Here is a 72,089-nt window from a genome sequence, read left to right on the forward strand (position 1 = left end):
CAGAGCTATGGAAGAAGGCAAGGTGGTTTATACAGCCTACCTTGATCTGGCCAAGGCCTTTGATACCATTCCCCACTCAGGAATCATAGAAAAACTCACTAAGCTAGGCATCAACCCCTATATTACTAGGTGGGTAGCAAGCTGGCATACAGATAGAACCCTCAGTGTAAAAGTAGCTGACTGCAAGACAGACTGTCGAGCAGTCACGAGTGGAGTCCCACAGGGTTTGGTCCTGGGTCCTCTCCTGATTGGTGTCTAGTTCTCTGAAGTTCAGGGCAACATAAAGGGACTCTGGCTGACAAAGTTCGCAGACGATTGCAAGTTGGGAGCCATAATTAACTCCCCAAGTGATGTTGACATCCTACAGAAAGGCCTCACTGAGACAAATGACTGGTGTCAGAACCATGGCCTTAAGCTCAATGCCAAAAATGTGCCGTCATCCCCTTTGAGAAAAACCCCGTTCCCATGCATTACCACATCAATGGTAGTCCACTGAACACAGAAGGTGTCATAAGTGATCTGGGAACACAGGTTGACAGCAACCTGTCTTTTGACCACCACATTGCCACTGAGGTCAGAAAGTCCTTCTGTGGGGCACATCTCATTACTAAGGGTTTTTTATCCAGAAAGAAAGAGGTCATTGTCTCCCTCTACTCTTCCCTCATTAGGCCAATCATCGAGTACAATGTCCCATTTGACATGTACCTCACTAGACACCTACAACAACTGGAGAGGCCACACAAATACCTCACAAAGAGGATCTTAGGCCTTAAACACTTGTCCTATATGGACAGACTCAAAAAACCTCAATTATTCTCTGTCTCATATCGCCTACTTAAAGGCGATCTCTGCTTGACTTACAAAGCCATGTCTGACCCAGCTCTGTTAGAAATGCTACATCTAAAGAAATCCCAATCCCTCCGCACTACACGCTCCAGAGACCTCAACCTCATTACCACAATCAACAAAACAAGCTGGAGGGACAGGTTCATAACCCAGAGAATGCCCATGCTGTGGAATTGACTTCCCATACATGTAAAGCGGAGTCCCTTACTGGCCCTCTTCAAGAGAAATCTTGATGAGTGGATGGGAAATAGAAAATTCACCCCAGGGATCATTCCAGTGGCTCTACCTGACAAAGGCACTGGGAACTAAGGTCAGGTGGTACGATGCCAGGGTAATCCTATGGGCTGGGCTTGTAAATGCTCCAGGGCCAATAGCCTAGTAGACACCTATGAATTACAGTTCCCAGTGACTCATACACAGTTATATTATTCTCTGTGGTCTACAAGTTCTATGATGCCATCACACTGGTCTTCCATTACTCCACAAAACAGCCACTGAGCCTCATCTAGGTGATGTAGAAGGTTATTTGGGCTTCCTCACCTACCAGTACATGCAAAAAGAAGGCTCATCGGACAGAGGCAGAATACACCCCACAACATGCACACACATAAAAAACATATTTACTTGCATAGATTTTTTAAAAATAATCAGGATTTGGCTTAGAGCATTATTATTTTATTGTTAAATTGTATTCCGACATACCTTTGCAGTTACTCATCTTTTTGCATTTAGCCTGATACTACATAAAATTAATACTAGACAGCTAATGCTTTAAGTATACAACATTTTCAGATTTGCATGGTCATCTCTTGAAAATAGACATAGGAGAGGGCTAAACGTGTTGGAATCTTGCAAAGACCCATTTTCCCGTGAAAGGCTGGCCTCAACATTTGAAAAAAGCTGCTCTATAGATTAAAAAAAATTGGTAGTTGTTTGATTTTAGGATGGCTTTTTGGGAAGAAATATTTGCAAATGTTGGAGTGTATTCTGCACTGTTGAATCTGTCTTATCTTATACTATTTATTTATATTTTTACATACAGCATAACCTTTCTACGTATTACTGAGTAACAGGTCTTCAGCAAATCAAAGGACTTGGATGAAAAGCAGTCAGAATTCCAGGAAAAAAACAGTCCAAATCCACCATTTGATAAATAGTTTAATAGCTCAGGAGATAAACAGCATGAATAGCAGAACAAAGCTTTTGAGTAAAAGACTCTTCTTCAATGTTTGATAAAATTGCCCTACCATAGCATAAGCATATATACAACCACACAGCCAATCAAAGTACAAATTTAATAATAGTAGCATTTACATCCTTAAAGTGCCTCACATCTTATAAAAGTTCCTTTAAAACTGAGCCTCATTTAGGCTTATATTCTGTCATGTCTATCTTTTAAAATAGGTTTTATACTATTATTCACATTCAAACCTGGCATATGGTCAGCTCTAAAACAATTAATCCATTTATATTCGGCCAACTCCGTTTTATTTATTAAATCACCCCCATTTTTATTTTTAGACACAACTTGCAAGATTCTAAACTGGAATTTATGCTCAGCACCTTGCAAAATGCTTAGCCAAAGCATTTGTAAGGACATTTCTACGAATGTCAGAACAATGTGCACTTATTCTCGCTTTTAGTTTTTTATTTGTTTTACCAATATAAAAACATTGGCAGCATACACAACAGTTAGCAAAATAAATCACATTTTCTGTGTTACATGTTCCAGCAGCTCTAAATTCAAATGGCTTTTGACTAATTGGGTGTATAAAGCTTAAGTACATATTAATATCTGCACAATGTGTGCAGTTATAGCATGGTTTAGTGCCGAATTTATTATTTTTTTTTTTGTAACACATTATCTCTAATTCTATCCTTATAGCATAAGCGTTGCTTTAAATTATTTTCTCTTTTAAAAACAAAATGTGGCGTCTTACCTACTAGATAAACCACTTCTTGACTGGATGTGAGTATATTCCAGTTCTTTTTAATTATTTGCTTAATGTCGATTATATTTCATCATATAATTCAATTTATCCATAGTTCTATTTGGTTTGGCTATCTCCACCACAGCATTATCAGCCTTACCACTCAAATACGGTCTGGCTGTTTCATTCCTTAACCCACTAACTATTCCCTTCATTTGTTGTACTATAACTTCATTATAACCCCTTTCCATAAAAAGTCTGCCATCTCATTAATTACATCTTTCATACTAAGGCTGCTAGCTCGCATAAGCTGTCCTTTTACTACCCCTTTAAAAATATGCCTTGGGCGTAAGCTTTGTGGGTGTACATACTTCCTAACTTGTACATCTTTCCTATGAATTTAGGAATTAAAATACACATCATCTCTAAAAATGACTATAACCAAAAAGTTAATTTCATCCAAAGATGAGTTCACTCTCAAATCTCAAATGGTTTGTGGTGGTGTGCAAGAATTCTACACATGCATTAAGTTCTTCCTTAGTGCCATTCCATAAAAGGAAGACATCATTCACAAATCTTTTAAAGAACACTAGATGTTAATTTTTATAACACATCTCTGTTTCTGAGAATATGTATTGTTCTTCCCATCTAGCTAGAACTATATTAGCATAGGTGTTAGCTGTTGGCGTACCCATAGCCACCCCCAGACACTGATGGTAGCAGTCATCATTAAACATAAATATATTATTCAAGACACAATCCAACATAGAACAGAACAGGTTCACTTCATTGCATCATATACCTTACGTACTGTTAAATATTCTGGTACTGATTCAATTCCATACTCATTGGGAATAATGGTAAAAAGTGACCTAATGTCCATAGTTACTAAAAGGATGTCAAAGCTTATATTTATTAAATACCACTCATTTAACATCTGTAAAAAATAACGAGTATCTTTACTATAACTATGACAGTATTTCAAAGCAGGAACTAGTTGTCTATTCACATATTTAGAAATCGCTACTGCAGCCCATTTCTTTCCTGACACAATAGGTCGCATTGGTGGCCTGACTAAACTCTTATGGATTTTGGGTAGTCCATAAATAAAAGGTGTAACTGGGTTAACCATATACAAATAATTATATGTCTCTGGTGTAAGTGAGCCATCCATCAGTATTTCATATAAAAAAGTTTTAACCTTCATAATAACATCAGATATAAACTCCCAATCAACTTTCACAAAAGTTGAAATATCAGGTAAAAATTCATACATCCATTCATTATATTGCACTACATCCATAATAACTTTTTCCCCCTTTATCAGCTGATTTGATAATTATGTCTTTGTTCACAGATAAGGAAATTAGTGCATTTTTTTCTTCACTACTAAGATTAAAAAACTTACTTCCATTTTGATTAACAAAATAAAGCTCATACAGTTCTTGTTCACACATACTCACAAAAGCTTTTACAGTGGGTGTACTGTTAGGTATAAATGTACTAGTTTGTTTTAAAACATTATTAAAACATTATTAAATTGAGTATTTTTATATAACAGCTTTAAATCAACATTTTTTGCAAAGCAGCTTAGTTCATAAGCATGTCATTTAAATCACCTGCCACTGAAGGCACAAATGTTAAGCCTTTACTCAAAAGTTTCAGTTGTGCTGCAGTCAGCACACAGTTAAATTAAACGCATTAGTCACTATTGTCTTCAGGTTTTCATCTTTTTGTTTCTCAAATCTTGTCCTACCTTGCTGGTTTTGTAACCTTTCTGGTCTGTTTCTTCTTGATGATTCTCATCCGTTTCTGACTGCTGCTGTGACCTCTGACCCCTTCTTTCACTGCTACAGGTCTCTGCAAACTGAACCGCTGCTGTAAAAAATCACTCAGTTCATTTTCATTTTCACTAGCCTTTTGAGTTGGCAATATGGTAATTCTGTCAGCGTCTTCACTCTGAACACTAACAGGATTAATATTATTATTAGCGGGAACTTTACGTCTCACTGAAAGCTGTCCTTCAGTAGTGAAACTGTAATTCAGATGCAGCATTCCCACACTTTCCCAGCTGAAGCACAGTGTGTGTAGACCCTTCGACCTCATTTGCTAGTTGGCTCATCGATTCTGTTACTCGCTCATTCATTGGGCTGTCATCTTTGGGCCAAAAGAAGACATTTTTGTTCTTAAAGTCATTTACATCTTGTAGTAATTTACGCTTTTTAACAGCAATGAGCCTCTCTTCAAATCTCTTCAGATAGATAAACAGGTCATTATATTCAGCGGCAATGGCAGCAAATTCAGAAGCATGAAGTAACTCATTTTCTAGTACTTCTACTTCCGTAGCTAGCTCAGATTCATGCAAAGAGAAAAAGTTATTCATGAGCTTCATATAATCAGCTCCCAGCTGCAAGTTCATTTCTTGCCACTTTAGTAATAAATCTTGATATTTGTTCCCATACGTGGGCATTTTAGTAATTCTAAGCCCTCTTGGAACAATACCCAGCTTTAAATAAACATTAAAGCTTAGTCTCTGCCACTGTAGCCTCTTATACTGTCCTCCTTCATCCTGAGTATGGGGGCTGTTCCCCACACAACCCTGCTACTTATATATTTTCAAAGTCTGAGACTACTGCACCACTTAGACTTTGAAGATACCACAATCTTGGAATTAATACACACTTAAAGTTATTGCCTCAGTACTTTTCACACTTACGATTGCTGGAAAATCATCCAGAAACATATTTTTTATAATCTTGACTGTGAAAATGCACCAGGAAACCTTAACAACAGATAGTAAAAAGGAACAAAGGAATTGTTAAGGAAGTAACCAAGGGCTAGGTGTAAACTGAAAGGGTCAAGCACACATAACGGCTTACCTACCCCGCTGCTCTTCCATCCATCCATCCATCCATCCATGCATCCATCCATCCATCCATCCATCCATCCATCCATGCATCCATCCATCCATCCATCCATCCATCCATCCATCCACAACCCCTTTTTCCTATTTTTGTACATTTGATCGGGTGTCACTCCAACAGTGACAATCATCTAGAGCAGAGGTTTACACCACTGGGTGGCTAGCTCCTGCCACAGTAGTTCTTCTACACCACACACAGAAGCAGACTCACACCTATGGCCAATTTAGAGTGTCCAATCCACCTACTGCATGCTGTTCAGCCTTCTGAATGCATTTTGTATATGGTCTCCCTGGTATCTTCCTGTTCAGCCGTCTGAATGCATTTTTATAAGGTCTCCCTGGTATCTTGCCTGCATGTGTGAATCTTGTACACCAAATTAATATTACAAACATTTGTATTTAATAACAGATCAAGTTCAGTGCATTGGCTCCCCTAAAGAATGTTCAAACATGCTCTTTCTCCTTGCATAACGCAATTTTTTTTTAAATTTAGATCTACAACTGTTTCTAGATGAAATACATTACAAATATAAGAATGGATTACAACTATTACAAGTTTAGGAAGGACACTGATAGCCATAGATTGCCTTTGACACCCATTGCCCTTCAGATATTAATAATGCTATATCCTGTGGCCAATTTCTAAGAGGATTTCACAGTTCCAAAAGATGTGGATTTTATGAACGCTATTAACTTTTATTTTTAGAAATGGGTTACATACAGGATATTGTAAATATTGCATGATATCAAGTTATGAATGAAATGAAGGGGGCTTGTGTAGCAATAACTCTGAAGCCAGAGGATATCTGATCTATTAACTTATTCCAGTAATCATGTTTAGAGATATTATTAAGAACCATCGCTCCTTTGTTAGACAGTGAGGTTTTGGACATAGCTCTAGAAGGCTTTGTGGTTGTATTTAGCCTGTGGGATTATCTTGTCCTCATGATTAGCCTTGTTGGAGTTAACTAGTCCTCTTATTTTCCTGTTTAGTTTAATTAGAGACCTCCTATCATTATGGGAGTTGATCTTCCTGATTTTAGCTATGACTTTTTTCCTTTTATTATATACCGTATTAAGGTTAAGATTCCACCAGAGTGGCTTCTTTTCAGAGTTTGTTTTGGGCTTACTTCTAGTAGGTACAGCAGCCTCTATACAGCCACTTACATGGTTGCACAGGGTCTCTGTAAAAAATTCTGTATAGGTTGCAGTGAACTTAGGGTTGGGAGGGGCTCTGAATTTTGATAAACTATGACTTAATAGGATATAAGTTTACTTTGGAATAATTCCCAAGTGTTACAGGGTTTGCTGGGGTTACAGAGTTGATTTTTATTTCAAAGGAGACAGCTTTGTGGTCCAACCCCCTCCAGTGAGGACGTGACACTGGGGGTGTGGGGTGCAGTGCTCTTGAGTACCAGGTCCAGTATGGTTGAAGCTGTGGTGGGTGTGCACACTATCTGGTCCATGGTATTTGTTTTAATAAAGTCCAGGAATCATTTTGCCTGTGACTATGAGACAGTGTATGTTTCCCGTTCTATAGAGGGGTAGTTAAAATCCCCCATGAACAGGGTATTTGACTTAACAGTAAGTGTCTGCAGCAGGTCTAGGTACAAGCTATGGGATTATAGGTGCATAGAGGGTGACTTATAGCTTGTTAGGATATATTATGAGTTTATAAAAATAGAGAAAAGAAGGAGGTACAGACCCTTGGGGTTTGGATGATCCTATTTTAACTTTAAACATTCTTTCTGGAAGGAGGTTGTGAAACCAGCCAAGGGATAATGTCAAAGGCAATAACAGAGTCTGTAGGTGTGTACTATGAGATCAAAGGCCTTATTTAAATCAACAGAGATATAAACTGTTAGGTTTCCTTTGTCCATGTTTGTTAGAATCCCAGTAATTAGGATTATGATGGAGGCATATTGCTATGGCCAGTGAGTGGATAACTGAATATAAACAAATTCTTCAAGGAGTTTTCCATGAAGAAGAAACATAGAAATGAACCTGAAGTCTTCTGCAGTGGATAGTTTGGATATCTTAGGAAGAAAGGGGGGCGATTCTAGCTTGTTTCCATACTGAAGGTATCGCATTATTACCTAAGCAGAGGTGGAAGATCAAGATAATATTTACACTGACAGAGGAGTCAGGTCATTAAGCCATCAGGGCCAGGAGGACCTCTTTTGGGGATGGAGTCTGGAAGTTCAGTTATATCTTTTTGTTTTATAGATGCAGTGGAAAGCTAAACGTGTGGGGCAGAAAATTTGAGGAGGTGGGTGGGAGATTACTGAATTCCTGAAGGAAGCTCAAGGCTGTAAGATAACATGAACTTATTTCCAATAGTTCATTTGTATTATATTTAAAACATTTCAGCTGGGAATGCATTTCATCTGGGAATGATTAAACCTGTAACCTTTATTATTTGAATTCTTTAGGATGATATTAAAGATTTCATTTACAAATCCTTCAAAATAAGAAATGCCCCCTCTGTGACTACACTTAAAATAGTCCTGAGAGGCTGAGAGTGAGCGAACTGCACCAAAAGTTGGACTTGTTGACTTGACAGATCTGTCTCTAGAAGAATTACCCACTTCTGGAACAAATTCCTACTTTCTGAAAAGCACTATCTTCAGATCTAGGTTAGATGAGTGGATGGGAACTGCAAACTGCAACTCAGGCCAAGCCTTTCTTCCCCTTATTAACAAGTAAGGTTGTTAGCTGAGTGTAGTTGTGAGACATTAGTAGCCATGCTTCAAAAGGCTCAACTGGTCAATCATCTTGTTCAAAACATATAAATCTAAAAACACAGATGAAAAAAAGACATTTTATAAATAAATGAATAATGAAACAGTAAACCGGCAGGGTGGAGTTAGAATTCTTCAAATACAACATGAAAGTTGAGATGTTAAACTTATCTCTCATCAGGCAATTTGAAGCTGGACTTTCAGAGGATTATTGTACATTTGAAAGCCCACTTTCTGTCTCTCTCTTTTGAGTAGTAGCCTACTCCTAGAGTGACCCCATGGATTACCACCACTATCTGAATGATTAACATGACAAAAGCATAAACAGAAATAGGTTGCTAGGTTTTTTCTTTATATCACATATGCACACACTCACACTTATGATCAATTTAGAATCCCTGACCTACTGACTGCATGCCTTTATGATGGGGGAAGAAACCAAAGCAACCATAGAAAAGCCACATGAACACATGGTGGATATGCAGACTCCACACACAAGGTACCTGGCTGAGAATCACTACCTAGTTTTAATTAAATTCTCCCATCATCAGTTTATCAGCTATAAAATATTTAGTGGGGTACTTCTCTGACCCATCCTGATATTCAGAAAAGTGAAGTACAAGTCTGCAGATTTTCAGCCTACAAACACTTCTAAATTCTAGCCATACTGAGCAAATTAAATGGGGTCCCTATTATATCATCGAAAGAAAAGTTCATCGAATGGCATTTCAAATGGCATTTTGTTGAACATGCCATTAGTTGAACTGTTTCTTGCATTATGGTAGGGATCGGGAAATTTGCCTTTTCCCCAATGTAGTGCAATCTCGGAGTTGATATATATAATTAGAGGGGGAGTGTGGGGTGGTGCTGCCCCCTACATAAGGGGGGGGTTCGATGACCAGCATTTACGATGAAATTTTGTTCGTTGAAGTGATGGTTCGATGATATAATACAGACCGACTTAAATGTATAACTGAAGTAGAACTTATTAATTAAATTATTTATATTTAATTATTTTGCCCCTCCAATTGCATACTTTGCAGCTGACCATCTGCAGCTTTCTGCCCCATCTATGCCTAATCTGTGTATTCCAGATACTATACCTCAAAGCTGGGGCTGCCATGGCTGTTCCAGATACTATACCTCAAAGCTGGGGCTGTCATGGCTGTTCCAGATACTATACCTCAAAGCTGGGGCTGTCATGGCTGTTCCAGATACTATACCTCAAAGCTGGGGCTGTCATGGCTGTTCCAGATACTATACCTCAAAGCTGGGGCTGTCATGGCTGTTCCAGATACTATTATACCTCAAAGCTGGGGCTGTCATGGCTGTTCCAGATACTATACCTCAAAGCTGGGGCTGTCATGGCTGTTCCAGATACTATACCTCAAAGCTGGAGCTGTCATGGCTGTTCCAGATACTATACCTCAAAGCTGGGGCTGTCATGGCTGTTCCAGATACTATACCTCAAAGCTGGGGCTGTCATGGCTGTTCCAGATACTATACCTCAAAGCTGGGGCTGTCATGGCTGTTCCAGATACTATACCTCAAAGCTGGGGCTGTCATGGCTGTTCCAGATACTATACCTCAAAGCTGGGGCTGTCATGGCTGTTCCAGATACTATACCTCAAAGCTGGGGCTGTCATGGCTGTTCCAGATACTATACCTCAAAGCTGGGGCTGTCATGGCTGCAGGCGGTGTGGGAAGGGGATGCGGTACATAGAGTGGAGCCTCAAGCATCATGACCATACAATCTGTTACCTATGCAGGGGGGGGTTTGGAATGTCCTAACTAGGCAGAAGCTCACGATGATGCTTGCATCAGCACATAACTCTTTATTACAACATCTGTACATCACAAGTGTTAGACAAATCAGTGCGGAACGTGAGGCCCCATCTCGCAGGAGGTGTGCTACACAAAGTGTTAACAGAAATCGGTAGTGTGGGCTTGCTTAGAGAGCTGGTGTGGATATTAAGAACAAGCCTGAACAAGGACAATGACAATGACAGAAAGAGAAAACAATGGGATGGGAAGTTTAAAATTGCAAACAAGTTTAAAAAACTGCAAACAATTTGGATGCCCCCCCCCCAATGTAGGCTGTGCTGTTTCTTTAATGTAGGTACATAACATTGTTCTAAAGGAAGCCAACCTAATTTTGACAGACCAAAGGGAAAAGTGGTATTCATTTTTTCTTAAGTGCGAAGTAATAAATCTGGACATTTTTTTAATTATTACTGCTGTTGGAAGCAAATACTACTACTGGAAGTCTGAACTCAACTTCTGGGGAAAACGTTATTGCTAACAGTCTAGCCTTCCTCCTTGGTAAAGAAGCAAGACATTTCCTAGAATGCTACTAGGAAAGTGTTTAATTTTCTAAAACTCAAGGTGGTAATTGAAAGACAGAATGAGACTGAGAAGAATGTGATGATATTTGAATGTTTTTGGCAGACTGAAACATGTCGCCATCCTCTCCTTGATTATGTGAACGTGGCTTTGATTTTATTCATGTTTCTTCTATAGCCACGGGTTGATAAAACAGAAATCGCTCTACAGGGTGTGTTGAATTTCCTGTGACAAAAATGATGCTTTCCAGAACTCCAAATGAACAGCAGAAAATAACATATTCTGGTTTTGATATCTAGGAGTACATTAACTCCTTACACTCACAGCAGCTAAAGGAAAGCTATAACACTTCTTCTCTTAATATCGTTTAATGAAGCATCCTAAGTTTTTTAGACAAAATGAAATATAATAGTAATGTAAAAGTGCAAATAAATATATCAGAAGTTCTTTTATTTGCATTTCATATACTGTACCAGCACACTAAAATTATTTTTCTTAAAAAAACACTTTTCAGTATCTCAGAAAATTGTAAATTCTATTGACAAGGTATTAGTAGTGATGCCATCTATCACGTGATATTTCATACACTACTATTTTTTTGCTTGTTTAAAATAATAAAATATGAAAATTAAATAACATTTTCATAAACTGATACATAAACAACAAATGAGTATCTTCACAAACACACATGGCAAAGCAATAATTGCAGTTTTGTTATCATGGTACAGTCCCTCACATGATATTATCAATTGTCAGTTACCTGAAAGGTGATTGCTTTTAAACTACTAATATAATTTGAAAAAATGTGTATGCTTTCACATTTACCATAGACCCATATTTCAGTAACTGTATGTGCTAACACATTAAATATCTGTGTTGCTTTGTCTACCATGGTATCAGCTTTCAGTTCATGGCAGGAAATTTTAACTAAGTTGCTCGGTATATTAAATATTAACGTTAATATTGCAGCCTTACATATATTCAGAAACAAGCACAATAATTGACATCTGTTTTTAAGATAGTCAGCCAGCTTATAGATTCTTGAGCCCAAATGGTAAGTATTAATTAAGATGTGGCTGAATTTTCAAATGCCTTAAGATCTACAAATTCAGCACCACTGAACTGGCCTCTCAGAATGACACTGGTGAGAAGTCAGAGTGTTCTTGTTTCAGACTTCCCGTTCTTTAAGCCATGTTATTATTTTCTAATTTACCTTTCATTTTTTAGCTTGTTTTTTATCCTTGCATAGCAGAAAATGGATCACAAGTTGTCCACCACATCAGGGCTACCACTCAACAGTATAAAATATGGCTCTATGTGATCTGGTCATGTTGACTAATGCTGCAAAATGGGCATGGATATTTCCAGCTGATAAGTGGATTGAGGACCCAGCCTACTCTGAACTATGCCACGGACCAATGCTAAGTGTGGGAGTGGTGTATGTACAGAAAACACACCAAAGGCCAGCAAAGACAGTTCCAAAACGCTTTATTAGCAGACAAAGTGGTGCATGAAATACACCAAGATAAATCAGAAGTCCTCAGACTAGTTTCGGTCCATACCTTCTTCAGTGAGGAGTAACATAGAAAATCATTCACCAGTAAATTGCAGCATATATATAGTAGGCAATAGCCAATGAAAAGCTTGGTACCTTCCAAGTAATACATAAAAATGAGAACATATATCATAATAATAGCGCTGAAAAGCAGCATATTACAAAGTATCCCATGTAAATCATAAATAAATGGTGACCTATAAAGAATACACATGAGCTATGTAACAAAATAAAATAATGGATAACAATAATAGAAGTCATCATAACCAATCATACATATGACCTAAATAGATACAACAATCTATCACAATTGTGATAGATAATGTATGATACAATAAATCAAGGGCTGTACTGGACTTTATAATAATAATACCATGTTTAACCTATCCAAATAATATCTGAATCTCTATATTAGTAACTTTATAAATGGTCGTTGAGCCCAGGTGGAAATAGAGCGCCTAAATGTACAATCCAGTATTTTTCTTTGTGGCTTAAAATGCTCTGCCAACCGAGCTGGTTATGTCTGTTTCCCTGAATCTTATCAATGATCATAAACATAAATTTTGCTGATTTATGTTTAATGGAATGCTGGTATAAAGCATTAGTGGATTTCTGATTACGAATATCACTACGATGTTCACCTATTCTGATTCTTAAAGAGCGTGAAGTTTTGCCAACATAGAAAGCTTGACAATGACATGTGGCCAAATAGATCACCCAACTTGATGAACAATTACCAAAAACACGAACATCAAATACTTTGCTTGTATTAGCACTGGTAAATTGTTTGAGTTTATTGACTTGGCTACAGGAAGTACAATGGCCACAGGGGAAAGTTCCTAACAATACATCCCCTGAAATGGTAAGTTGTCTATAGTTGGCACCCCCACTATCCTGATGTTTATAGTGAGAAAATAATGTGCCCAGAGTTTTCCCCCTGCGATAAGAAATGGAACAAAAATTGCCCAAAATATGATGTAAATGGTCATTAGCTTGCAGAATATTCCAATGGTTATTAAGTATATTCCTGACCAATTGGTGATTTTTTTCAAAAGTGGTAATAAATCTGATAGTCACATCTTGTGTGCAATCTTTCTTTTCCTTGTATGTTAACAATTCCTGTCTATTTTGTTGGTCCGTCCAGATTCTGGCTGTGTTGATGTCTGAAATCGAATACCCTCTGTCCAAAAATCTCAAATTCAAATCTTGTTTCGCCTCATCATAATCCACTAATGAAGAGTTGATGCGTTTGATACGTAAATATTGAGATTTGGGAATGTTGCGGATGGTGTGGCGTGGATGCATACTAGAAGAATGGAGTAGTGAATTAAATTGTGGGTATTTTCTATGTATCTTAGTATTTAAGGTGTTGTCTTGATTCCGATAAATGGTAACATCCAAAAAGTCAATGGTCGACCTATCGTATGTTATGGAAAATTCGATACCCCATATGTTATTGTTCAGATGTTCCACAAATTCCAGCAGATACTCAACGTCAGCACGCCACACCATCCAGCAATCGTCCAGGTAACGCCTCCAAATGTCCATCTCTACTAAATAGATGTTATGTAGGGGATTGTAGATAAGACATTCTTCCAAATATGCCATAAATAAGTCGGCATATATTGGGGCAAAGGAGGCTCCCATGGCTGTGCCTCTCAATTGCCAATAACAATCCCCTTGAAAATAAAAGACATTTTTGTTGAGAACGTGCTCAGACATACATATTAGTAAGGTGTTAAATCCTGGTGGGTATAATTCAGCTTTTTTGAGCCAGAAATCCAAAGCCTGAAGACCAGCCCAATGAGGTATGCTGGTATACAGGGATTTCACATCTAAAGTGCACATGAGCCAATCAGAATCCAATTGGGTATCAGCAATGATATTAAGAAATTCCGTGGTATCCTGTATACGGGCTCTAACCAAAGTCAACAATGGCTTAAGATATTGTGTTAAAAATGCAGATAACGGTTCCGTTAGTGATCCATGGCCAGACACTATAGGCCTGCCTGGCGGATGTGTAATAGATTTATGAATTTTAGGCAACAAATATAAAATCTGTTTATGGGGGTCACTAACCTGAAGATGTTGAACCGTCTTTTGTGTAATAATCCCTTCCTGCAATGCCTCATTAAGGAACTGATCAATCTCCTGTTTGAATCGGGTAGTTGGATCTATACCCATATGCATATAACAGTTGGAATCCGACAGTTGTTTGAGGCCCTCCTGTACATAGTAATCCGTATTTAAAATAACCACAGCTCCTCCTTTGTCAGCTTGAAGAATGACAATTTTGTAGTTAGATCTAAGTTCGGATAAGGCCTTTCTCTCCTGAGGGGTAATATTGTCAGGGGCTATATTAGTATCGTAATGAGGGAAATGTAGATCTTTCAGTACAGCTTGCTGAAAAATACCCACATGTTTATTCATGGGGGGTTGAAAGGTTGATTTTTTAAATGTGAAATCAGTAGATCTATGAGAAGAAGAATTATCCTGGTCAGAAAAAAAGATACGTAGATTAAGTTTTCTGCAAAATTCCATAACATCAACAGACACTGAATAATGGTCAGAAAAAAAGCTGGGGACAAAACCCATACCTTTATTTAGAATACTGTGTTGATCTTGTGTTAATACATGATCTGATAAGTTCAAAACATTTTCAAATGTTTCCATTACTGGTTCAATAGTACCTGAACAAGTCCTGGCATTGAGTCCGTGCTTATTTCTGTTCTTGTGTTTCCTCCCCCCTCTGGATTTCCTACCATGCCTAAAGGGAACTGAGGTTGATTTTTCTTTTTTAATGGTGAATGTGTCATCATGCCCCCCTCGCTGTCAGTGTAGGATGACTCCTCTCCTGAGGTGCTGGTATAACTTTGGTCACTATGTTTCAAAATTGACCTTGGTCTCTTCCTGGACCGACCTCTGATCATACCTGATCCAGTATCCTGGAATCGCACAGTCCTTTGTATTTGAAAGGGCTGACCCCTCTCATAATCAGTGACATCCCTAGTGAATTTTTTGATTTTTCTATCTTTTACCATTTTATCATAGGTAGTCAATTCCTTGGACAGCCTATCAATACATTGAGGGTAGAGGGAATTTAGCTTGTATTTTTGGCATTCCACACTCAATTCTTTAACTTCAGACACCAGGGAATCCACTGTTCTCTCATAATAAGATGTTAAAATTTTAACAAATACCATGGATCCCATTCTTAGCGCCTCGTCCCATTCCTCTGTCAGCCTCTGTTCAGATCTGCCAACAAGGGGGCGAAGTTTGATGCGGAGACCCCTAGGTGCCAAGTTTTTATGTAAGTAGGCCTTGAAAAGTCTCAAATGCCAAATATTGGCTCTAAGGCCCTTGAGACCCTTTTCTAAGTTGCAAAATGCCACTTCACAGCCCCCACCACTAATGGGGTTAGTTTGATTTGGGTTGTTGCTTGGGGTATGTTCTAAGCCAAATATAGCAATATCCTCCCTATCAGCACACAACCCATCAAGTATCTGATCCAAATCCATGTTAAAAAAACAATAAGTATTGAAAGGCTGTTCAAGGAAGAGATCCTGTTTCCCTGTCAATTATATATATATATATATATATATATATATATATATATATATATATATATATATATATCTCACTAGGTCAGGAGGATCAGAGTCAGTAAAGGTCTAAGTGACCAAAGAACAATATGACCATGCAAACAATGATATACAAAATGTTAATCAAATACCATATTGTAGCCTGTATATTGAATATATATCAAACACCAGGGATATAATGGCTATGAACAGGTCCAAAAATATCAATATTTTGACACACAATATGAAATGACTGATATCTGATTCATGTATGCAATGCAAAAATACATGTGCTGAATATCATGAATCTATAGTATAATATGGCAGACCCAAAAAAGTTGTCAAAAATATATGCCCAACTTGGATCCGACAAATCAATTCAGTCTAAGAACCTATGGACCCCTCGAAATATGTCTTGAAGAGGGACCAATAAATGGTGCCCCTAATATGGAGATAGAGTACCAGATGTATTATAACTATCTCTCAAATGAGACTATGTGAGGAAAACCCTAAATGGTCATCAATACTTATCAAAAAAAGTTAAATGTACAACCTGTGACTAGACAATGTATGTATGGACCCCAAAACAGAATCCAATATGTATCCTGTCATCAAATACTCCAAATAGAAATATTAAAGTAGGCACAACCAATCTTTAAGTGTGAAATAAGTATGCCCAAAGCTGACACATAGTGGTATTCAAAAAAATTATAAGTATATACTAACAATATTACAAATATGTAAAAATGTGAGTATTGGCCCTGTCCATATATTGTCCTTAAAGGTATATTTGAACAGTTTTAACAAATAAAAACCACTCCAATAAAAGACTAAGGTCTAGCCTAATGAAAATCTATTATAAATGGGACCAAATATGGTTATCTGTGTCCAAACTAGTGGTAGGAGATATATGGCCACTAAATATAGCCTTGATCATATGTTCATAATAAAATAATGAAAAGTCACCAAACAAAAAGTGACCATAAGCTGTTAAAGATGCCAAAATAAATTGGCCACATACACTCCCCTTGATAAACAATGCCTAGCCAGTTAAACATTCATCTGTACTGACTGTAGCCAGTTAGTGATGTATCCATAAAAGTGTACTCAACAATAATAGTATTTGAAACGTTAATGTCCAAAAGGTCCGAACATACAAAAAACAGACCAAATGTATGTCCCAAGAAATGCTTCCCAAAATAGAATGTATTATGGCCCTTCCAATTTTCAAGCAACTAGTGATAACACTGTCCGTTGTAATCAACGTACCAAATAAGAATGGCAAATAGTATTCAATACCGCATCAACATGTATGGACATCGTAGTTGGATCCAACATAAATTTCCCGATACACATACCATATATTCACTTTCAAAAAACCTGTCCTAATATAAATAGTCTAGTTGACTGAGCGAAAAAAACGCATTTTCCCAAATAAACTAAACAGCATCTAACACATAAGCAAATATTAAGTTCACGATGATAAATTGTGCAGACACCAACATGTAAAGGCTCAATCGGACAGTCTTAATCACATCCACAAGATGGTAGATCCACGTAGTTATCTGTTTCTATGTTGCCCTAAAGAATGGTAACACTGTCCACGTCCCGAAAAAAATGGCAGATATTGTTCAATACGACCTCCACATCAATGAAAAACGCCGTTGAATCCAACCCATAATGTACTTCAACACATGCAATGTGTTGATATACAAATACCTTTTTCAATGTGGATGGTCTTGTTTGGTGTGCGAAAAAACACACACATATGCCCAGATGGAATAAACAGCGTGAAAAACATAGACAAGTGTTTAGTCCGCAACGATAAGTCTACAGACGCAAAATATATAGGCCCAATCTGAAAGTTCCAATCGCGACCCCAAAATAGTAAATCCACATAGAAATACAGCTCGTATAAAGTCCACAGCAATGTAAAAATGAATGACCATCCAGAAATAATAAACTATAGAGTGACCCTTGTATGCAGTCCTCGTAAATGATGAGTAAATATGTACAGGCCCATTAAGCAAAAGTAAAGTCTATACAACCGTGATGGTAACCAGAAAAAATGTCAAATAAGTCACCCAAATGTTGAAAATAAATCCGTTAGTTCTTCAAGCCTTGATTCGTAACCACAAATTCTACCGGTGAATGATATATATCCAATTGAAGGAAGAAAAGGAGTAATCTCCACCAACAGCGAGGGGAACTGAACGCCAACAGCGAGGAAGCACGTAAACAGGAACACAAACCCTCGCACGTACAGCTTGCCAGGCCCAATCCAAATACAGAAAACACACCAAAGGCCAGCAAAGACAGTTCCAAAATGCTTTATTAGCAGACAAAGTGGTGCATGAAATACACCAAGATAAATCAGAAGTCCTCAGACTAGTTTCGGTCCATACCTTCTTCAGTGAGGAGTAACATAGAAAATCATTCACCAGTAAATTGCAGCATATATATAGTAGGCAATAGCCAATGAAAAGCTTGGTACCTTCCAAGTAATACATAAAAATGAGAACATATATCATAATAATAGCGCTGAAAAGCAGCATATTACAAAGTATCCCATGTAAATCATAAATAAATGGTGACCTATAAAGAATACACATGAGCCATGTAACAAAATAAAATAATGGATAACAATAATAGAAGTCATCATAACCAATCATACATATGACCTAAATAGATACAACAATCTATCACAATTGTGATAGATAATGTATGATACATTCAGATATCATTTGGATAGGTTAAACATGGTATTATTATTATAAAGTCCAGTACAGCCCTTGATTTATTGTATCATACATTATCTATCACAATTGTGATAGATTGTTGTATCTATTTAGGTCATATGTATGATTGGTTATGATGACTTCTATTATTGTTATCCATTATTTTATTTTGTTACATGGCTCATGTGTATTCTTTATAGGTCACCATGTATTTATGATTTACATGGGATACTTTGTAATATGCTGCTTTTCAGCGCTATTATTATGATATATGTTCTCATTTTTATGTATTACTTGGAAGGTACCAAGCTTTTCATTGGCTATTGCCTACTATATATATGCTGCAATTTACTGGTGAATGATTTTCTATGTTACTCCTCACTGAAGAAGGTGTGGACCGAAACTAGTCTGAGGACTTCTGATTTATCTTGGTGTATTTCATGCACCACTTTGTCTGCTAATAAAGCGTTTTGGAACTGTCTTTGCTGGCCTTTGGTGTGTTTTCTGTATTTGGATTGGGCCTGGCAAGCTGTACGTGCGAGGGTTTGTGTTCCAGTGGTGTATGTACACCTACTGGACAGTGTGTGTTTGCCATAAAGCCCAGCAGCCCTGGGTCAATAAGCTATTGGCTGCCTGGAGTTCATTTGCCCATCTTGGGTTACCTAGGATAGCTCTGTTGGACATAAAACCAATCAACCTGCCAAACACGAACTATGAAATGTTGCATGCAATGTAGGTTTACTGACAGGATGGAGCTTGAAAGTGAATGACATGATGACACAGACGAGGCTGCACATCTTATGTATCCAGGAGAGCAGATGGATGGGCAGTGCCATGAAGCTACTTTACTTAGTATCCAGAGTCTACTCCTCAGGAGGAAGACAGTGTGGGAATTGTGGTGAGGGAGAGGCTCCAGAACGCAATAAGGGATGTCATCAGAATTAGTGAAAAACTTATGGTAATTAGCCTCCAATGTAAGGATAGGGCAGTATTCATAATCCCAGCCTATGCCCCACAGCAGGGTTGTGATAGTGAGGAAAAGAGTGCATTCAGACAGCAGTTGCAGGACCTACTAGATAAAGCAGGACAACATGAATAGGTGTTGATAGTAGGTGACCTGAGTGCAGATATCGGGACAGACAGAACGGGATACGAGGACTGTCTGGGTCCATAAATATGGGGCAGTAGGAATAAAGAAGGAGAGGCCATTCTAGACTTCTATCTGGTAAATGGCTTGATAGTAGCCAACACATTGTTCAGAAAGAGAGACCAACAGAAGATCACATACAAGAGTGGCCAACATGAACCTCTGGTAGACTTTGTCCTTGTAAGGAAAGGGCACTGGGGTAGAATAAGCAATTCCAAAGTCATCCACAGTGAAGCAGTCAGTCCACAGCATAAACCACTGCTTGCCACAATCAACTGCAAGCAGTGGTCAGAGAAGGTTCTAAGGTCAAAAGACCAGGCTGAAAACGTGGAAGTTGACTGGATAGAAAGCACAACAGCTCAAGGAATTTCTCAGGGCTCTAACACCTCGAGAAGAAGAGGAAATAAGTGGAGATGAAGAAGAATGGCAGTGCCTCAAAAGAGCATGTGTGAGGACTACAAAACAGATATGTGGCCAAGCCAGGTATGGAAATAAGGTACATAAGGAAAGATGATGGTGGAATGCAGAAGTCCAGGAAGTTATCAAAAGAAAGAAGGAGTGCAGATAAAAGTGGGAGATAGAAAAGATGGACCAGGCTAGGAAGGAATACTGGTTTGCTAAAAAAAGTGACTAAGAAATGAATTGCAATAGCAAAGAACAAGACATGAAAGGCACTCTACCAGTTTCTGCAAAGTGGCTCAGTAAATGGCACAAAGAAACTCTATCAGGTTACAAGGCAAAGACAGAAAGATAAAGAAGATAGTCAGACACCCTGTAACAACCCACCACTGGCCCAGTAATCAAGGAGCTTCAGTCCTCATCACTGGCAACAGTGGGGGACGTACACTGAGAGGATGACAGATGCACATACAGTATTTCCAGATGCAGCTCTCTGCATTAAGTGCAATTTCCCTTAAGAGCACACAGAGACCACAGTCAGTCTGGGGCTGGTTTCTCCCTCTTTTCTCCAAATCCCCAGTAAGACTCTCCACTGGCACAGGTATAGAGTTGAGATCTCAGTTGAGTGGCCAAACCAAGACCTCCAACAATCTCTCTGTCCAACCAGTGCTTCATATGCCTGCCTAAGTAGATGAGACACACACTCTTGGAAATTTGTTTTACATACACACACACACACACACACACACACACACACACACACACACACACACACACACACACACACACACACACACACACACACACACACACACACCTGGGAAAGGCTGACACAGGTTTACTAGCTATGCCCCTTCTGCCAGACAACATTTTATCAGCTACTTTAAGGCCCTTAACAAAGGGTGTCCAGTCTTACTGTGTAATGTTACTATCAATACAAATGTTAGTTCGACCAAGAGCAAGGCTATTAGGAGTGGCTTAAGCAGTGTCACCAAATAAATATGCAAGTACTCCCAGAACTTAAATATCTCTAGCCAGATCAGCCACAATGAAAGGCTTAAATATATTTAATAATAAATAATAAAAGAACAAGAAAATACTCAGTATATATATTTACAGTGATATCAGAGTTCAAAATCACAGGAAATATTTAAAACAACACTGCATGTCTCAAATAAATAAATAAAAATATCTAAGCTATGCTTTGCTATATTCTTGACTATAGTTAAGAGAATTACTATAACCTAGTACACTTAATTAGAACAGCAAGGCAGATGTGGTGAATAGCTCCTCTGGCTGATGTTATCAGGTCAAAGACAGACTATAGAATTGAGTCTCTCTCTCTCTCTCTCTCTCTCTCTCTCAGAGACTTCTTAAATTAATATCTCACATATTACTGCTGGGATAGCTTGCAGAATGATATAATTTCTTGCCATCTCACTCTATACCAGGTAAAAAAAAAACACTGCTAAAAGCTAGCAGTGTTTAGCATCTACCCATGAAAATACACACACAAGGGCTTTTCCTCAGCAATATCCTAGACCTGGTCATTACCAACATGGGCAACCGGTGTTCCACACCAGAGGTCAATTCCTCATTGGTCAGATCCGACCACAAGCTAATCACCCTAGACATCCACATCCTGCCCCCATCCCCAATTAGGGAAACCACCATAAAAACTTCTCCAAAGCCAACTTCATAATTCTTAAGACAGAAGTGGCAAACTTCATGACACCCATGCAGAGGGACAATAGAGGTACAACTGCTGAATCCTACACAAATGCACTTTATAAGCACTTACACAAGTGCATGGATCATGCTATCCCTAATAGAACCAAGATGCTATCCTCCAAAAAAAGGAAGCCAATCTGGTGGTCCTCTGCCATAAACAAACTCTACAACAGAAGAAAGAAACTGTTGCAAAAAAGAGTAAAATCTCATGACTGGAGGAACTTCCTGGTCAACCTCAGTAAGAAGTTGAGATCCCTCATAAAATCCTCCAAAGCTAGTTACGAAAACAAAATTGCCACTGACTCTAAAGACAACCACAAAGCATTCTATAGCTATGTCAAGAATCCCAATGGCAACACTCAGATCTGCTCTGAGTTGCAGCACAATGGCACTAAATATACAAAACCAACTGATATTGTCAACATTCTGGCAGATAGGTTCAGTGCTGACTTTACTCCCCTCTCACCCCCTAGAGGGCCCATCACTATACCAGAAGAATGCAAAGTTCCTGTAATCACGGCTGCACAGGTAAAAAACACACTCTCCAAAGCCAAGAACACATAATCCATGGGACCTGACAATATCCCAGGCTGCATTCTACATGGACTACAGAATAAACAAGCACCCTACCTAAGTACCATGTTCAATCATAGCCTCACCTCAGGCTTTGCACCCACTGAATGGTGCACTGCAACGGTTATCCCACTCCACAAAGGGGGAGCCACGACGGACCCCGGGAACTACCGCCCCATTAGCCTGACGAGCCTGGTCTGCAAGGCCATGGAACGTATCATCATGGAACTCATAAACAAAGACATTGGTAATCTCCAGACTCTGGACCCTACCCAGTTCAGGTTTGTAAAAGGCAGATCATGTCTCCTAAACCTGATTGACTTCTTTGAAGCAGTCACCAAAGCCATAGATGAGGATAAGGTGGTTCACACAGCTTATCGAGATCTCGCCAAGGCTTTTGACACCATCTTCCCACTCTGGAATTATAGATAAACTCACTAAACTAGGTATAAATCCCTATGTCAGAAGATGGGTTGCCAACTGGCTCATGGACAGAACCCACACTGTGAAAGTAGCAGACTCCAAATCCGACTTCAGACCAGTGACAAGTGGAGTACCACAGGGTTCAGTCCTGGCTCCTCATCTGTTTGGAATCTACTTCTCTGAAGTACAGGCTAACACAGAAGGTCTTTGGCTAACAAAGTTTGCAGATGACTGCAAACTAGGAGCCATAATTGAAACTCCTAACGATGTGGACATACTACAAAAGGGCCTCACTGAGACAGATGTCTGGTGTCAAAGCCATGGCCTGAAGCTCAATGCCAAAAAGTGTATTGTCATCCCCTTTGGTAAAAACTCTGTACCCATGAACTACCACATAAGTGGTAGTCTACTTAATGCTGAAAGTGTGATAAGAGACCTTTGGACACAGGTGGACAGTAGTCTCTCCTTTGATAATCACATAGCCACAGTGGTCAGGAAATCCTTCTATGTAGCTCACCTCATCACAAAAGGTTTTTCATCCAGAAAAAAAGAGGTCATTGTTCCCCTCTACTCATCACTCATTAGACCCATTATAGAGTACAATGCCCCTTTTGGTATGTACCTCACAAGGCATCTACAACAACTGGAAAGGCCACAGAAATACCTCACAAAGAGGATTACTGGCCTCAAACAGATACTCTACGCAGACCGTCTCAAAAAACTTCAGCTTTAGTCAGTCGCATATCACCTACTCAGAGGCAATCTCTGCCTAACATACAAAGCTATGTCAAACCCAGAGCTGTTGGACATGCTCCACTTAAAGAAATCCCAATCTCTCTGAGCTACATGCTCTAGGGACCTAAACCTTGTCACCACAATAAACAGAACATGCTGGAGGGATAGATTCCTGTCCCAGAGACTTCTCATATTCTGGAACAGACTACCTATCTATGTCAAACAGAGCTCCTCGTTAGCACTCTTCAAGAAAAATCTTGATGATTGGATGGGAAATAGGAAATTCACCCCAGGGATCACTTCTGTGGCTCTGCCCTACAGGGGCACAGGAAAATAATTTTCTTGGGTGGCAAAAGCCAGGGTACCTTTTTGGCTAGGCTTATATAGGCCCTAGGGCTAATAGCCTAGTACCTACCTATGAACCTATGAACCTTTGCAGATCCTGGAAGTCATAAAACAACAAAACACTTCCAAGGCAATACAGAAAACATCTCAGCACATACATTGTCTCTGTTGCTGCACTGAAACTGAAATATAACATTTTAATATGGCCCAGCCATATAATAATTTAATTTCAGCTATTTTTTCTAAAGTTTTGGAAGTTGACCTTCTGTATTCCAGTTTCCCATGTTAAAATATATACATTTAAACAGTTACAAGAGTGTATGTACATTTCTGTTGTATTCCAGTAGGGTACACTGTGGATACATTTCAAACAGCACTTTGTAATATATCTCTTCAGCACACGTTTGTACAAACCATCTTACATGACATGCAGCTGTAATACACTTCTAACACAAGCATCTTATCTGAATCATGTTGATATTTACAAATGACATATAATTACTTACAAATTTCCAGACAGATGTGCTGGCAGTATCTCCCTTTGTCACACTACTATTTAAATCATGTTGATATTCACAAATGACATATAATTATTTACAAAATAATTAATTACAAAAAGTGTTTTATAAGCACACTGCAAAAAAATATCTGTTCTTGAATTTATGCTAGATTTTTTAAACTGAGTGGGGCATAGCTACACATTGATTTGTTATACTGCAGTATACCAATGCTTCCTGTAATTGCTTAGCATGACAAGTCAGTAGTTTTGTGCGTAAGACTAACATTATTTTCTCTAAAACTGTTGTAATAGAAAATACAACATTCAAGTGGGCTGCTGCACAAATGATGTAGGGCAAGAGTCATGAATGCCTACACTAAGTGTACACTGTGTACATGATCTGTATTCAAGAACATCCCTGCCACATTTTTTGTGCTGCCTATTCACTCAGAAAGATTATACTTAGTGTTGTGGTAACCTTTATGAGTCCTTGTTGATATTTAAGGCTGTAAGAAAATTAGTAGAAAAACTAAAATTAGGAGGAAGAAAGTGGGAGTTATGCTTGTGTTGTCTATTCCCTCACTATGGTGTATACTTAAGTGTAGACATTCATAAATCTGGCCTTGAGTCAGCTATTAGGTTTGCAATCTCTTTAGATGCCTAAAGGGAACAGTTTTACTGAAACTTGAGATTGTGCTGGAAATAAACATGCTGTTATTAATGGAAAAATAATTATTTTCAACTTATTAGCAAAATAAAGACTCAGTGATATGCACTGTTGGTTATTTATACTACTTTATATGATGTTAAGGTTACTTAAATGTAGTTTTCTGTGCAATAGAAAAGTCACAAAATATTTTTTTTTTCTTGCAAAATATTAAGACGTTTGCATTTTTTGTGACCCCCAAAACAAAACTGCCTAAATCAGTACTGCTCTGCAAAAGGAGAGACAGATGGTAACCTTATCATTTAGGTGCACTGATACGGTTTCTCTTCCTTGCTGGAATAAAGGCAATGGAAACAGTTTTGCAACACTGTCTTTTTTATAGCAGCTACTGATCTTTTGACATTGGTAGGCCTAATTGCCTATACAAGATTGTGGGCAGTACTCCATATTTCCCTGTGTCTGTGCTGGGTCTATATCAAAATTTTGAAGAGGTAAAATGCCAAACATGAAAACATCAAACCCAGAATATCGAATGGTGAAAATAGCGAAGCCCCGGAACATCAAAATCTTACCTAGAGCAAGATTTCGGTGGGCCATTTCGTGGCTTTGCTATTTCCTCCACTGTGGTGCAAGAGTTACAGACCTTAGGGTTAGGGTGCGGGTTAAGGTAAGTGGATAGTTAGTAATGTATGTATGGTGCACTGTAGGGTTGTGTTTTGTTAACTGTATGTGTGTGTATTTGTTTGTTTGTGTATAGATTCGTAGGGTATGTATGTGATAGTTACGGACCCTGGGGTTAGGGTGTGGGTTAAGGTAAGTGGATAGTTAGTAATGTTTGTGTGGTTTAGTGTGGGGTTGGATTTTGTTAACTGTACGTGTGTGGTTTATTTATTTTGGTGTGCTTGTGTTTTGTTTATGTGTCTTGGAACAGCACATTTTTTCCCTGGGAAAAAATTCACTATTCTGAGCATTCAATATTTTCAATATTTGAAATTCCAAGTTTGAACATATGGTGTTCGACATTTTGGAATTTCGAATATATGATATAGAACTGTCTGTGCTATATCAAGCAGACTGAGACAAACTCCTCTGACAAAATATGTGAGAAGTTAGGCTTAAAAATGTTGGTGAGCTTTCCTTTCATTTGATTCCAAGGCAAGGAAATGAATGTTTAATGAAGTATAAGCAGGTTTCTGGTGCCTAAACAATACTGGAACCATACTGTAGGGAGAAAAGCAACCTAACATTTGAGTTACTCTATAGGAGAGGGTGGTCAAAGATCAAATGTGATTTCCTGAGGCATTCCTAAGAAATGAAGGTATATTGCATAATTCAGCTGAGAATCGTTGTTTTTCTTTACATTTTGATTTAAATGGAATTACTGTAAAGTTTGCTTCACTTAGGGAAAATCTTGTTTGGAAGAATGGTGCAAATTTTATGTCTTCAGTGGTTACACATCCTAGAACATAAAACTAAGAACATCCCATCAGAAGTCAGACAGTGTGTCCCTGTTCCTGGAAACCCAACTTACAATTGCTATTTTTCTTGGTCTTTGTTAAGCTCTGCTTGTATATGCTTGTTTTAGGACTTTATGTCTTTCTGGAAAGATAAGCTCCTTTCTGTCTTAAAAAAATGTTGGAAAAGTGGATAGGGTTACCACCTATCTCACTTTGCGAGGGATAGCCCTTCTTTGGGCAGTTGTGTCCTGCAAAAAAATTGTAAAAATGGCAAATGTCCTGAGATTTTAGGACAAAATTATTTCCTATATGTTATGCAATAGTTGCATAAAACAGTTATTCTGTATCTGAAACACCTAAATGTTATAAGAAACAGAATAAGCAACTAAAATGCTACAAGAATAAGATTTTATTTAAGCAAAAAAGTGAAGTTCTGTCTTTTGTACTGGCTCTGGGTATGTTTCGGCCTGCAAAATCTGACTTTTGTACCAAAAAATGTTCCACTTTGGGCATTTGAAAAGGTGGCAACCCTAAAAGTGGATGCTACAAACAAATGAAACACCGCAAACCAAATAACACCACAGAGACTTCTTCACAGTTTTAAGCACTTTTATATTTTAATCTTTAAGACTTGTTTGTGGCAATATAAAACATTACAAGTTTTGTTTTTGAGCCTTAATGTTGAAAATTTTATTTATGACTTTATCAAAATTTATCTTCTTTGCATATTTATGTTCAATAGACTGTATAGCTATATTTGTCAATCAATCTTTGCTCATAGTCGATCGAAGAACACCTTCAATTAATTTTAATTTCAAAAAGTTTCTTTCACATGATGCAACAGATGCAGAAATAATTAGGAAAAAATCTTAAACATAAGGATAAGTTTAGAAGAGATTCTTAAAAGTCCCATTTCACAGCCAATTCCAGAAACTGCAATACTGTCTATGTCTTTGTTTCTTCAGGATAGATTCTAGCAGCTTTCAAATATCGTCGCAGTCAAAAAATTTCGACTTAAAGATCTTCATCAGAAAAGTCATCATAAATTTCTATCATGCTTAATAGAAGTTTCTGAAGTTGTTGTTTCACATAAATAAGAGAAAATGGCTAAATGATGGCAAACACTGACATTATCTGATCCATTGGTTTTGAACAAGTGTCCAGTTCTTGGTCAAAATGATCAAGGCATTCAAAGACTGCCCATTAAATTTCTCCTGACAATATAAGACTTTCATCGTTTGTCATTTATCCTGGAATTCTTCTTTGAAATTTGATTCTTTTTTCTATGATGTCCGTTTCCTTACATTTTGCTGTTGCGTAACTTATGGCCTCCTCCACAATTTCTGTACACTGATCTGCAAGGAAAACTATACATTGTTCAAGACTGATTCTGGCTGTTTGTAAATATTTTTATGTCTCATTAACATTCTCTAAAACTTTGCACCAGAAAAAAGATAACTCAGAAAAGAAAAATCACATACAGCAGAAAGCCAAATCTGAGCTGACCCTCTTGTGCCCGTATGTTTTTTTTGGGATCACACAGAACTTCAAAGGTCGAGATTACCTTTTCAAAATTTGTCTTTACTGCTCACATAGCTTTATAATGAGTACTCCATCTTGTCTGGGAAGTCTTTTCACTGTTATACCTGCATTCTGTAATACTTTCCATCAGTGAGGTGGAACTGAAAACAATGAATACATTTTTCCAAAGTTCTAAAAAATATTACACATGTTGAAACAGTTCCAAAAGAATGAATTCTACAGAGGTTCAAAGAATGATTTGCACAAGTTACAAATAAGGGCTTTGGATTAATTTCTTTGATTGTTGCCTGAACACCACCATGGATGCCATCCAGAGTTACTATGAAATACAAAGATGACGAGAGTCATAACCTTGCCCACGACAATGGTTTATGTCCAGTCCATCACTATCCAAGACATCTTCTGGGAGTTCAGCAGCAGTCTTCCCAGAAACAGTAAAGAAGCCCATCTTCAATATGGACGTATCTGATCATTTCACACATTTGAACAATGTGTCAAATATCAGGACTGCTATCAAAAAGAATTCTAAAATATTTTGCTCTTCTAATATCTGCCACTCTTTTTTCTTTAATGTGATTTCTCAGAGGATGAATGAAGTCATTCTGAATTTTGGGAGACAAGTATTAAGTCAATCTCCTTTCTGAAGGAATAGCATGTCTAATTTGTACAAAACATTCCCTCAAAATTGAGTCATAATGTGAGAGCAATTCCACCAACTTCAAAATTTTTCTATTGTTTGCTGATGACAAATCCTCTGTGTAACCATGGAAAGGAAGGTTTTGTTTGGCCAAAAACATAATTACATCCAAAAGTCGATGTAAAATGCCTCTCCATTTTTTCCTGTCCTTATCCACTTCCACCTAATGGATTTTATCAATAGATTTTTTTGTTTCAGTCCTGTTATGAAGATCTTCTATTTTTCTAAGCGGGAGGGATGTGTTTCAGATTTCTCATGTTCAGAGACTTTAGGATACAATTTCCACCAGGTTTTAAAGCCAGTTATAAAGCTGGATTTTCTTGCTTTTGTTTTGTTACCTGCAAACAGTCTGCTGCAAAAATAAAACAAACAATTTTTGAATTTGAATAAACTATCCATGTTCTCAATAATTTTTGTCTATTTGGCAACGATTTATAAAACCACAAAGTTGGTGAATGTCGACTGCCTCCTTTGGTCTTTTCTCCTTCTTGTTGAACAACAGGGAAAAGTCCATCTATCTTGTGAAGCAGATCACTTCCTTGCTTAAGCATAACAACCCTTAAGTTACCTGGAACTGCTATTGTCCAAGAAGCAATATCAGAATAAATCAAAATATTTTTAGTGTTTTCGTCCAAGTCTTGTTCTTACACCTTACTCGAGTGTCTGTCTTATCCCGTTGCTGACATTTCCTTTCTCTTCCTCATTGCTAGTACTTACAGAACATAATTCTTTTTTATCTGTCAGTCCTGGGTCATTTGGACCTTTTGAGGTTTCTAGTATAGCTGCTTTGGATGAACCAGTTGCTTGCATTTCTTCAGGATTTTCATTAATGATATGCAGCGTTGAAGGCACTGCATATTTTAAAATAGATCCAGACATTCCTTTTCAGTTGCCTCCTTTATTTCTTTTTCTTTTTTGTTTTTTTGTTGAGCTCCACTGAGTTGATGTCATTTCATGTTAGCACAGGTACCTGACATCAAATTTCTTCAAGAAATACTGAATTACGAAGCAGTTAAAGAAAACAAGAATGACAAAATGACATTAAATATAAACAGAATTCTCCTGTTTTGCTTTGACTATGGCTGACTAATAATATATATATATATATATATATATATATATATATATATATATATATATATATATACACACACACACACACACACACACACACACACGCACACACACACACGAATAAAAAGAAAATGCTAAGTATTCATTCAATCTGTCACAGTCTGTCACTGTATAGCAACCTTGATTTGCAGCTCATGCTAAGTCGCTCAGATGTCTGTTTTCAAGAAACACATGGATTAAGTTCAGTTGACTGCTAATGGTATTCAGAGGGAAAGACAGGTAAACCAAATGTGGCTGTCTTCTTCGCCCGTAAACAAAAGACACAAGTAGAGCGAGAGTCTTTACACTCAATTTGGAGCTAAATACTACACGTGCCCTTTCAGGCAGACATAACCCAAGATTTTACACAAATCCCTACATAAAAAAGAAGAGTCCTCAAAAGGGTGCTTATCTGTAAGAAGACAAAGTAGCTAAAGTTAACTGCAGGTACTATGAAATACAAAGATGACAAGAGTCTGTATGAATGTATTAACAGTAAGAAAGTTCAGAGTTTTGGCACATATGTCCATCCCTCTTACCTTACCATGCCCTCTCATACTAAGGGCAGATGTACAGCATGTAAACAAGGAATCCATGTGCAACTAACATCGGGCAAATCTGCAATGCAAATTGTGGCCTTCTACAGATTACCCTCCATGAACCAGGACCACCACTCCGCCTTTCTGGAGACACTGGAAAACATGAAGGTCCTGCCGAACACCCTGATATTGGGCGATTTCAATTACCCTACTGTTAACTGGGAAAACTACTCAAGTACAAACTCCCAGGTCCACCGCTTCCTGGAATTTATCAACTCAAATGCCCTAGATCAGCTGGTAAACCCCCCTACCAGAGGTGAAACCATATTGAACCTGGTCACCGCCAACATGGGCGACAGGTGTTCCACACCTGAGGTCAACCCGTCACTGGTTAGATCAGACCATAAACTAATCACTCTGGATGTCCACAGCACACCACCACCCCCAACCAAGGAAACCACAGTGAAAAACTTTTCTATAGCAAACTTCACCTTACTTAAGACAGAGGTGGTAAATTTCACAGCCCCCACACTAAAGGATAACAGTATCCAGTATGCAGGAACCTTTACAAATGCACTCTATGAGTACCTACAAGGATATATGGATTGTGCCATCCCTAGCAAAACCAAGACTCACTCCTCTAAGAGAAGGAAATCAGTTTGGTGGACCCCCTGCCATAAACAGGCTGTACAATAGAAGGAGGAAACTAGTTCAGAAAAAAAGCAAATCCCAAGAAGGAAAGACATCCCTGATCAGTATCGGTAAGAAACTAAGGTCCCTCATAAAATCATCCAAGGCAAACTTCGAAAGAAAAATAGCCAAGGATTTGAAAGATAACCACAAAGCCTTCTTTAGCTATGTCAAGAATCTAAGTGGCAACTCACAGATATGCTCTGAGCTAGTGCAAAATAGCACAAAATATACTGAACCTACTGATATTGCCAACATCCTGGCAGATAGATTCAGTGCAAACTTCACCCCCCTCTCACCCCCAATAGGGCCCACAACAATACCGGAAAAGTGTAGTGTCCCAGAAATCACAGAGACACACATGAAAACAGTCCTTTCAAAAGCCAAAAGCACAGCGTCAATGGGGTCAGATGGTGTCCCACGCTGCGTCTTGCATGAACTACAGAACGAACTAACCCCCCACCTAAACACACTGTTCAGCCTCAGCCTCTCCACAGGCTACATGCCCATAGAATGGCGCACAGCAACAGTTATTCCTCTCCACAAAGGATGGGCCACAACTGACCCTGGTAACTATCGCCCCATAAGCCTGACTAACCTGTTCTGCAAGACTATGGAGTGCATCATCATGGAGCTCATTAACAAAGACATTGTAAACCTCGAAACACTTGACCCAACCCAGTTCGGCTTTGTTAAGGGCAAATCATGCCTACTAAACCTGGTTGATTTCTTCGAGACAGTCACCAAGGCCATAGATGAGACGAAGGTGGTTCACACAGCCTATCTTGACCTCGCCAAGGCTTTTGACACCATTCCCCACTCGAGAATCATAGAAAAACTCACCAGCCTGAACATAAACCCATACGTCACTAGATGGGTTGCCAACTGGCTTACAGACAGAACTCACATGGTAAGAATAGCGGGCTCCAGGTCCGACTCTAAACCAGTCACAAGTGGTGTCTCACAAGGCTCGGTCCTGGGACCCGTACTGTTTGGCATATACTTCTCAGAAGTACAGGCAAATACAGGAGGACTATGGCTAAACAAGTTCACTGATGACTGCAAACTGGGAGCCATAATTGGCTCTCCGGCTGACATGGACATTCTCCAAAAGGGCCTCACTGAGATGGACACCTGGTGTCAATGTCATGCTCTCAAGTTAAATGCCAAAAAATGCATAGTCATCCCCGTTTGGGAAAAACAAAACACCCATGAATTACCACATAGGTGGCAGCCCCCTTAATACAGAAGAGGTATTAAGAGATCTGGGACCCAGGTAGATAGTAATCTCTCCTTTGACAATCATATTGCTAAAGTAGTTAGGAAATCCTTCTATGTAGCCCATCTAATTACTAAAGGGTTCGCACCTAGAAATAAAGAGGTTATAGTGCCCCTCTACTCATCACTCATCAGACCCATCATAGAGTACAATGCCCCATTTAGGATGTACCTCACAAGACACTTCCAACAGCTGGAAAGACCACAAAAGTACCTCACCAAGAGGATTACTGGTCTCAAACATATGTCCTATGCAGCCCGACTGGAAAAACTCCGGCTGTACTCAGTGGCATATTGCTTACTCAGAGGTGATCTCTGCCTGACATACAAAGCCATGTCCAACTCAGAATTGATGGACATGCTCCACCTAAAGAAATCCAAGTCATTGCGATCCACTCGCTCTAGTGAGCTAAACCTCGCCACAACAATAAATAGAACATGCTGGAGGGATAGATTCCTGTCACAGAGACTCCCCATGCTTTGGAAAAAAATTCCTAACTACATTAGGTAGAGCCCCTCATTAACACTCTTCAAGAGAAACCTTGACGAGTGGATGGGTAACAGAAAATACACTCCTGGGATCACTTCATTGGCTCTTCTTGACAGAGGCTCAGTTAATTAATCAATGGGGCGGTGAAAGCTGACACACTCTGGCTAGGCTTATAATAGCCCTCGGGCAGATAGCCTAGTACCAACCTATGAACCTATGAACCTATGAATCTGAAGGTTTGTAGGCTGACCAGATGTATGATGTTCTTGGCAGGATGTGCCCAGTACTTTAATGGCTACTGTAGCAGTGATCTAATGAAGAACATCCAGGTATGAATTGAAAACAGCTTATCAAAAGCTTGTTGTTTTGGAAGTCTCTCCATATGTTTTCTATTTGCTATGTCCTGGGCCTTACAACACTGGAAGAAGCAAAAGGAGATATTGGTTTTGTAATGGAGAGTACTCTTATCCTAGAGACTGTGTAATCCTGGAGTTAGTCAGGGCAGTTGGAGCAGTGCAGCTACCCTGTGAGGTGTATAGCAACTTCTCTCATGTAAAAATAGTGTTTTTGAGATTTTTTTTATTTGATGCCACAGCACTCAGTGAATTACCTTGTGCCCATACTCATGTATTTAGGAGGCAAATGTCATATCCAGATTACTATTGCTTGTTTTCCCCTTTCAGATAATTCTAAGATTTATCTAATTTTTGTCTGTGTATCCTCTATTGATGTTTTCTATCACTTGTGAATGAATCTTGTATACTGTGTGTGTGTGTCTTTCGGCTTATCCCTGTTAGGGGTCGCCACAGCGGAACTCCGGTCCGCTAATGTTTGGTAGTGGATTTTTACGTGCCGAATTACCAGCCCTGACGCACAACCTTCAACGAAGGCATGCCCATTCACACATGCCTCCACACAGAAGACACTCTAGCTGAGAATCGAACGGGACAACGTCTTGCTGTGAGGTGACAACGCTACCGCAGCACCACTACTGTGGATCTAGTAAGCCCTAATTACAGACCACTATAAGAAATAATACTCACTATTGCCACTGCTATACTTCACTTCATCCCTTGGCTAAGGTCAGAGTCAGATGGATTCCTTTATTCGTTTGTTAGTTTATTTGCATATTTGTATTTTCCTGATGGGGTGGGACTGCATTCAAGGGCAGACTCAGATAGGCATTAAAACAACTACTTCACAGTTGAGCAGTTTAAATTATGCACAGTCTAAAACCACAGACAGGAAGCAGCTAGCAAAAATCTGAACAACAGCACTGCAATCAACATTCTGAATTGTATTGAATAATACATCCCCTCACCAACCCACCCTAGGACTGACAAACGTCTCTTACATAATATCTTTCTGTTTCTTCCTGCATCCTCTTTCTTATCCGTATTCTCTCTGTAGCTGTCAATTGCTACCTTTAATCTCTGTTAAGTCACGTTTCCCTTGCAGGGCTACTTTATATATCTGTCACCATATGCTCTATGATACCTTTCCCATTTTATTCCTTTCATACTTTTAAGCTACAATCCTTTCCCAGTGCTTTTGACATCTTTGTCACTATCTCCAGCAACAGTAACAAACAACATCCATTTCCTTATTATGTCAGCCTTTATTCATTCCTTTGCAGACTCATCCTGCCTCCCACTTCAGTAAACACATAATCTAATGGCAAATAAGACCACTCAACCAATGTCTACCCATCTCCCTGTCAAATGAATAAACAGCAGAGGTTAGCTAACCACTCCAAAGGACTAGGGAGACCCATACCATAGCACTGCATCTAACTGAGTAAAAAGAAAATTCATGTAAACCCACACAAGCCAACAGTTTGTTAGTCAATAATCCCACAGACCAACATCAAACGTTTCTCTTCTCTTTATAAAGTACTTGATTGTCCGCCTTTCTGCTTCAAAACAGTGCAAAAGTCACAAGTCCAAAAACACCCTGAAAAATCTCACTGGAGATACAACCAAGACTTCTACTGAATAACACCAAAAAATACTGACACTAACCGGTCATTTACTCTGAAAGCCTTTACCATTTCTGCTTAATTTCACTTTCACCAATAAAATCTTTCCCTATAGTTTCAGACCTCTGCTAAATTCCCCTCATCTTCTACAATAAATAGCCACCCAAATGCATATCTATATCCACTATGCAAAACACTGGAAAGGTTATCTATGAACAATAGTTGAATATATTTCTGCACTATGTCATTCTGACCGTAAACAGTATAGCTTTATATCTAACTACAAGACATTAACAAAACATATACATGGCAACATGAAATGAAGAATGCTAACACAGGCTATAGTCTTAGATCTAAAAGGAGCATTTAAACCAGTTTGCCATACAGTGGTCTTACAAAAGTTAACAAACATTGTACTTTAAGTAAGGCAACTTAATGATTTCAAAGCTATGTTACTAACAGAATGTTATAAGTTATTAGGCCCAGTATAATTTCTGATAAGGACCATCAATAAAAGGGTCCCACAAGGGTCAGTCCTAGGTTCATTGTTGTTTTCTCTTTTCGTTAATATCTTCACTTATGATCAGCCACAAACCAGTTGCATTTTATATGGTCATTACAACATCTAAGAACTAATCCACACTAAACAAAGACTGCAAGTTAATTTCAAATCTATATGGGACTGGATTGCTAATAACAAAGTAACAATAAATACATGAAGAACAGCAGTAATGTCACCACAAAAGTTAAGCAATACACACAAAATACAATTACTGAGTCACACAACAAAAATATTATAGAGTTAAATTTCTCTTTTAAACTATATACAAATCCCAAGGTGATAGTGTTACTTAAATTACACATCCCCTATGAAAGATTAATATCTAACTTGCTCCTCATTCAAGCTAGACTTGATATAACAATAAACGTACTGCTCCTTAGGACTGGATATGGTGTTCAAGCTTGAAATGACGTTCAGAAAAAACTTAGCAAACTACTGCAGTAAAATTTCACCCCTTCCACAACTATAATTAAAGTTATACAAACCAAAGCTTGTGCCCTTCATTTCACACTATGAATTTTAAAACACAGTGGGCAGCACTCGGGAGCTGTGGGCTTGGTCTGGAAGCTGTTGTACAATAGTGGTGCTGAAGGCATCAGCTAAAGATTTACTTTATGAAACAATGTTTTAGGCACAAGAATTTAGTGTTCCTGGTGTTCTGACTGCTAAAGCAGTTCACATTTAAAACATGGAAAAAGTTAATTTATCACTATATTTTGAATGCAAACAGCTTTTGCAATGGGAACATCACTGATTATTGAAAAAGTGCATTTCCTCACCCCTCTTACTGATTGCACCCGGGGTGGACCGCACCTTCACCCCCCCACTCCATTAGTACACCTCTGCTCCTATCAAAGCAAAAGATTTTTGCAGATTTCATAATCTCAGGAATTATTTCTCAGATGATAGCTATAGAAGCCATTTCAATAATCAAACTGCTGTATAATAAGAAACCGGGTCAATATCAGTTAATCGAAAGCTTAATTGAGTGAATCACTATTTGTTGAACTGACTTAAGTGAAAGCTCAATTAAGCGAACAATTGTTTAAGCAAATTTTTTCCCAGGGAAAGGACATGGTTGGCCATCATCATGAATTCGTCCTTTTCCCCACTGTAGTGTGATCTAGGAGTTGGTATATTTAGTTGGGGGAATGGGGGGCCACAGCCCCCCCCACATTGGGGGATGTGGGGGGGCAACCCCCCATTTTGCAGACTTTTACATTTTGTTTTGTTTGTTATGGTCAGTAAATCAAACTCTAAACTAACTGTAAATGAAGTACTGAGTAGAAAAGGACTTGTGTGATCTTTAGAAAAGGGAAGGAGCCAAGTACACAGAAATAAATTGAATTTGTCGAAACAACAAATGCAGCATAATGTTCAGGAGGAGGAGGTGTGAGGTTTAAGGGAAAGCAGGAGGTGAGAAATGTATGTATTGTTGGAGTGAATGAAAATTGTTAAAAGAAAACCTATACATATACTGTAGTAGGCCACAAACTCCAAGCCAGTCACGGTGCAATTCAGTGGTGTTTTAATAAAACAAGTTCACAACACGTATTTCTCTAGCACCTCGGCTGAATTCGCCTTTAACAGAGTATATACATATACTGTATGAAAACAGCATGGAAACTGCTGCTGTGGTTTGTTTCCTTTTCTATTAATGTAGGTGCACTCATGTCACGTTTTAAAATATGAGATGATTAAATAAAGATGTTAAAAAAGAATGATAGACATGAGGAAGATGAAAACAACAATTCATAAGGGAACCAAGGGTACTGGGACTGGTGTGAGTAAGAAGGTAGCCAATCAGCTGAGGGCATCAGGTAGCTGCAGGATAGGTGGACTGCTGAATCTTAGAATGAAAACAGGTGATTATTCTGGTTAAACCAAGGGGATAAAGAAGTTACAAGCTTCACTTGTGAGCAAGAATGGATACATAGATCCCTTCACATAATCCTTACCCTCTGGATTATACCACAAAGCCAGATGCATAAAAAAACAGTGAATGCATATTGAAAATTACAACTTAAACCATTTTTTGAAATACCGTCCATTACATAGATGGGAATCATTTTTATTCTGCTTGTGAGTTCAACTCAGTAAACATTTGCAGACAATTTTGTTAAAATATAAATGCCTTTACATGCACTTTCCTACTAGCAGAAGATTAAAACATCATCCTTGCTTGCCCTCTTTTACAAGGCCACTACATGTCAGCTTGTCTGTGTTTACATTATGTATCCAGACATAAACCATACACTTTTTTTAAAAATACTTTGCATAATCAAACTATTAGGTACTTACAGGAATAGGAACTGAGTCCTCTTAACAAAGAAGAATGTTAGTGCAAATTTATTATGGTTACTAACAGAATAATTTATTTCTATTTACAAACCAATTAATAAATATATCTGTGTATCCAAATGTGACATCTTAAAAATAAATTGTAAACCATTACCAGCCCACTTCTACAGGATTAAAGTGCGTCTGTTTTCAAGCCATTCCTCTAGACAAAAAAGACATTTGCAGACTGGCACAAGCATTGAACTACAGGTAAAAGAAGTACAGATTGACACACTATAATCAGTCATTGAGGCCACAGTCCATTTTAAAACTTAAATGATGCCTTTTAGTGCATCTTTGGTAGAAAGAGTGTTGGTTGGAATCAATTCCAAGTACGTGGTACCATGTGGCCTTAGTAAGTCCTGTGGAAAGGAAATTCTATGAGAACGTGTGTTTTTGCTCTTTGATAGAGTTTCTTTGGGTCAGTCCTTATTACATAAAAAGGGAAGCAAAAATTATGTAAGAATGAGAAACATACACCCCAAACTCAAACTAAAGTTAAAAAAAAAAACATCGAAACACCATAAAACATTAAAACAATGTATGGCCGTACAGGAAAAGTGAGTGCACCAGTATTAAAGAAATACATATTTTTTACAATAAAGATTATTGTCTACCCCTTGGGTCAGTTCAGCAATGCTCTCTGCTTTCAAGCTTAGTATTATTTACTTATTTATTTGCAATTTGTTAATTGGGAAAGTCCACTGGGCCATGCAGAGCGTGTTTTCAGTGCAGGCCTGGGGGGAAAAAAGCTCCTCAGTACAACAAAAAGAAACAACAGAAAAAAAAAATAAAATAAAATTATGTACATTGGTAGCATAGCATTATTTAACAGTAGTGGATAACAAAGTTGAAATCACATTCACTGCAAATAAAATTAATTAGATTGGTAGTATAGGATTATCTAGCAATACTGGGTTACAAAGTTGAATGCTCATTTAGCAGATCAGTGGCTGGACAGTGTTGCATAAAGGATTTATAGATAAAACACAGCATAGAAAGATGCTTTCATGGGCACTGTGCAATCAAGTAGTCCTGCACATACAGCAGCTACTTTTACGCAACTACAAAAACTCTTATCTTGGGGGACCACGTCCCATAATTACCATCCACATACGATCCAGGCATCACCATGTGCATTTTTCTTTAAAATGCTGATATGCCATCAACCCACTTTCCATGCCAATCTGAAATAAAAAGGAAAAATGGTCTGGAGTATAAAGGTTCATAGGTTCATAGGTAGGTACTAGGCTATTGGCTCTGGGGCTATACAAGCCCAGTCATAAAGGTACCCTGGCTTTTGCCACCAAAGAAAATTATTTTCCTGTGCCACTGTCGAGCAGAGCCACAGAGGTGATCGCCGGGGTGAATTTCCTATTTCCCATCATCAAGATTTTTCTTGAAGAGTGCTAATGAGGAGCTTGGTTTGATATCGATAGGTAGTTTATTCCAGAGTATGGGAAGTCTCTGGGACAGGAATCTATCCCTCTGGCATGTTCTGTTTATTGTGGTGACAAGGTTTAGGTCCCTAGAGCATGTAGCTCAGAGGGATTGGGATTTCTTTAAGTGGAGCATGTCCAACAGCTCTGGGTTTGACATAGCTTTACATGTTAGCCAGAGATCACCTCTGAGTAGGCAATATGCGACAGAGTAAAGCTGGAGTTTTTTGAGATGGTCTGCGTATGGCATCTGTTTGAGGCCGGTAATCCTCTTTGTGAGGTATTTCTGCGGCCTTTCCAGTTGTTGTAGATGTCTTCTGAGGTACATACCAAAAGGGGCGTTGTACTCTATAATGGGTCTAATGAGTGATGAGTAGAGGGGAACGATGACCTCTTTTTTTCTGGATGAGAAACCTTTTGTGATGAGGTGTGCCATGTAGAAGGATTTTCTGACTACTGTGGCGATGTGATCATCAAAGGAGAGACTACTGTCCACCTGTGTCCCAAGGTATCTTATCATACTTTCGGTGTTAAGTATACTACTGCCTATGTTGTAGTTCATGGGTACATAGCTTTTACCAAAGGGGATGACAATGCACTTTTTGGCATTGAGCTTGAGGCCATGGCTTTGACACCAGGCATCTGTCTCAGTGAGGCCATTTTGTAGGATGTCCACATCGTTAGGAATTTTGATTATGGCTCCTAGTTTGCAGTCATCTGCAAACTTCATTAGCCAAAGACCTTCTGTGTTAGCATGTACTTCAGAGAAGTAGATACCAAACAGGAGAGGACCCAGGAGTGAACCCTGTGGTACTCCACTTGTCACTGGTCTGTAGTCGGATTTGGAGTCTGCTACTTTCACAGTGTGGGTTCTGTCAGTGAGCCAGTTGGCAACCCATCTTGTGACATAGGGATTTATACCTAGTTTAGTGAGCTTATCTATAATTCCAGAGTGGGGGATGGTGTCGAAAGCCTTGGAAAGATCTAGATAGGCTGCGTGAACCACCTTACCCTTGTCTACGGCTTTGGTGACTGCTTCAAAGAAGTCTATCAGGTTTAGGAGACATGATCTGCCTTTTACAAACCCGAACTGGGTGGAGTCCAGAGTTTGGATATTACCATTGTCTTTGTTTATAAGTTCCATGATGATACGTTCCATGGCCTTGTAGACCAGGCTCGTCATGGAGATTGGTCAGATAGATGCCCAGGTTTAGTAGGTGTAGCTGAACATGGGGGCTCCAGCCAACAGGAGATCTAACACCTAGCCTTAATATGTAAAAATGTTATTCTTGTATCTCATTTGGAGGCAGAGTGGCCATCCTCTGCCCACCAATGGAGAATATGCACTTGCATGTTTAGCCATCTATTATATCCATTTAAAACAAATATATAAAAAAATAGCTGGAGTAAACAAATGTACCTTGCCACAGTTTTAAAACTGGTGTGAACAGAAATCCAAAAAATCCAAACATAGAGTGAGAATATTCATAGTAGGCCTTACATGAAACATAAAGACACTAGAACACAGACGGAAGCAATACCTACATAGGTTTTGCAATTACTCGAGCTTTTGAGCTGGCATGAGCCCTTCATCGGGAGTCACTAAGTTACTGATTTTAGATAAAATGCTTGCATAGAAAAGGAAGTACATGATTTTTTTTTCAATTGGCTAAAAAAAAAGAGTACATCTCTGACTACACCTCAGTGGCAGATATTGTGTGTGTGCATGTGTGTAAGACAGAGAGAGTCACTAAAACTCTAGAAGTCATGGTCCTGGTCATACCATGCTATAAAAATCAGTTTGGCATGTACCATGTTAATGTTCATTTAGCATAAAGATAGTACTACTCATAAACACCACTCTGTCATTTAATTATACAATACATCTCAAAACAAGAAATATGTGGGGGTATTAGTTAAATATACAGAAGGAAAACAAGAGGTTACAATTTGTAAGCTGTTAGTCTGCCTAAGCAAGCAATCTTTGTTAGACAGATGTTTTGGTTAACAAAAAGTATGGATTAGCAATAATGTCCAGTTCATGATGATGAGAAAGACAGGGACTACCCAGGGAATAAGGCACAGGTTAGACAGTATGGATATTGTATGCTAGCTGTAGTTTAGCTAATGGAGAAAAGGAAAAACAAGGAGAGAGAGAGAGAGAGAGAGAGAGGAGAGAGAGAGACACACACACACAACAAGAAACAGGGTAAAGCGAGGCCATTGGAACATGTCTTAAATGTGAACTGAGCCTCTAGGTAGCCTTAATGATCTTATCTACTAGGCCTTAATTAGACCAACAAAACCTTATCCACTAAAACAATCAGTTGTTTTGGCATACATGTTTTCAGCAAGAAAAAGCTTAAAGCTAGTGCACCTGTCCCAAGCCATCACACTTTACAATGGGAATACCAAGCAGTTTGTTAGTAATTAAACCAAAATTTGAAACTACTGCTAAGGAAGAAAACAAATGTCGGGCGAAGGTACCATAAACAAACAAAAAAACAGTATTAAAGCAAAATAAAGAAAATGTTATGGCAAGTGTAAATCCGCAGAAAAATAGTTATAAAACATAAATAGTATCCTGATTAAAAATATGCCAAAGGTAGTCTGTCATAGACAAGGGAATGGTCAGCTCTATTTTCATTTGAATTGATTGTGTTTATGCAAGCACACAGATCAAAAGGTGCCATTTTATTGATTCTCTGTGATGCAGTATTTGCCCTTAGGAAAAGTTAATCAATCACATTTTTAATAAAAAACACCCAAATGTTACATGATAATCTATTGATAAAGTAAGAAAACCAGTGAGAAGTGTAAAGGTTAGAAACCAGACATAAGGGAAAGCAGATTTTTGATCCCATCACCTGGCACCTGATATTAATCAGGACACGATACTAAATGAAGTTGTATAGAGCATGTTGACTATGGAACTCGGCTCTGTGAAAAATGAAAGCACCCAGCGAGCATTACTAACTGTCACAGGGATGCTTTCTTGGGAACATAGTTGTGTTACAGAAATGTAGCACTAAGCTATTCTGTTGACTGGGGGATAGAGAAGTAAGTACAGAATGCCTCTTCCAGCAGAATGTTTTCATAGGATAGGTTCCTGACCCAGAGACTCCACAGACTCTGGAATAGACTGCCCATACATGTCAAGCAGAGTGCCTCTTTGGCCCTCTTCAAATGGAACCTTGACGATTGGATGGGAGAAAGGAAATTCACCCTGGGGATCATGTCAGTCGCCCTGCTAGACAGGGGTCCAGGAAGTAAATAGTGTGGGAAGAAATAGTCAGAGAATTGTTATGGCTAAGATTGTATAGGCCCTAGGGCTGATAGCCTAGTACCAACCTATGAACCTATGAACCCATGAACCTATGAACCTATGAACCTATGAACCCATGAACCTATGAACTATGAACCTATTAGTGTAGGGCAGAAAATGGTAAAAGGAGCAAAGCCATGTCCCTGTGTTAGATGATACCCAAAGCCTTGTCTCAGGCCTTAACATATAGAGTGTAAAAAGATGCAGCCTTTAACCTAATTTCTAAGGATCCACTCTCATTACTAGGGAAATAACCTCAGAGGCATATTTTAAGTATTGATTTTTATTTTTATCAGAACAACAATCTACGGGCTTTCAGTTACCTTAACTGTGTTAACTTTATATTCTTCAGAATTTCACATCTGCAAACTGTCTGTTTTTTTTTGTCATGAATATGAATCAAAGCCTAGCAGCATACCTTTTGAAAAAAAAAGTTTATCTCCTTCAAAATCTTTATTTTCTCCTCCAGCTGCTCATTCTGAGCTGAAAAGGTATCATCTTAACTCCTCTTAACCCATTTTGTCAGATGGTTTAGCAGGTGTAGCTGAACATGGAGGTTCCGGCCCAACAAGAGATCTAACACCTGTCCTTATTCAGAAGCTGTATATTTCATTTACGGAGCTCTAAATCCAGTTTTAATTGTATCCATTTTGATGCCATAATCTCTAAATGTTTTAGTTGCTTTTAGCAAGTCAGGGGATGCTAAACTGCAGGTCCACCCAGCAGAAATACCATTGTATCACAGATTTAGTTGTCTTAAGCAAATGTCCTCTATTTATTTTGGCCAGATAGGAAAAAAAGATGTAATTGTGGATTTTATTATGAAATCAAATGTTGATCTTAAAGGCTGTGTCTGATCTCTGGCCAACACCACATATTTCACAGCCAGTCTGAATGGACAGGAAGATGGCCTCCTTTTATAAATATGCGTAGACAGTGCTAAACATTGAGTCCTTTTCATATTATAGAACACACAAAGGGATGGTAGGGGCTCAGTTCTCAGCTCTGAATCAACACTCCCACACAAAGCATTAATGCTGTATTTAACTGATGATTTCTCCATATGCTACCACTGCAATGGTGTCCTTCAATAAAACTCAAAACAGGCCTCTTCAGCTTTATAGAAATATGCAATTTCTGTAGTCTTTCATATGATAAAATAAACAATTTCAGCTGCTTTCATTTTTTGCATAATCATGACATAAAACTGAAACACAGAACAAATAAAAATAGATTTTTACTTAAGTACGAAGGATGCTTAGGAAGAAAAATAGGCACCTTTTTAGTTCTCCATGTTGCTGAATGCCTTCAGCCTTGTCTTTTACTCCTAGGGCAGTCCTCTTTGTTTAGCATCTGGTGGTGCATGACCGTAAGGCATCCACTAGCTTCTCTGTGTAACATCATTGTATAAGCAGTGGCACCTCATGGCTTGTTGGGACCTAGAAGACAGAAAATGCAGGGTATTAGGAGATATACTTCTCAGCTGTCCTGAATTTTGCAGAATGTTTCTGATTTTGCCTCGTGTTTGCCCTGTCTCTCATAAAGTTTTTAATTTTCTGATAAATCATAGAGGATTACAGTCAGTCAATAATGCTAAACATTAGAGTTGAAGTAAAAAAAAAAGTTTCATGCTTCTTATTCATTAGACAATGCATGTTGATGCGAAAACTATTGCTCAGTTAACTTTTGTCCCCAATTGTGGGCTTTTCTCCCATTTGTGACATCCCCACTCTGGGTCAGTAATCAAGGAGCCTGAATCCTCACCACTGGCACTGGAGAAGGATGTTCCTTTGGAACAAAAATGGATGCACCCAGTATTTCCAGATGCAGCTCTCTGTATCAAGCACAATTTCCCTTAAGAGCACACAGGGAACACACTCAGTCCAGGGTCTGGGTTTCTCTCTCTGCCTCACCCCAGGTCTCCAATAAAGCTCCACACTGGCACAGCTGCAGAGTTAAGTCCTCAGCCAAGTGTCCAAGCCAAATCTTCCACCACTCTCTCTGTGAAATCAGTGCTTCATGTCCCTGCTCCAAGTAGCCAACACACACAGTCTCTTTGAGATTTATTTTCACACACACATACACACCTGGGAAAGGCTGGCACTGATTTACCTGTTGTGCCCCCTTCTGCTCAAAGTATAAGGTAGTTGTCACTGCCACCAGGCACTACAAAGCCAGCTACCTAAGGCTGTTGCAAAGGTACCCAATTATACTGAGTGAAATTAATATTAATATAAATGGTAATGTTGACCAAACAATAAGGCTTTAGGAGTGGCCACAATGTCACCAACAGATATAAGTACTCTGAAAGGTTAAAATATTTCTTTAAAGGATGAGCCACAATGAAAAGTTTAAACATATTTAATAAAGAATAATAAAAGAACATAAATATACAAAATATTTATTTATAGTAAACACCAGAGTTTCAGTCACAGAAAATATTAAAAATAACACAGCTGGGAAGATTCACACAGTTACAGAAAAACAATACTTAACTGTTTTCACTATATTTTTCTGACTGATCGAGAGAATTACTGTTCCTGCTTACTTAACAGAGCAAGGCAAAATATAGTAGGTGAGGGATTCTTCTGTGTCAGGTTCCAAGAAACAGAATAGAATGAGACTTCAGTCTCAGCTAATATTAAAACGTTATTTCAGTACAGAATACCATCACATACATCTGGTCATCTGACTCCTGGTTCCCATGCAATCCCCCGTTGCTAGAAACTGCCAGGATTTAGCACCTACATTTCAATAATGCACACACAAGAGCATTGCACAGAGCTGGTTCAGCTTCTGGAAGTCATAAAACAATTATAAACTTCTACTCCTCCTACAGAGACTAACAAACTGTACTTCTTACAGACATTAAGTCTCTGGCTTCATTCAAAACTGTGAGATAAGATATTTATGGCCTAGGCCCAGTAATTTAATTTCTTACTATTTCTCAAAGTCAGGTGGATTGAGATTAATCTGTTACATTGTATTCATTTCAACAGTTACAGTGCATTTGTTTAATCAATTACTACTTGCATGTATATTTCTTTTCTGTCAGCGGGACCCACTGTTGGTACATTTTACAACACAAACATCTGTACAAATCAGTTTGATGCACAAATGACATATAATTCTTTATTAAATTCCAGCCAGTTGTGCTGGCATGAGTTACACATCCACTGCCATACTTCTCCTGGCATAGTTGGCAGTACTTCATATTATCACACCATTATTATTTTTTTTTGGCTTTGTTCAGAATCCTTGAGCCAAGAAGTTGAATAGTATGTCAAGAAATGTCTAACAGTGTCAAAACTTTCATTATATTGTTGGTACCCGACAAAGTTATCTTAGGACATAGTTACAGAAAATTAAATCTGACAGTTTGGAAACTAGTAAATAATACATTTTTGTAAAATGTTGAGAACCAGTAAGTAGGCCAGTGGTATGGATGCAAATCCAAGCCTAATGAAAAATATGCCAGTCGTAACCATATTATTACGCGCTTGAGACACGGATGCCAAGCTCAAGAGGTGAATCTTGGCATCCATGTCGTGAATATATAATGGAGGGTTACAACCAGAGACCCGACCATAATTTTTTGTAGTGCATGGAGCTTTATCTGTTCAATGTACTACCAGTTACAGAAAAGAAAAGAAAAAGCACCAAGTTTTTTATTGTCTTTGAAGGCAGTAAAGCCATTAGTGAGCAGTTGCAGTACTTGGTGCCAAGAGTGAGAACCATTATTAACAGCACTTCAAAGTGTGTATAACAATCATTAAGCAACTTTCAAAGTGGTATTAATACCAGATTTCATGGCAGAGAAGTGCTCAACTAGGTTATCTTTTTCCTGATAGCATAACTGCGGTGTTCTATGTACTACAAAATGTATTACTCAGCTTCTCCTTACAGTCATTCTGAAAAATGAGTCAGTGGTAAATATGTCATGTGTTTTAAATTTGAACAAAATAATAAAAATAAACCAATTAAGAATACGTTTTTTTTAATATCTCTTATGCAAAACTTTATCTCAAATGGGGATGTGTTTTGTTTAATTGTTGTTATTGTGTGTGCAGTGTATGGGGTTTTAGGTGTTTGTGTACCCGTCGTTTATTAGTTTGTAGGTTATGTGTGGTTTTCGTGTTTTATGGACTTATCGGTATATGTGTTATTAATTGATGTGGTTTGTCGGTGTTGTGTGGTTTTGACTATGTCAGGTAATACCATATATATATATATATATATATATATATATATCTATATATATATATATATATATATATATATATATATTTATATGTTTAGACAATTTAAAATGCATCCAATGCATTTTTTTTGTTTTTTTGTATGTCTGATGATGTCTTGTAAGGCTGATGCCTTTTGGGCTATTTCACTAATTGTGTAATTGTGTTTTTTTTTATTTTTGATTTTTATATATTTAGATTTTTTAGATAGAGGCTTGATGAAGCTTGAGCTTGAATGTGAAGGAGTGCTGTACAATTGTACTACTGAATAAAACTTCTACTTTGTGTTTTTAAAATTTGTACTTCATTACTTCATTTGGTTGATAACCCAGAACAGAGGGTCTTTAGAGACATTTGTGCTTTTGACTTTATTTGTTTGCTGACTGCCTGGGGTGAGCATAGTTTTTGATCTGATTTTTTTTTTATGAACTGGCTTTTCATGATCATGATCTTTTCGTTTTAATTTTCGTTCAGAATTACATTACTTTGCATTTTCTTGACTTTGTATCTGATGTAACTAAGGCAACATTACTTTTAAGGATTAAGTTAAAAATAAATTAAGGCTGTTATGTCCTACACTCATAAGAAAACATTCTCAGAAGACTCATTTAATTTTATGCCGTGGTGGTACGGCGGTAGCGTTGTTACCTCACAGCAAGAGGTTCTCCTGTTCTATTCTCGGCGTGGCTTGGGAGTGCCTTTTGTGTGGAGTCTGCATGTCCTCCCCGCGGTTGGGTAGCGTTCGAAAGACATGAGTCCGTAAATGGGCGTGCATTAGTTGAAGGTTGGGCATCGAGCTGGCACCTCGGCATTTCGTAAAAATCTACTGCCAATCATTAGCGGACCGGAGTTCTGCTGTGGTGACCCCTTACCGGGAAAAAGCCGGAAAAGAAAGTCAGTCAAGAATTCATCTGTTCCTAGAACCTTTATCTTCCAAAACTTTATTTCTCTCCCATCTATCACATTGGACAACGGCTGGGCTTATCTCAGTTTTAGTTATTATGAAAAGTAAGCTAATGGAGCTAGTAATTTAAGATCTCAACATAAATCTTAACAGTTAGACATCTGACATCACTAAAAGTAACTGTCATAAAGCATTCCTACATTTAGGGCAGTTTTATGCAGGCTAATTAAAATGTGGATCATACCTCTCAACTGTCCAGATTATCACAGAAACTCCAGATTTTGCCACATATTTTTGGTCTGTTTCTTATAAAAATCTGTGTTTTTTCTGGAAAATCATTGGGATGATCTGTGAATTGACATCACTAAATAATGACATACATTTGAGTTTTAGACTTCATATTTTTTCCCAAAAATGCATGCTACGACAAATCATATTATTCTATCAACTTTCCAAGTTTATAAGAGCAATATTCAAAACCTGTCCTATTTTTGGACCTTCATCCAGATTTCTTGCACTAAGAGTTTTAGAGTTGTGATTTTAATCCTGGGAAGACAGCTGATGTATTCCTCTTACATTGCTAGGGCCATTTTACTTGGAACCCTGTGCAGTGAATTTTGATAAGACGGAGTGATTTTCTAGATACCAAACTATTCTATAGACATCAAAGGTAAAGTAGTCAAAATAATGTTTCATAAAATATTTTATTTGTATTTAACTGCTAACCAATTTGGTGTCCTATTCCAAAGATGTTTTACTTGTGACTCAGGCAGGCAAGGCAAACATAACACATAAGCAGAAAGAAAAACTTTATAGTATAAATACAGTGTATAATTATAAAACCAAAGACATTTCTTTGCTCTGACTACTTACTGATAAATAATGTTATGAAATTCTTACGAAACCAAAAGCAGACAAAATAGAACCATTATATAGGATCATAGGAGATTACTAGGCTAATGGCCCTAGGGCCCTTAGAAGCCTAGTCAAGTACAATGTAATGTGATATGCACAGAATGGTTAAAGCCAGGATTCAAGGATTCATGAAATAAAGTTGTTGGGCATTTACCTACTGTGTAAATCTGAACAAGTCACTTAACCAAACAGTGTTCCCAGGTTGTGCCTGAAAAGGTTAGTTGAGTCCAGTGTCTTACCCAGTTAACAAATGTATTAACAAAACTGCTGTATAGTAGCCAGTATGATACATTTAGATTTATGAATGTGTCTTCCTGTTGACTGTTTCTTACTGACTAATGTATAAGGCACTTACACCTAAGTGCGTGGTAAACCACAACACAACACAGAAAAATACTAATTAACATCAGGTCTGTGCAGTGCATATCCTAACAGTTTCCATGCAAGTGACTGAGGACCAACTTATCGGCTCCTACCTACTTGAAATCAAATGGTTGAAGTCAGGTTTTAGAGTATTTTTTTATTTTATTTACACATTAAATTTATTAAGCAGGTAAGTGAGAAGGTCTAACAGCCCTTCTTATTCACAACCAAAGTGATAAAGACAACGCAGCAAAAAATATCAATTAAAGCATTCTAATGCAGTGAGAACAGTGATCAAAGCATGGCAATACAAAAAAATATCAATTAAAGCATTCGAATGCAGTGAGAACAGTAATCAAAGCATGGCAATACAAAAAATATAAATTAAAGCATTCTAATGCAGTGACAACAGTAATCAAAGCATGGCAATACAAAAACATCAATTAAAGCATTCTAATGCAGTGAGAACAGTAATCAAAGCATGGCAATACAAAAAATATCAATTAAAGCATTCTAATGCAGTGACAACAGTAATCAAAGCATGACAATACAAAAAAATATCAATTAAAGCATTCTAATGCAGTGGGAACAGTGATCAAAGCATGGCAATACAAAAAATATCAATTAAAGCATTTTAATGCAGTGAGAACAGTGATCAAAGCATGGCAATACAAAAAATATAAATTAAAGCATTCTAATGCAGTGACAACAGTAATCAAAGCATGGCAATACAAAAAAATATCAATTAAAGCATTCTAATGCAGTGAGAACAGTGATCAAAGCATGGCAATACAAAAAAATATCAATTAAAGCATTCTAATGCAGTGACAACAGTAATCAAAGCATGACAATACAAAAAAATATCAATTAAAGCATTCTAATGCAGTGGGAACAGTGATCAAGGCATGGCAATACAAAAAATATCAATTAAAGCATTTGAATGCAGTGAGAACAGTAATCAAAGCATGGCAATACAAAAAATATAAATTAAAGCATTCTTATGCAGTGACAACAGTAATCAAAGCATAGCAATACAAAAAATATCAATTAAAGCATTCTAATGCAGTGACAACAGTAATCAAAGCATAGCAATACAAAAAATATCAATTAAAGCATTCTAATGCAGTGAGAACAGTGATCAAAGCATGGCAATACAAAAAATATAAATTAAAGCATTCTAATGCAGTGACAACAGTAATCAAAGCATGGCAATACAAAAAATATCAATTAAAGCATTCTAATGCAGTGAGAACAGTGATCAAAGCATGGCAATACAAAAAATATCAATTAAAGCATTCTAATGCAGTGACAACAGTAATCAAAGCATGGCAATACAAAAAAATATCAATTAAAGCATTCTAATGCAGTGAGAACAGTGATCAAAGCATGGCAATACAAAAAATATCAATTAAAGCATTCTAATGCAGTGAGAACAGTAATCAAAGCATGACAATACAAAAAATATCAATTAAAGCATTCTAATGCAGTGGGAACAGTGATCAAAGCATGGCAATACAAAAAATATCAATTAAAGTATTCTAATGCAGTGGGAACAGTAATCAAATCATGGCAATACAAAAAAATATCAATTAAAGCATTCTAATGCAGTGAGAACAGTAATCAAAGCATGGCAATACAAAAAATATCAATTAAAGCATTCAAATGCAGTGACAACAGTAATCAAAGCATGGCAATACAAAAAAAATCAATTAAAGCATTCTAATGCAGTGAGAACAGTAATCAAAGCATGGCAATACAAAAAATATCAATTAAAGCATTCTAATGCAGTGAGAACAGTGATCAAAGCATGGCAATACAAAAAATATCAATTAAAGCATTCTAATGCAGTGACAACAGTAATCAAAGCATGACAATACAAAAAAATATCAATTAAAGCATTCTAATGCAGTTTGAACAGTGATCAAGGCATGGCAATACAAAAAATATCAATTAAAACATTCTAATGCAGTGAGAACAGTGATCAAAGCATGGCAATACAAAAAAATATCAATTAAAGCATTCTAATGCAGTGACAACAGTAATCAAAGCATGGCAATACAAAAAAATATCAATTAAAGCATTCTAATGCAGTGACAACAGTAATCAAAGCATGGCAATACAAAAAAATATCAATTAAAGCATTCTAATGCAGTGACAACAGTAATCAAAGCATGGCAATACAAAAAAATATCAATTAAAGCATTCTAATGCAGTGACAACAGTAACCAAAGCATGGCAATGCAAAAAAATATCAATTAAAGCATTCTAATGCAGTGACAACAGTAATCAAAGCATGGCAATACAAAAAAATATCAATTAAAGCATTCTAATATAGTGACAACAGTAATCAAAGCATGGCAATACAAAAAAATATCAATTAAAGCATTCTAATGCAGTGACAACAGTAATCAAAGCATGGCAATACAAAAAAATATCAATTAAAGCATTCTAATGCAGTGACAACAGTAATCAAAGCATGGCAATACAAAAAAATATCAATTAAAGCATTCTAATGCAGTGACAACAGTAATCAAAGCATGGCAATACAAAAAAATATCAATTAAAGCATTCTAATGCAGTGAGAACAGTGATCAAAGCATGGCAATACAAAAAATATCAATTAAAGTATTCTAATGCAGTGGGAACAGTAATCAAAGCATGGCAATACAAAAAATATCAATTAAAGCATTCCAATGCAGTGAGAACAGTAATCAAAGCATGGCAATACAAAAAATATCGATTAAAGCATTCAAATCCAGTGAGAACAGTGATCAAAGCATGGCAATACAGTTAATACAACCACAAGGCAAAATTAACCATTCATAAAATGATGCACCACTTGGAAGCATACAAAACAATCTGTAGCAGTAGGTATAAGATTTTCAATACAGGCTACTGATTTAAGTGGCTATAAGTTGGAAGTAGAAAGTTGTTTTATAATAGCAATGTGTGTTCTTCAAACTAAGAGATATTGATGAGGTAAGTTAACTGTACAGTAATATAAACAACATATATTATGTAAAATATTTACAAATGAATATGACATAGTCATTCAAAGTGTGTGATAAGTTATTTTGAAACTATGGAATAAGTGAATATTATTGTAGTTTCATCATACATTGTTATAACATTTACATTTGTTTTTATTTAGCCAAAATGGGAATCATTGTGTGAAACTGTTATTCACATCAAAGAGGAGTTTCTCCTTTCCCCACTGCTGTGCAACCATGCAGGAAGTATATATGTTTATAAAGGATGGAAGAACATACATCCTACATGGGGTGGATGCAGTTGACCTTGCCCTGTCCAGGAATGCTTATCTCGATCTTTGTGGTTGAGATGTTGGGGTAGTGTCTTTGCAATCTGTTACAACTGGGCTATAGTTTTATGAATGATTGCATTTCTGCCATTTATTGGGGAAGCAACCTTAACTCCTTACTAAAATAAATCAATGGATAATGATGTGACACTAGAATCAGCTGTATAACAAAACACAATGGCAAAGAGCGGGCTATGGTGGCCCTACCTGCTACAGTTTCTTTCTTTTCACGTGACATGCTGCCCTTTTTTGTTCCTGTAGTATGCAGTGGCAGCAAGGTCTTAGTGTTCCATCACACGGCGTTGTTATCTGAGAGTCCTGCCCTATGTGGTGGCATTTGGTTGTCCTGCCTCTGGCATTTGGGTCTCCACATCTATATGTGGCATTTATGCCCTATTTATATAACATCCTCTAAAATGTTGTACCATCACTCATGAACAAGATTGCAAAATAATTCTCTTCTGACTTGCAAAGACAGCGGACTGCTTTTCATGATAGGGTCATGACATCTGATATAAAGGTTCATATTTACATTTGACATGTTTTGCATTCAGTGGTTTAATGCTCCAGTTTACACTACAGCTCAAACACTTGAGGCAAAGAGGACATCATCTTCAAACAGAAAAATTGCAGTTATCATATCCTCAGCTATGCCTTGATATCCGCTCAGTGAAAATCATGAATGGGAGAGAACAAGACACACCACTGGCAGGAGTCCTACACCCCACCTTGAACATAATCAGCTTATTGCTAAGAATGCAAACACAGCTTTTGCTTTGCAAATACAGAAACTAAATGGCACATAGCAGTGACCCTGATTTCCTATACTGTTGTGGCTCCCACCACAAGACATTCCAGGTCATATAGTTAAATACATTTCTAGCTCCATAAAATACAAGTGGACAGCAATGTCAAATTCCCAAGACACCTCTAATATCTAACCCCTTAAATATCATGCAAGGAAAAAGAGATGATCCAGTTTTTCACAGATGGGATGGACCCTGCGTTGCTCCTCCTGAATCACAGCTGAGTTCTCCTTTTTAGCACCATGACAGAGGCTTTCTCAGGGAGACTGAAGCATGTGATCCCCTCTATAAATGGAATATCCACACTATTGTCCTTCTTTTCAAAATGGAGACCAATATTTCATGGATGGTTGAAGTGATCACAGTATTCATTTGTTGTACTCACCATGGTGGAAAATTAAGAGTTGAGCCCAAGAATGAAAGTCTCAGATTTCAAGTTAGTCTGTGTCCTTATGTTTACCTACGTTTTGAGTTTTCAATAAAAACTGAAAGGATAAAATCATAGATGCAAGAGGTGCAAATAACATTCCTCCTTGTCGTTGCTGGCCTCACTCTCCATGACAAAATGAAGACTTCAGAAATCTGGAAGGACCCTTGGCACAGGGTCACTGTTTCTCAGAGCTAAAATGAACCAGCTGAAGTGGTCTGGGCAAGTAATGTGTATACTTTCTCAGCACCTACCTAGGCAGCTGCATCAACCATGGCCCAATGGGCTCAGTGTCAGTAAACCCTAGCAAAACCCAGGGCACGCTGGAGGGGTTATATCTGTCAGCTTTTCAAGGATTGTCTAGGAATGTAACAGATGTCTGGGCTACCTGCTAAGATACGCACATTTACCATGATAACTTGGGAAAATAAAAATGATAAGATAATGAGTTTCTTACGCAGCAAGAGGTTCTCCTGTTCGATTCTCGGCTGGAGCGCCTTCTGTGTGGAGTCTGCATGTCCTCCCCGCGGTTGAGAGGCCTCCGAAAGACATGCGTGAATGGGAGTGCCTTCGCTGAAGGTTGGGCGTTGGTCTGGCAACTCGGCACCATAAAAATCTACTGCCAATCATTAGCGGACTGGAGTTCCGCTGTGGCGACCCCTAACCGAGAAAAGCCAAAAAGACAAACAACATGAATGGCTCAGTTATAACATGGAGGGTGTAGCATAACTGAACAATTCATTGTAGTGCGAAAAGCTTGCGGGTACCCTACACCCAAGCATTTGTTTCTACTATTGCAAACAGATGTGTGTGTGGGAGGGCAGTGGGAGGGACCTACTGCAGACTCAACCATTTAGTTTCAGTATTAGAACAGTATGGTAGAATGGTCTATCCCAGACATCAGTGTTTTGCACACATTGTACATGAGGTCAGAGACAGTGGAGGAGGTCAGTTATAGACAGCAGTAGTTTACATACACTATGGATGGAGTCAGTGGTTTGGAAGGGGACTTAGTTTTTTTTAATGCGGTAACCTATACAATATCAGTAGCTGTTTTGCGGGGCAGAACAGTGGAGAGTGGGGCTAATTATACTGATTAGGAGAGTTTTTGTCACTACAGGAAATGCTCTTGATCTTTGTCAACAAATGACACACAGCATCTTTTTCAACACCAGAACTATTATGAGGCCATTGGGATGGAGCTTTAGTTTAACTATGAGGTCACTGGGATGGAACTTTAGCTTAACATTGTATCTGAAAGAAGTGAACACTGTGGCACGAAGGGATAAAGCTGTAACTATGACCCAGGTGACCTGGGTTCGATCAGAGGCTCAGGAACCTGAGGTGCTGGCAGAGTGGGATGGGTGTGCCTGTTACCCTGTGGGAGGGCAGTCATCTTGGTGTGATTGTGGGGAGGCATGGTCCATAGAGATGGAGTAACACTCAAATATAACATAGAAATGATGGGCGAAGGAAATGAGGGCTGGTAATTACTACCCATCACAGCATCAAGGAGGATATGTGGTCCCAGGAAGCTCTAACGAGCCTGGTCCCAGGAAGCTCTAACGAGCCTTGTTAGCCTGCACCCTCATGGAGCAAGTCGGGAGGAGGTCAGGACATGTAGGTAGGCCTTACAAAGGACATGGTTACCAGAAAAAGCTAATGGTTGGCTGCATGGGTAGGGGAAAAATATCCAATCTGAAAGTTAATATTGTCAGGGTAATATAATCCCACCCCTCCCACCCTGTTATGCCGCATTAAAGTATATTCTAAATGAATCAAAAAGACTTGTGCGGTTTAGCATCCACAGCATTTCTGCACTCATGGCATCAAGGGTATATGTCCTACCAACTAAGATATGGACATTGACTAAAGAGTATGTGTCAGACCTTCACTTTTTCACATTTTTAAATAGGCTTTTCTAAAAGCTGAACCATCATAACTGTTTCATAGCTATCAAACATTTTAAACGATCAGCTGAAGTGACTGCTACTATTTTACAAAGTCCTTGAAAGGTTATACCAGTCTTACCTATGTTTTTTTTTTGTTTTTGATGTCCCCTTATTCAGTGCTAATATTGGGGGTTATTACAGCAGGATTTGTGGTTGTAAAACAGACAGTTTGGTAAAGTGAAGGAATGCATCGTAACTGTGGTCAATGATTTATAAATGAGATACTCCTGAATGCCTCTCATAAATGAGATACTCCTAAATGCCTCTTTTACTTTATTTTGCAATTACTTATGAGGCATACCTTATTTGCCAACTTACAGCAGAGCTGCCTAGCACAGTTATTTTTACATGGTGAATGTTTCACTCACATATTCTTTATTGAACCCTCAGTACTGTAAACATCTGCAGTGAGCTATGTTGCATTACTAATGACTTAATCATTTTGTAGCACTGCTGTCTTGAATCTATTTCCCCTGGTTTTGTTTTAACCCTCCATATTCTCCTTTCTGCACTCACTTTTACCTCTCTGGTGTGTGCATTTTGATAATGTCGAAGACACTCTGGACAGTTCTAGGAGAAGCATGTAGAATGGTTCTATGTAAGAGTTGTTGTTGTGTCTTTCGGCTTTTCCCGGTTCTATGTAAGAGTAATTGTGCTATTTAACTATTTACTGCATTGATTTTATACTCAGAATTATTCCTTTCACTCTAATGTCCATGCTTCGACTGCCATTCACTGAAGCATAAAACCTAAAACCCCATGAATGCAGCCCCTGCCAGGAACAATGCCGTGACCTATTTTTTTCTTCTTGAGCTACTTGATAACAGTAAAGATAATACAAGAATCGAACTATTATTTTTCTGCCCACAGTAGTGAAGGACACTCAGCTGGAGGTCCCCTGTAACTGTTGCTAGCCATAAAGGTGTCATCAGAGTCTAGCTCTTTAATCCCTTTATGTGTCACTACCAATACAATTTCCACACTGCAAAGTCTTTATATCTCATCATCTACTGCTAGTCTCTCCTGCCATAAGAATAGTTTTGCTCTCCATTTCCTTTCGCCTCATAAGGTTGCTATCCCACTCTTAAATATTTATTTTTTCTTTCCCCTCCCAATGGAATTAACCATCCTTAATCTCACTACACGCTATAGCTCTGGCCATTACCAGTGCTGTATCTGTAACACTTTCACTGTTGATGCTTATAATTACATGTCTGCACTTTTCACTCCCGCTGAAATTTCTTTCTTAAATCTGTAACTTAGTCACCTACTACTTAATGGCTGCTTATCCAACCTATCTGACTGATTGTTTCTGTAAGCCCACAGTCCTGAGTGAGGAATCCCTGCTATGCTCATCCTTGCTATACTTGGACCTGCTTTGCTTCCCTACCCTACACCACTTTCCACCCACCCTCTCACTCTAAATATATATCTGTCACTACAGCTCCCGAACACTAGTCCGATACATATGTGTCACTGCATATCATTAATCCCATCCATCAGTCCAACTGACCTATAACATAACAGCTGTCATTCACTCATCTTTGCAAAATATCTCCACACTCTGTATGGGTTCACTATAGAATCCCGAAATACTGAAATCCCGAATGTCAGTTTTTCCAAATTCTATATCCTGAAAGCTTGAAATCCCGAAACACCAGAAGCACAAAATTCAAACTCCCGAAGTTCGGAGCTTCTGGTGTTGGGGTGTGTGAATGGACAGGTGTAAGTTCAGGTAAGTATGTATGAGTGTGTCGGTCAGAGGCTTTAGTGTCTGTTAGTGTGTGTTTTGGCTGTGATGTGTGTGTGCAAGGGACTGTGAAATGTGTGGCTGTGAGTTACCTTTGTTTGTGTGTGATTGTGCGATGTCGGAGTTAGTATATATAAGTAGAGGGTGTGTGGGGGGCTTACCCCCCTCATGAGGGTTCAGGGAGGCTTGCCCCCTGTTTGTCTGTAGTGTAGGATTGTATGTTTGATTGTGGGGGGGCATTGTGTGTATGTGTATGTGTGTGCTGTATTTGTAGTGTAGGGTCGCGGTTTTAAATTTAGTGGTTATGGTGTTTCGGGATTTTAAGCTTTCGGGATACAGAATTTCGAAATACTGAAATTTGGGATTTCAGTATTTTGGGATTCTGTAGTGAACCCCTCTGTACAGTTACAATCTCTTCAAAACCACATTTTTTTTCTATTATTTATGTTTGGTCACTACTCACTAGACATCTTACTACTCCTTTATTATAAATACTTCCCATCCCTATCTTTTTGCAATAACCACCTCTGATAACTTCTCCCTGTCCCTCTTATTATTCCTCTGCTACGCTAGTCAGTTTCTGTACCTTTCCGCATTTTACCTCAAACAATAGCAACATGAGTAATAGCAGTACTCCCACTTCTTATGCTTGCATACTTCATTACATATCACTGCCAGCTCTACATTAGCTGTGTATTGCAAGGTTTTTTTTTTCCTTTCCTATGTCAGTTTTCTCTCAGCATCAGTTAAAGAAACAAATTCACAAAACAGTCAGTATTTATTTATTTATTTATTTATTTACTATTTACTGACATTTCTTTACCAGGAAAGTATGACTGGGCAAAGGAGCCCTTTTTTAAAAAAGCTCCAAGGTATCATATTTAATGCAATCAATATGTGTGATCAATTTTATAATGCAGTCTTAGTGAATATATAGCATAATAGTATAATATTCAAAACCATTAAATTTACAAGCCTTGTAGTGAGACTTTACAGACAGAGGAGTGGTGTATAAGAAAGGTATAGTAATTTAAGGACTATAATAAAGTGAGGTATTAGAGGAGATAAGCCAGTCTGAGTGTTAAAAAGAAAAGTAATGATGGAATAGAAATTAGGTTGTGCAGAATGGCCACTACTGAACTTTCAAATATCATTGAGTGAGAGTGTATCTTTAATTTGTTTATCTCTCCACTATCTAATAACTGAACACTAAAGCTTCAGTTACTAGAATATTTTTATTATTCATAAGTTCTGACAGATGTTTCTGGAACCATTTTTGTCACAAAATGGGCATGGGGTGAGTGGAGTAGGTGCAGAAAGATGAGAAGATAGGTGGCATTGGGGGTAGTATTAGGAGTGTGGCTTTGGTCCTGTTTCAGCCACAGCAAAAGGTGCAACTCTATGATCCAGAGATCAGAAATGAACCCCCAGATCCTAAAGCTGACCCAAACTCAAACGATGTGCTATCCAACTCGGACCCAAGCAGTTGGTGGGACCTGCAGATCTAGATTTTATAAAGGTTCTGGATAAAGGTAAATCAAGTATGGGTAGTCATTAGAGTTTTGTAGGTCGTCTTGTCACTCAGAAAGCATTATCTCATCCATTTTTTTCATATTTGTTAATCAGGTAAACCCATCCAGGGGCACTGCCTATTTAAGCCAATTGCTCAGAGTCACACAACAGACAGATGGAAATAGAAAGACTGAAACCCCACACCCTTAAAAACAGGAAGCAGTGTATTAACAGCTTAGAGCCTCAGTTCTGTGCACTAACTGCCAGACCTCTGTTAACCTCTTCATTTTCTATTATTCACTGAGGAGTAAAGCCAATCATTTTCTAGTATTCACTGAGGAGTACAGCCAATCATTTTCTAGTATTCACTGAGGAGTACAGCCAATCATTTTCTAGTATTCACTGAGGAATACAGCCAATCATTTTCTAGTATTCACTGAGGAGTACAGCCAATCATTTTCTAGTATTCAATGAGGAGTACAGCCAATCATTTTCTAGTATTCACTAAGGAGTACAGCCAATTATTTTCTAGTATTCACTGAGGAGTACAGCCAATAACATCAGTCATTACAGTTTCATAGTTCTTATTGAAAATGCATGTCAGTGCAACACCTGGTGTTCTGTTAATTTTTTAAGTGAATTATTGCTTCCTTGTACATAAACTTCCCAGCTGTTAATGAATTAACTGCATGCAGTAGTCATCAAAAGTACAGGGTTTGAGTCCTTTGACCTTTATTTCCATACTGAATGACTTTGAGCAAGTCATTAAACCAGACAGTGCTTCAGGATCACCCCTGAATAGGATTGCATGGTATAGTTCTGACAGCAGTGGGGTGTGATATATTTTTTTACTATTATTTATGAATTTATTCATTCACTCAATTTCAAGCAGATATCTGAGGAGCATACTAATACAAGGGGCTATAACTGAAATCATATGTGTGTATGTATGTATGTGTATAAATACTTGATTCCTACATCCCACACTAGTTAAGTTGTAAAGAAAAGGACTAATTACAGTAAACAGGAGCATCATAGTATGAGCTATGTTCTGTGAGTAAGATCCTTGTTTTTTTTTTGTTTTGTTGATAGCTGACAGTGTGTTTATTTTTTGACTGTGAATAAAATGGCAGCACAAAGTCTGTGAGTTCACTGTTAATATTTTAACTTTGAAAATGTTTTTAATTTAGCTTGTTTTTTACAGACACGTATAGTGAAATGCACTTTGTTGGGCTACAGCAGTTTGTCTGGAACTTAGTGCACACAAGTAAGTCCAGAAGGTGATAATTAGTCACTTTCTGTACTGAATACCCTCAGCTATCATTTGAATTATGCATGACTCTGACCACGTAACTTTTCCAGACATTGCGCATGGTGTGCTCCTTAAAAAGGACACTTGAGTACAATCAGCACTCTCAAGTTTCAAGTTGTTAGCAAATGTATTACAAATTCATATTTTGAATTCCTGCACCCTTCACTGAACTGCTAACTATATGCTGTTTCACTCCAACTTTTCTCTGTTTCATATCGTCTATTAAGAGACAATTTCTGCTTGACTTACAAAGCCATGTTTGCCTCAGCCCTGTTATAAATGTTGCACCTAAAGAAATCCTAATCCATCTGCACCACATGCTCCAGGGACCTCAACCTCATTACCACAATCAACAGAACATGCTAGAGGGACAGGATCATAACCCAGAGACTGCCCATGCTCTGGAATAGACTTCCCATACATGTCAAGCAGAGTATCTCACTGGCCCTTTTCAAGAGAAATTTTGATGAGTGGATGGGAAATAGAAAGTTCACCCCAGGGATCACTACAGTGGCTCTACTTGATAGATGTGCTGGAAACTAATGGCAGCATGATGCCAGGGCACTTCTATGGGATAGGTTTGTAAAGGCTCCAGGGCCGTTGGCCTAGTACACACCTGTGAACCTATGAATCTTAGCACATCTCTAGTAGTCTAATTGGTTATCAGATGCATTTTTACTAAATGTCAGTTTCAAGGAAAGAAACATTTACTGTTTCACATGCTCCATCTGTTATCAATGTGAGAGGGTTTTGTTTTGTTTAGAAAATGACTGTCAGTATTTTTGCTATACAATTTGGAATAAAAGTTTAAAATGAAATTACAACCTCCGTGATAACTGCAAAAGTGAAACAAAATAGTATATACACTGACAGACTTTAAGAGTGTTTTATGGTAATTGGATTGAGACAGACAAGTAATAGATATTGCTATGGCTGGCAGGAGTCTGGTTCATTACCGTGCATAGAACCCCTTTTGACCACAATCCGGTTCTGTTGACTCTGGAGGCATATGCTGCAATAATGTAGCATTATCTGCATTTCAGGTAAGGTAGACCTATACTGAGTGATGTCAGAGGTGATAGCTGTTATTGATGACAGCAAACACATGAAAATCAACAATGAGATTTTGCTGGTCTACAAAACTATAAGCCACTCACCCCCCACAAAAAAGACAGTATGCAGTAATACTTCTAATTTTTGTATGACCTGTAGGTTGGTGAATAAAAGATTCTGCAACATCCATATCACCTTTAATTGTTTTGCTTTTATTCATTGGACTAAAGAACTAATTAATTCATTAGTAGGTTCATTAGTTGGCCTGCTTGTGTAATATGGTCTAAACATGTTGCACTTTAGTAATATATTGTTAAAGTACTTTCTTCACATCCTCAGGTAACTGTGAAGGTGTTGACATTTGACAGGTGAGTGGAGTCTACATTACTTGTAGTAATGATCAAAACTGCCTGATCTTTATCATACAGTCCTCTCTGCAAGATCGGATTGTAAATGATTTCTGCAATTAGTTAAAAAGTGCTAATCTAGCTGGCATTTCATGGAGAGGACTAACACTCTGACTTGTTAATGAGGTAGTTTGAGCACCAAAGGTGCAAAATTTGAATCTTTCCACTTTCATAGGATCATAGGAAGTTACTAGGCTATTGGGTCTGAGGCCCTTATAAGCCTAGCTAAGAGTTTAGCCCATGAATAGACAAATCAGCACCCAATACCCCTGTCCAGCAGGGACACAGGGGGGAATCCCAGGGATGTATTTTCTATTTCCCATGCAGTTATCCAGGTTGTGCTTAAAAAGAGGTAAAGAGGTACTCTGCTTGACGTGGAGAGTGAGTCTATTCCCCAGATGGGGAAGTCTCTGGGACACAAATCTGTCCCACCAACAAGCCCTATTGATGTCACAGACCAGGTTGAGGTTGTGTTTGTGGGTTATTTGAGTTGAGCTTGACTTGTGGATATGCAGCAGTCCCATCAAGGCAGGGTCTGAGATAGCCTTGTATGGCAGACAGAGGTCACCTCTGAGGAGTCTGCATGAAACAGAGCTTCATTTATATACCATGCAGTGCTTTAGGCCATTTTGGAATTCAAGACAGGCTCCTAAATGGTCTTCTGGACTGCATACCTAGGAACTCTGACTGTGAACCTGTGTTAGTATATACTAGTCATTTCCTCTTGCATAACTGGTTTGTTTCAAGAACTGTTATGGCAATATCACTAGCACACCAATATTTTAATTCAACAACATCATCATTCCCTTTTTCTCATTTTTTATATGAGGTCGAGGTGCTGGGTCAACTGTCGCCATATCTCTGGATTCAAGGCCATTCTCCTTCCTTCTTCAACAGTTATGCCTGGCTGTCACATGTCTTCTCATACAATCCATTCATCTCTTTGCAAGGTGGCCTCATTTCCTTTTGACTTCTTCCTGTCTGTCCCAAATCTTCTTCACCAGATTGTCTTCTGCCCTTCCGCACATGTACCCGAACCACAGTAATCTCTTCTCTTTGCCCTTCTCTGCAATTCGAGCAACTTTGGAATCTGCTCTGTTATCCTCATTTCTTCATCTGTCCCACAGTGTGCATCTTACCCCCCCCCCCCCGGTACTTCCTCTCCATCATCTTAATCTTCCTCAGCTGCTCAGCAATTACTTCCCAGTTTCTGTACCATACAGCAGTACCTGTCACACCACTGTTTTTACACCTTATTTTTTATTTTATTTTAACAATAAAATTATTTTAAAATAAAAATTGTAAAATAAATAAATACACCTTATTTTTCATCTTCTTTGTCATTCCTCTTTCATACACTACTTCTGACACTCTGTGCCATTTGGCTGCAGCCTCTCTGATTTTAGCTTTGACCTCCTCATTCAGACTTCTGTTCTCCTCAACCACCCTCCCAGATACTTGAAGCTGTTAACCTCTTCCCCATTTGCTGCCATTACACCTGTCTTATCTATACTCAGTTTCATCACATGTGCTTTCAGTTTTGCATTCCATGTCCTTATCCTTTGCTGAAGTTCTTGCTCAGAGTCTGCCTGTAATGCCACATTATCTGCATACGGCAACTTTGTTGATCTGTCCCCTCTGACCTATTTGCTAATGTGGCCCATCACCAGTATGAACGGCAGTGAGGTCATACCTGAACCCTGATGCATATCCACTTGCACTGGGAATCGCTCATTTAGACCAAATACTGTTCATTAGTCATTGGGTCCTTGTACATAGCCTGCACTAATTCCAGCAATGTTTCTGGGACTTCAAACCACTGCAGAACTACTCAATGTAGCTTTCCTTGGACCTGAACAAGATAAGAAGGCAGCAAGAACTCCAATCCAATCAACATTATACCATAAAGACAAAAGGAATGTTTATTTAAGTAAAATGCTTTTCGTCCCGCTAGTAGCAGGACTTCTTCAGACAACCACTCTACAAAGAACACTTGTTTAAAACAGATAGTGTAAAACAGCATACACTTCCAGCCACCGATCAACAGCCTAGCACAATAACTAAGTAATTTATCAATCAACAGTCTTTTAAAACAGTATCTATTAAAACAGGTATTAATTTACCATAAAATACCCAGCAATTCAACATACAATACTGTCTAAACTTCTACTATATCTAACCTAAATGCATGAAAATGTGCTTAATTTAAGTTTTTTTATATAAATATAAAAATCACATGTTAATCACAAAACCTTAAAAGTTAAAAACTTTTTAAAAAATCACTACACTACTATATACTTCAAATAGCAATATTAATAATAATCATAATAATGTTAATAATAATAATAATAATACTTGTGACTAATTCTAAAAATTCCTGATTGCTTTACTTATATCATACAAAATACAAACCTAAAACATACTATTTATGGGAGAAACACATACTCTACATCTTCGTCATATGGGTCAGGTTCCAAAAACTATCGCAAGAGGCTTTTTAACTTCAAAATACACCCAATAGAATACACCTCATTCAGGCCAGGATGGTAACAGGCCCTAGTACGCAACTGCCAACTAGTTCTGATTTCTCCAAGAGTAGGGAATTCAGCCCCCCTCTTATGTCAGGCAAAATGCAATCAATTACTCTGAATTTAAATGAGTGGTTTGGGTGTGCACCAATGTGCCTAGCCAATGCATTTTCTTGTTTATTTTTCTGGATGTTATAAAGGAGTTCGTATACCCTCTCTTTAAATTTCCTATTGGTTTTACTGATATAAAAGGCTGGGCATGCTTGACATTGGGCTAAATAAACCTTAAAGAGAATAGGTCAAGGGGGTTTTTATCAACCTATTCTGGCAATAGAAGGACAAAGTACTAATTTAGAATATTGTAATAAAGAAAAAAATCTAGTGAATGTACCTAGTTTTATTACTGCATTCAGTATGGATGCCTATTGTATAATGGACATTATTAAAAAGAATTGGGACTTAGTCAAGTCCGACCATACCCTAGTTAATAAATTTTATAACCCACCTAAGGTGGTGTTTAAACGAGGGAGGAACTTGAAAAATATATTGCAAGCCACCAAAGGGGAAATGGGCAACTTTGACAACAGAAAGAGTATGTTTAAATGTTCTATGTGTTCTTATTGTCCTTACATGGATATTGGTCAGAGTTTTTCCATTAATGGAGTTAATTTTAAGTCTAAGTACAGATTCAATTGCAATTCGAAGGGAGTGGTTTATTTGGCCCAATGTCAAGCATGCCCAGCCTTTTATATTAGTAAAACCAATAGGAAATTTAAAGAGAGGGTATATGAACATCTTTAAAACATTCAGAAAAATAAACAAGAAAATGCATTGGCTAGGCACATTGGTGTACACCCAAACCACTCATTTAACTTCAGAACAATTGATTGTATTCTGCCTGATATAAGAGGGGGGCAGAATTCCCTACTCTTGGGGAAATCAGAACTAGTTTGCAGTTGCGTACTAGGGCCTGTTACCATCCTGGCCTGAGTGAGGTGTATTCTGTTGGGTGTAATTTGAAGTTAAAAAGCCTCTTGTGATAGTTTTTGGAACCTGACCCATATGACAAAGATGTAGAGAATGTGTTTCTCCCATAAATAGTATAAGCCTTTTGTTTTTGGTTTGTATTCTCTATGCTATAAGTAAAGCAATCAGGAATTTTTAGAATTAGTCACAAGTATTATTATTATTAACATTATTATTATGATTATTATTATTATTTAAAGTATATAGTAGAGTAGTGTTTTTTTAGTTTTTAACTTTTAAGGTTTTGTGATTAACATGAAATTTTTATATTTATATAAAAAACCCTTAAAGTAAATTAAGCACATTTTCATGCATTTATGTTAGATATAGTAGAAGTATAGACAGTATTGTATGTTGAATTGCTGGGTATTTTATGGTAAATTAATACCTGCTTTAATAGATACTGCTTTAAAAGAATGTTGCTTGATTAATTAATTATTGTGCTAGGCTGTTGATTGGTGGCTGGAAGTGTATGCTGTTTTGCACTGTTTTAATCAAGTGCTCTTTGTAGAGTGGTTGTCTGAAGAAGTCCCGCTACTAGCGGGATGAAAAGCGCTTTACTTAAATAAACTTTCCATTTGTCTTTATGGTATAATGTGGATTGGTTTGGAGTTCTTGCTGCCTTCTTATCTTGTTCAGTTTGTTTTGGTCTATTTGTGTTTGGGATTTCCTTGGACCTGATCATGCGCTTTCTCCAAGTCTAGGAATGCCCTCTTGGACTCTTTTCTCATTTCTAGCTTCTACTCAGCTATCCGTCTCATTGCAAACAGGATGTCATTTTTGTTGCATCCTGATTTGAATCCCAATTTTTCATCTCCCATCTTACTTTCTACTGCTCTATCTATTTATCAGTTGCATTCTCCAGACCTTTTATGCAGTGTGATATGAATTTGATACCTCAGTACTGCCCACAGTTATGAATGTCCCCTTAGTTCATGTACTCTGGTGCTAGTACGATTATTCTCCAGTCATCTGGGATACTCCTTTCTCTCCACACCTAACAGTACCCTCAGGAAACATTTCTCCCCTGTCTCACCCAGAATCTTTATCATATCTGCTGTGACCTCTTCTGAGACCACTGCTTTCTCTGGTTTCATTTTCCTTAGTGCCGATCTTACTTCTTCTAGGGTGGGCTCCTCTTCTTCTTCTAGTTTAGGCTGGTCTGTGGCAGTGCAGCTTATGTGGGGATTTCTTCATTCTGATGCTGCTGGAAGTACTCCTTGTACCTGCCTTTGATATCCTGTGGTCTGATGAGCAAGTTGTTGCTGGCATCCCTTGTGTAAGTTGATTGACTATCTTCTTTATCATTCTGCATTTACCTTGCAACCTAATAGAGCTTGTCACTTTCTAGAAGCTGGTAGAGTCTCTTTCATGCCTTGTTCTTTGCTATTGCAGCTCCTTTTCAGCCTGTTTGTTTGCCAGCCAGTATTCCTTCCTATCCTGGTCCATATTTTCTGTTTTCCACTTTTTCCTGCACTCTTTTTTTTTATGACTTCCTGGATTTCTGCATTCCTCCACCAGCTTTCCTTATGTACCTTATTTCCATACCTGGCTCAGCCACATATCTGTTCTGTAGTCCTCAAACAAGCTGTTTTGATTAGCTGCCATCCTTCTTCAACTCCAGCTATTTCCTCTTTTTTTCCCTGAGGTATTAAAGTCCTGAGTGATTCCTTGAACTCTTGTCCCTTTTCTCCAGTCAACGTCCAGGTCTTCAGCCTATTTTCTGTTGACCTTAAAGCCTTGTCTGACAATTGCTTGCAGCTGAATGTGACAACCAGTAGTTTATGCTGTGGGCAAACTGTTTCACTGGAGATGACTTGCAATCACCGATTCTACCCTTGTACCCTTTCCTTACTAGCAGAATGTCTACCTAAGATACATGTTGGGCATTCTTGTATGTAATCTTGTGACTTGTGTCTCTCTCTTGCTGAACCATGTGTTGGCCACCATAAAACATTTGCCAGACAGAAGTCAAGAATGGTCTCTCCTTTTTTATTCCTGTTGTCCCTCCCATGTGAACACAGGCAGGCAGTCCTCCTGTCCTGTTCTGTCCATCCCAATATGTGCATTGAGGGCACCCATTATCAACACCAATTTGTATTCTTCTGCTTTATCACATAGGTATTGCAACTGCTGTCTGAATGCACTCTTTTCTTTAATATCACAACCCTATTGTGGGGCATAGGCTGAGCTAGTGAATACTGCCCAATCCTTATACTGGAGTCTGATTGCCATGAGTCTGTCACTAATTCTGATGACATCGCTCACTGTCTTCTAAAGTCACCCTCACCATAACTTCCACTCCATTTCAAATCTGTCCTTCTCCTGGGCCAAGTCGCTTTGCTGCATTTCCCTTCTATTTTGTCTACTGAATACACAGGATATCCATCCTTCTCCTTACTATTGTGTCATTTACTTCCAAGCTGTCCATCCTGTCATTTACTTCCAAGCTGTCCATCCTGTCATTTACTTCCAAGCTGTCCATCGTGTCATTTACTTCCAAGCTGTCCATCCTGTCATTTACTTCCAAGCTGTCCATCGTGTCATTTACTTCCAAGCTGTCCATCCTGTCATTTACTTCCAAGCTGTCCATCCTGTCATTTACTTCCAAGCTGTCCATCCTGTCATTTACTTTCAAGCTGTCCATCCTGTCATTTACTTCCAAGCTGTCCGTCCTGTCATTTACTTCCAAGCTGTCCATCGTGTCATTTACTTCCAAGCTGTCCATTGTGTCATTTACTTCCAAGCTGTCCATCGTGTCATTTACTTCCAAGCTGTGTCTTGTCAGTGAACTTACATGAATGCAGCAACTTTTAGTTCACATTTGGTAGGTTGATTGTTTTTTTATGTCCAGCTTTTGCTCAATAGAGCTATCCCAGGTAACCCAAGCTGGACAACTAGACACTTTTCAGTCAGTAGCTTATTGATCAAGGGCTGCTGGGCTTTATGGTGGGCACACACTGGCCAATAGATGCACATAAACCCCTTCACCATTAAATAGGTTTCTGGCATAGCTTGGAGTAGGCTAGGTCCTCAAGCTACTTATCACGCCAAATACTCATGCCCATTTGGTGACATAGCACACAGTCTGTGATCTTTGTTCTTTTTTCTTAATACAACATAGGTAATTTATTCTTCAAGGGCAGCAGACACTGCATATGTAAATGAAGCAGACTGAAATGCAAATTATTTGCCAAAAGCAACATCTGTATTAGTAATAGTTCTGTTTAATTTGGAATTATACAGATGAGTTTTACTTCTGCAGAGATTATACATATTGACCTAGCATAATGTGGTTAATATGGTTTATGCTCTCATCAAAAATGCTCTTCTATTTAAACTTCTATTTAAAATGTGCTGCACATGGTTGGGTCTCATGTTGTGATGCTACTGATCTTTCTAGTATTTCCTGTAATTCATCCAAAGCTACCAATAAAGTACATGTATTTTATTTTTTATAACAATAAAGGATGTAGACAGTCAATAAAGTGGCTACAATCACTTGTGGGCATGGGGTGCTATCTGTAGATGAAAATACCTTATGTTGTTATCATTTGTTACTTTTAAACAGTCTTTAACCTGGCTTTGCAGGACTAGTGTGAATCTATGTGTGAATCCAGATGGAATACTTCACTACAGTTACTATATGTTTGTGTGAAACAAACTTGAAATACATTACTTTGGTCCTTATTATTGTTATTCATTTTTTGACACAGACATATGAAAAGGATGCCGTCAAGAATGTAGCTATAATGGGTTTGGGGGAAGTCTGTGGATAAAAATGGCTGAACCTGCTGAGTTGATAAAGTTAAACAGTCATTTGTCTGTGGAGTACTTGTGTATTTGCATAAAGAAAATTGGAATACTTAACTATGGACATTTAATTTCAACCAGACATGTGATATGATGAGTAAACAGTCCAATAAAGAGGTGGCATTTGATGAAAATGGACATTGGTGGCTTATAATGACATTAAGCTTTCTACATAGCCCACCTCATAAGTAAGGGTATCTCATCTAGGGACAAGGAGGTCATAACATCCCTGTATTCTCTCCTTATAAGGCCCATTATTGAGTACAACGCCCCATCCCGCGTGTACCTTGCAAAGCACATGCAGCAGCTGGAGAGACCACAGAGGTTCCTCACCAGGAGAATCCAAGGCTTCAAAAATCTACCATACACAGATAGGCTAAAAGCCCTATCCCTCTACTCTGTTTCATACAGACTCCTCAGGGGTGACCTCTGTCTGGCATACAAGGCAATCTCAGACCCTGTCTTGATGGGACTGCTGCATATCCACAAGTCAAGATCCACTCGAGCAACCTGCACACATGGCCTCAACCTGGTCTGTGACATCAATAGGACTTGTTGGCAGGACAGATTTGTGTCCCAGAGACTCCCCCATCTATGGAATAGACTCCCTGCCCATGTCAAGCAGAGTACCTCTTTACACCTTTTTAAGCACAACCTGGATAACTAGATGGGAAATAGAAAATACATCCCTAGGATTCCCCCCATGTCCCTGCTGGACAGAGGCATCAAGTGCTGATTTGTCTATGCATGAGCTAAACAGATATATGTGCATGGATATGCTTATAAGGGCCTCAGGGCCAATAGCCTAGAAAATTCCTATGATCCTATGAAGATGGAGTTTCATTTTATGGTTGAAAGGGATACATTTATCCTTATTGTTTAGTAAATTCTGTTTCACTGCTTTCTGGAAAAATGGTTAAAACATAGTCTGATGAATGTATTACATATGAAATAGAATTTAGAACAAACAGCAAGGTGAATTCAAAAGCATACATGCATTTATGCGTGGTCTTAAAAATGCGTGTGGTGGGCCCATAGTTTGAAAATAGCCCAGGGTACACTTAATCCACCAGTTGGTATATATAATCTCATCAAAAAAAAAAAAGAAAGAAAAGTTCTGCATCTTCATCCTAGATAATTCAGAATTTATCTTGGCACATATAAACAACATTAGACATACTGCACTTGACTTCATCAACTAAAAACCTGAACGTTAGGGTTTTGGCTTGGGACTTAGGGGACAAAACTGTTTTAGACAATATTGCTCATATTAAGCTTTGTAGTAGACTTATACATTGTTTTTTTCTTTATTAAGAATTACTTAGTAAGTTCTGTAAAATTCGAATGCCTAACTGTTCGATCTCTAAAGGTCGACCTTTAGAGATTCGAACATTTAAGCATTTGTGGATCTAGTATAGACCCATATATATATATATATATATATATATATATATATATATATATATATATATATATATATATATATACATTTACCTTGAAAATGTTGAATGCCATAATGTCTAATGTTCATTTGACTGAAAAATAAGATCTAAACCCAAAACATTGAATGATCAAAATGTCCAAAATCATTTAATTGAAAACGCAGTGAGATCACCTCTACTATTTTGTCCCCTGCACCCCCACCCCTCCCCTACTTAAATATACTAACCCCGATATCGCACTACAGTACATTGTGAGTTTAGACTAACTTTATTTCAACATTTTGATCATTCAATATAGTGCATTTCACCAATTAATTTTCAACCATTTAATATTCAACATTTTAACATTTTGAAGGTAAACGATATATATATATATATATATATATATATATATATATATATATATATATATATATATATGTGCACCAAGAAACCAAATAAGCAAGCACTCCGCAGCACAGAAGCCAAAAAATATAATGAAGAAAACAAGCCGTGCTGTATTGGTGGAACCTTTTATTGATAAAATGGTAAGCGCTTTTGGGTAAACTCTGCTTCTTCAGACCATAAAAGCAATACTAAAAACTCTGCATTATATATATCAATACCAAATACAAAATAACCAATCAAAAGATAAATAAAAAAAATCACACACAACATTATATCTTCAGCACTTGTGCAACCTTCTCTATAGTAGCATCATCATGAAGGGCCCTCAGGGCTGCTGACTCACCAGTACCAAGACTCAAGAAAATGTGGGGCAAGACGCCAGGTCCTCGATTTCCAATATCTCTCAGAAAGTCTTTACAAAAGCTGATGAATCAGTTCTACAGAAGGGGTTATAGTTTATTTCTGCCAGTGAGTCCAGCTTGGGTGATGTCTCTCTTCATATCAGACTTTTTGCAAAGCATGTTATGTTACAGACAATGTTTCCGGACAGTGGTCCCATAAGTACTTTCAAAAAACCCAGTACCCTTTGCTCTGTTTTACGTCCCACAGTTTAAGGTTTTGTAATACATGTGAATGGGATCTAAATGTTTTATTTAACTGGTGAATGCAACTGTGTGAATTCCTGGGATATGAAGAGGAAGAAGAAGTTTTTTTTTAATTTATCTGCTGGTCAGTCAGCATCCTTGAGGGCCCTTCATAAATATGCTACTATATTAATTAAGCCAGCAGACAGAGGAGGAGCATTGGTTTTGATGGATGTTGATTTTTATAATAATGGTATTTTAGAGATGCTATGTGATACAGATGTTTATGAAACTGTTTCTGTTTATAGTATTAACATGTGGAATGATGTTCATTCTGTTTTATATGATTGTTTGCTTAACCATGCTATTACATCATACCTGTATACATATTGTATTGTTGATTCACCTTTAGTTTCCACCTTCCAAGGGCTACTGAAGATTCATAAAGATGTCATCCATCCACCATTCAGACCTATACTGTCCGGCCATGGATGGCTGACCGAGCCTTTGTCTATATATGTAGAAAAACATCTTAGAGCAGTATTGAATGGGTTAGATATGATTCTACAAGATACTGAACAGTTTTTGACACAGTTGTATGAGCATATAGTAAATGTTCCTTTAGATAATAATAACTTGTTTGTTACCATGGATGTCTGTACATTATTTACAGTCATTACCAACTCAGTAGGAATAGAGTACATTAAGGAGTGAGCATAGCACA

This window comes from Protopterus annectens, chromosome 13.part0 (genome assembly GCF_019279795.1).
Source record: "Protopterus annectens isolate FY-2018-M chromosome 13.part0, PAN1.0, whole genome shotgun sequence".
NCBI classification, from domain to species: domain Eukaryota; kingdom Metazoa; phylum Chordata; order Ceratodontiformes; family Protopteridae; genus Protopterus; species Protopterus annectens.